Below are 71,835 nucleotides of genomic sequence, written 5' to 3' on the forward strand. Positions count from 1 at the left end.
CTTAAATCTAGGCTTACAGTACAGTCCTTCTGGCTATGCAGTTTGTGAGAGGGGTATTTGTCACATGGGTGTGAAAAAAGGCATGTTGCAGTGTGAAACATAGCTCATAACTGAGGTGATCTATTTATCTAAATCTATAGCTGTTGATTGATTTTATCCTGGCTTCCTTTCTTTATGCTTTGAAATGAATCCTTTTTAGAATGCAGTTTGGTTTATTTTAAACATTGTTACCTTGGCTTTATTTCAAGAAATAGAGTAAGTTGATTAGAAAATCACAGATAATGAAAAAAAATTTTTAATGTTTATTTATTTTTGAGAGAGAGAGACAGAGTGTGAGTCGGGGAGGGGCAGTGAGAGAGGGAGACACAGAATCTGAAGCAGGCTCCAGGCTCTGAGCTGTCAGCACAGAGCCCTACATGGGGCTCAAACTCAAAAACCGTGAGATCATGACCTGAGCCGAAGTCAGCCACTTAACTGACTGAGCCACCCAGGTGCCCTAATCATAGATAATTTTAAAATTTGATCTGATTATAAAAGAATTCATCATTGTAAAAAAAAAAAACTAAACAAACAAACTTTATTCTAAAACAAAAACTTCCTTATATCTTATTTCTTGCTGCCTTTTTAACCAAACTGAACATAATAGTTAAAAAGTGATTTGATATTCATTTTCTAGGTGTAGAATTAACACAAAATTGTCCTATTTGACGTTATCTCAGCTTCTTAGATCTCTGATTTGATGTTGGCTGTTTTTTTGTTTTGGGGGGGTTTTTTTTGGAAAATTCTTAGCCATTTTTACTTTGAAAACTTTTTGTGATCCTGGTCCATTCTCTTTTTTTTCTCCTGGTATTCCAGTTAAACATATATTACATATTAGGAAATTGACCCACAATTCTTTGGATATTTTCTTTTCTCCCCCCTTTTCATTCCTTTTTCCCTTGCATTTCATTTTATTGTGGGGAATTCTTTAGACATATTTCATAATGGTTCTTTCACCTTCCCTTTGCTAGAGAAAAGACAAGATTTTCTTTTTCCCCCTTGGCTCTTCATTAGTGGACCTGATTTGGTTTTCTTGGAAATAAATTCCCAGACTGTGTGAGGTAGTCCCCTAACTTCATTTCTCCCAGGAATTTCTCACTCTCAAGCTATCCAGGCTTGGCCTCTAGCAATTCATTAAAATTACCATTTTAGGGGCACCTGGGTGGCTCAGTTGGTAAGTGTCCCACTCTCAGTTTCAGCTCAGGTCATGATCTCATGGTTCCAAGTTCGAGCCCCACATTGGGTTCTTGTGCTGACCTTCTCTCTCTCTCTCTCTGCCCCTCTTCCACTCATGCTGTCTCTGTCTCTTTCTAAATAAATAAACGAAAAAAATTAATAAAAAATAACATTACCATTTTAATGCACCTATTAGTTGATGACTCATGCAACTTCTCTAAGTAGATGGAGGCTGTTATTGTCTGCATTTACCTATCTTCTGACTCTAGATTTGAGGGTGGTGGTTTATCCTATGGCCTCAGTTCTCTGTGGCACCCAGGAAAAGACATTGATGTTGTTTGTTCAGCTTCTTTCTTTCTTTCTTTCTTTCTTTCTTTCTTTCTTTCTTTCTTCTCTTTCTTTTTCTTTCTTTCTTTCTCTTCCTTCCTTCCTTCCTTTTTCTTCTTCTTCTTCTTCTTTTTTTTTTTTAGTATAGTTGACACCCAATGTTTCTTTAGTGCCCACTGTACAACATAGTGATTCAACTTCTCTATATGGTATATGCTATGCTCACAAGTACAGCTACCATGTGTCACCATACAAACTTATTATAACATCATTGGCCATATTCCCTGTGATGTGCTTTTTATTCCCATGACTTATTCATTCCATATCGGGAGAACTGTATCTCCCCCTCCCCTTCATCATCCCTCCCCCTTTCTCTCTGGTCACCACCAGCTTATTCTATTTATAGGTCTGATTCTGCTTTTTGTTTGTTCATTTGTTTTGTTTTATTTTGCTCTTTTAGATTCCACATGTGAATGAAATCATGGTATTTGTCTTCCTCAGTCTGACTTACTTCACTTAGCATAATACCCTCTAAGTCCATCCATTTTGTTGCAAATGGCATTTTCTTATTCATTTACCTATTGATGAATACTTAGGTTGCTTTGATATCTTGGCTATTGTAAATAATGCTACGAAAAACACAGGGGTACATACATTTTTTTTTGAATTAGTGTTTTCATATTGTTTGAGTAAATACCCAGTAGTGGAATTATTGTATCATATGGTAGTCCTAGTTTTATTATTACTTTTTAAAGTAGGCTTCGCAGTCAGTGCAGAACCCAACATAGGGCTTGAACTCACAACTCTGAGATCAAGAGTTGGATGCCTAACTGACTGAACCACCCAGGCACCCCCTTTTTAAAAAAAATTTTTGAGGAACCTCCATACTATTTTCCACAGTGGCTGTACCACTTTGCATTCCCACCAACAGTACACGAGGGTTCCTTTTTCTCCACATCCTCACCAACACTTGTTATTTCTTGTCTTTTGGATTTTAGTCATTCTGTTCGGTTTTTTTCTTACTGTAAAGTTGGAAGTAATGGCTTTTAAATTCTTTACATGTTGGAACTAAAACTGCAAGTGTCTGATATTCTTTTCTAAATCTCAGTAATTATGTTTCACTAGAAACTTGTTCCTTTCTTTGCCCAGTCAAGTCTCCATTTTTCAGTTGGCTTGTTCACATTAGGACTTACAGTGACACAGGAAGACTCCGGAGTGCTGGGACGCACGGGTGCCCTCAGCAGTGGTGTAAGTGGGTCAGTGTTTCTCCTCTCCTGATGAGCCTCACTCTTTCCTGTCAGGAATGAAGAAAGACCTGTTCTGAGTCTCCAGTGACAGAGAAGGTCAAATGGTGTTGCTATACTTGGTAATATCCCCAGGTCTTGGGCATTTTCATTGACAACTATCCTTTTACCGACACCTAAAATGAGACAAATAGAATTAATGGGCTGTTTGGCCAAGCAGTTTCTGCTCTGGTCCCTTCTTTGCCAGGGAGACTTCAACCCCTCCATCTCCTGGTGACCTTTGGTGAGGGAAGGGATATCAAATCAGATATATCCAGCCTTTCTGGGTGTGGACACACACCCTTATCTCCAGCACTCATCCATGGAAACTGGCAGAAATCAGCTTCTGTCTATTTCTGTTAGACCCCTGCATACCAGTCAGTATATTGCAACAATGAGGCTCTGGCTCACTAGGGACATCCTACACTCTCTTGAATTATTGACAGGCAACTCTCCAGGGATATTCAGGTCTTTCATCCTCTGAAATTCCTAGTCCCGAGTTCAAGATGAGAAAGTGGTTATGGGGGGGGGGGACGGTGGGGGGCTTGTTAGCAAACCCCAACAAAGAAATCTCCAGGCTAAGGGCCATGATCTTTTCACAGAGCATCCTGGCCCAAGAAATGGTGCCCTCTGCTGTGAGCTGCTTCTAAAATTTCCACTTTGAAGAAAAGACCAGAGAAGGAATCTGAATTCAAAATACAGAATCCAGTGGGTATCAAGTGTGGATTCTCACCATCCAGGAATCCATCCTACAGCTTTCTCTTTCCCATCATCTCTGAAAGTATATGTGGTTATAAGGCCATCTTTTATTTCTGGGGCCTTAGGACTATGCTGGGTCATAATTAGGGATGTGGTATCCACCATAGAAAGTTTGGGTGGGCTCAGGAGAATCTCAGGGCATAAGGAACCTTCAGTCTGCAAGACTGTTCATGGACAAGGAGCAAGCAGCAGTATACAGAGCCATCACCAAATGGCGATCAGAAGTTTTTCAACCTTTCAAACCTGAGACCCTCACTGGAATAAACATAGGATCTGCACTCAATTGTGTGAGATTCTAGAGATTTTCCATTTCATCTGAAGATGATGCTGGGCAATCTCTTGATCCTGACTGCACCCCAGATCTATTTTGTTTTTGTTAATCTCAGCACCTTCAACCTTCCCCCCTCTGCAGTGCCTCTCTCAGGCTGTGCACCACCCAGGGCAAGTGACTCATCTAGTCCCCCTCGGGTAGGAAAGAGGAATTGTTTTTCTCCTCAGGGTTGCTTTGTAGCTGAGACCCTACAGGTGAGGTACTATCTCCTAAATGTTTTAAGTTATTCTTGAGAATATTGGAGACTTAAGAAGCATGGTCATAATTGTCTTCAAGTTGTTTGGTTGGGGGGTGGGGGGACACCTCATAGTACATAAATAAGTGTTACTTATCTTTCTACCAGAAATGCTATTGTGTCACGTGGTCATCTTGAACACACTCAGACAATTTTAGAATATTTCTATTTAATGTGGGATATGAGTACCTTTTTTTTAATGTTGATTTATTTTTGAGAGAGAGTTTGAGACAGTGCCAGCAGGGGAGGGGCAGAGAGAGACGGAGACACAGAATCTGAAGCAGGCTCCAGGCTCTGAACTGTCAGTCACCCTGAATACCTTTCTATTGTGTTGTAGGAAAGCTGAAGCAAACATCACATTTTGCAGGTGGTATCTGTGGTCCCTCACATATTCTCAGAGACCTCGGATTTTACTCTTCATTCGGTGAATGTGCCACTTGGCACTGATGAATACAATGTTCTGAAATGTCTCCTGGAGATGGGCTGGAGCTGCGTCCATGGAGCTGGGGCCCAGGAGTCTGTGAGTCTGCACTGTGCTGTGCTAGTTGGTATCAGCAGTGTCCTATCTCCTGCCCCTTCCCTTCTGAATCATTCGCTCTCAAAGGACCACTGGCTGGTATCACAACTGGAGGCAAATGCAATAGCACAGGGTGTTCTGTAAAGCTGGGCCAAGGATTCCAGTTTTAAAAAGCTTTTTTTAATGTTTATTTACTTTTGAGAGAGAGAGAAAGAGAGAGAGAGAGAGACAGAGACAGAGACAGAGACAGAGAGACAGAGCACGAGTCGGGGAGGAGGAAAGAAAGAGGGAGACACAGAATCCGAAGCAGGCTCCAGGATCGGAGTCGCCAGCACAGAGCCTGACGCAGGGTTCGAACTCACAAACCGGGAGATCATGACCTGAGCTGAAGTCAGCCGCTTCAGCGTCAGCGTCAGTGTCAGCAGTCGCCCCGAGGGTTCCAGTTTTAGAGAGCTGTCCCAGCCCCTTCCTGTCTGCAAACCTCCATCTTCCCTCATCCAGGGAAATTTGCTTTTGAAAGAGTATACTAGCATATAAAATATATGAAACTAAATTTCAGTAGAAAGAATTAGGTGATCATTTTACACAAACCAACAAGGCAAAAGGTTGCCCAAACTAATGAAATTGTGGATGAAAGTAGTTCATTACAGATAATTAAAAATAGTAAAAAAAAATACATAATTCTATACTAATAAGCTTTGGAATTCTGTGAAAAAAGTCTATTAAAAAAAACGGAAAAGCTTTATAAGAAAATAAAAATTACAAGATGTACACAATTATCCTCCATGTGCATTGGGCCTCATGCATGCTGATATTTGTGGAGACCCGGGCTTCTGACTTCCTTCTGCGAGTGCAAGCTCGAAGAGCAGAGAGTCCCGCTGGGCCCTGCCATGGGACGGTGTGGGTACTGTGGGCACGATGAGAGGGAAGTCAGGGGACCTGGCAAGCTGACACTTTACTCCTGCACTGGGATCTAGGTGGTGGCTGTCATCCTCCTTCAGATAACTCCCCATCTCTCTCCCTGCCTGTGGAAATGAGTCTTGATGACGTGACGCTTGTCCACATCTTGTGGCCTTTCTTTTGCTTACCTAGAGCTCCAAGTAGTGTCCCATGAAACTATTTGGAGATTCCCAAACACACCAAACTTGCTCCTCCTTCCATCCAAGGTGGGGATGGGTTAAATAGGTGATGGAGATTAAGGAGTGCACTTGTTGGGATGAGCACTGGGTGATGTATGGTATTGTTGAGTCACTATATTGTACACCTGAAATTAATATTACACTGTATGTTAACTAACTGGAATTAAAATAAAAATTAAAAAATCAAAAAAATAATGAAACAGAAAACATAATTTTCTTTTGTAATCAATGTTGTTGGGGTATGTGTTATGGGTATAACATACACCCTTTTAGAGTATGCAATTTGAGGGGCGCCTGGGTGGCTCAGTCGCTTAAGCTTCCGACTTCGGCTCAGGTCATGATCTCATGGCTTGTGAGTTCCAGCCCCGCGTTGGGCTCTGTGCTGACAGCTCAGAGCCTGGAGCCTCTTCGGATTCTGTCTTTCTCTCCCTCTCTGCCCCTCCCCCACTCACACTCTGTTTCTCAAAAGTAAATAAACATTTAAAAAATATATAGAGTATGCAGTTTGATTAGTTTTCACAAAGTTTTACACCTGTGAGACTACTACACAAATAGACTTCAGAGAATTTCTAATACTCCAAAAAGCTCTTCTGGTCCTTTGTAGCCAACTCTTCCAGAACCCTCCATTCCTCGTCTGCCCAAGTCCCATCTATTTCCTAGGAGGTGGTGGTGTGCTCTTTGGGGGCAAATGGAACATGGTACCTGAAGGGATCAAATTGGAAGGCCAAACTGAGGGCCTGTGCACAACCATGAAAGGAGTAGGAGACCCTTGGTTCCTAGCTGGCCCAGGAAGCAGAGAGGGTTAAAACAGACTCTCAGCCTCACACTGTAGACATTTTGGACTGGATGTTTCTTTGCTGTGGGAGCTGTCTTGTGCATTGCAGAGTGGTTAGCAGTGCCTCTGGCCTCTACCCACTAGATGGCAGTAGCATCCCCCAGTTATGACAGCCAAATTTGTCCTCTGAGTTGGTTAAATGTCCCTTAGGGCAAACCCTCCCTCCCCCACTAGAGAACCACTGAGGTAAAACATTTCATACCCAGTGGCCCTACAGGACTGTAGCCCCTTGGGCCCAGAAGCTCCTTCCCCTTCCTTCTTCCTGCCAGCCCTGAGGTTTCACTTTCACTTCCCAGTCGGCTGGTCAGGAGCTGCTACATGCAGGCCCAGCGCCTGTTCCCTGTTCAGTCAGTAAATGCTGACCACGCCCGCCCTGGCTTTGCTTCGCCACTAAAATCAGGAATCAAGACTTCTCCGCTGGGGCCTCAAGGTGCGTGGGGAGGTTGGGGGGAGGGGCAGAGGGTGGGAGACTCCAGAAGGAAGGTGCTACGCAAAGGTGTGTGAGTTCAGTATGTGGCTCAGACTTGCTCTGAAAGGAAGAAAAGCCAGTCTTCAGGCTTCTTGCTCTGAGCGCAGACAGACGGAAGCCAAGATTCTGGAGACAGATGGCCTGGAGAGAAAGGAGTTCTCAAGAGGCGGAGGGCATTGTTTCTTTCCTGGAGGGGCCCTTCTTTCTCTGGGCTGTGTCCATCCTCACTCGTCCCTTTCCTATTCTATAATTTTAATTGTCTACCTTGCTGAGGAGAACTGGAATCCTCTCCCTTTCTCTCTCTCTTTCTCCAAGATGAATAGAAAGTGTCTTCTCCTCTGCCCACCACTACCTCCTTGAAGAAAAGCTGGCAAAAGAGGTCCCTGTTTTCCAAACGTATAGCAACCCAAGCTCCTAGAGTGAGTGGGGCAGGAGACAGAATGGAGTTTTGGGGACATGGCTGGATAATATTGAAGAGGAGGATTCTCTCACTCCCTTACGGAGAACCAGCTGCGGGGTGGTCTGTGGCCTTCCTGAATCGCAGCTGTTGGCCTGCCACCTGCCTCTGTGGCCCCCTTTTATCCCGTGTCCTTTGAAGTTCAGTCTCAGGAGTCTCCTGGTGCTTCCCTGAAGAGCATACACTTCCTTCCAGTAGTCCACTGACCCCACATCCTTACCTGCCTGAGACCTCTTTCTTCCTCATTCTTCTCTGAAGACACACCTTTGCATGCTTACCTCAATTCTCACTATTGTTCTTTGCTCAGAGCTAATTAACAGGAGCTGATTATTGCTCAGAAGGAGTCCAGAGATCCAATGGTCTTGCTAAGAAATTTGCTCTATGACTGATGGTGACTGTGTCCCACCTTGAGCTCGCCTGTGAGCAATTTGCACACTGATGGATTTGTTACATACCTTCTGACACACCCATTCTGTCCTGTATTCCCACTTTTCAGGAGTCATGGTTATAGTCTTCCTGGGAGCCTATGCTTTGCTCCTGAAATGGGTCCATTTTTGCCCAGACACTGATTGCCTCCCCAGGGTCCGAAACAAGGCCCAATCCATAGGATGAAATGGATTTATTTATTTATTCACTTAAACAGTTAATTCATAGGAACTAACACTGCTGTTGTAAAAAAGAAAAAAAAGTGCAATGAATATGCATTCAACTTGCAGTAAATGTTAAATACATATAAGAACTTACAGTCTGGTTGGGGAGAGATTGTAAACAAACAGATAACTGATATGTACACAAGAAGGTGACTAATATTACTGGGGAACAGTTTTTAAGTGTTGAATGTAGTGACATGGTAAAGGCCTTGCAAATTTAAGTAGTTTTCATGAAGGCCTCATTGTGAGGAGATATTTGAGTAGAATCTTAAGAATGTGAGGGATTTAAAGGCTTTAGCATGGGTTTCTTCCTGCGATTGAAAGGAGGCAGTGTGGGCTGGGGTGGAGTATGCAGAGGGAAGAGAAGGAGGTGACTTTGGGAAAGAGTAGGACAGTAGGAGGAGGTGTCTAATGTGGCCTTACCTAGAGCATAATGATGACCAGCTGATATTGGACGACATGCATTTGAATAGACAGGACTGGTGTCTGCTTTGAAGGGCACTCTGGTCCGTGACATAAGAACAGCCATGGCAGCACACTGAAGAAGAGCAATCAATGATAGTTTCAGGGAGAGCAATTTTCCAGAATTCAGGCAGGAGACACAGGTGGCTCCTTCCAGGATGGTGGCAGTGGAAATGATTGGAACTAACCTGAAGAAAACACTCTTAGCAACTTTTTAAAAAAAATTTTTGTTAATGTTTATTTTATTTTTGAGAGAGAGAAAGCAAGAGAGAGTGAGCAAGGGAAGGGCAGAGAGAGAGGGAGACACAGAATCCAAAGCAGGTTCCAGGCTCTGAGCTGTCAGAACAGAGCCCCACGCAGGGCTTGAACTCATGAACCGTGATACCATGATCTGAGCTGAAGCCGGACACTTAACCAACTGAGCCACCCAGGTGCCCCACTCTTAGCAACTTCTGATGAACTAATGAGGCCAGAAGCAATTTTATAAAAAGTGGTCCTATGCTACAAAAAGACTTTTTAAAAATATGATTTTTCAAAAACATATTTACCAGAGAGCTAGAGCTCTTGAAGAGAGGGTCATGAATAGTGTGGATTGGTGGCATATTTAGTTTTGGATTCTAAGCAGTTCCTGAAGTAGGAACTCTGAATACAGAGGAATGGGGAGAGGAGATTGCATTACATGCAACCTGAGTTGCCCAGGTCTCTCCATGTCAAAAACAGGTCCTGCTTTGCCCACTGGCAGTTTCTGGCCTAGGAAACCAAGGGAAGTGTCTAGGATGCCATCTGGAAACTTTAAGGAACATCTTTCCCTGCACTCCACTTCTTGGAGATATTTTATTTTACTATACAACCTGCAAAGATGTGCAGAGTTGCATTATCAGAGTCCAGATGTTAGAAGAATCAAGTGTAGGATACGATCATCTGACACTTGTGGCAGTCAGTTGACCTGGGACTTCCATCAGGCAGATACTACTTGTACTCCCTTCCTATCTTCCTGATTGCTGCTGGGCTCTTGGGTCACTCTTGGACATTGGAGAGGTCCCTGCCTATGCATGGGGGCTTTTCCTCCTTCTGTCGCCAGTGTGGTGGCAACTGCTTTGATATCAACTTCTTATAGCCCCACTGTGAAAAGAAGGTTTATAGCCCCATGGTAGAATGCATGGTCCACACCCCTGTAGACTCTAGGTATTTCTCAGCATTGATTGGATACTGTGAAAGATAGCAGAGAACCCCACTCCTGTTAGCCCCACTTTTGGCTAATAGCTTCAGTTGCAAGCAGGGGTGGACATTATGTTGTGTAAACCTCTGGTCTTGCCAGTCATTAGAGCCTTGATCTGACCATTGTCACTGGAGCTAGGAGCTAAAAGCATATGGTTTTTGGACAATTTTCAGTGTCTGTACCATTGGCTACATTACATTGGTCAGCCCACAGTTAGCTTTCTGTTTCACTTTATGGATGATTGGAGAAGTGAGTATATTTCTAGACCTAAATTTATCTCCACGCAGCTTTCATTATGCCCTTATTCTCTCTTTTTAGAGCAAAGGGAAGATTATAGTTTGTTACAAACCTCGTCATCAAACCTTTCCAAATTATTTTCCGAAGCCTGTTGTAACAAATTATGACTGGAATAATTTATTCTTTCACAGTTCAGGAGGCCAGAAGTCCAAAATCAAGGTGTTCGCAGAGTTGGTTTCTTCTGTAGGTATTGAGGGAGAACCTCTTCTACGTCTCTTACCTAGCTTCTGGTGGTTTCCAGCAATCCTTGGCATTCTTTGCCTTGTTGCTGCATTGCTCTGGTCTCTGTTGCCATTGTCAAATGGCTGTCTTCCCTGTGTGTGGTGTGCCCTCTCTTATTAAAGGACGCTGGTCATTGGATTTAGAACCTACCTTATTTAGTATTACCTCATCTTAATTTGATTACATCTGCAGAGGCCTATTTCCCAAACAAGATTACATTCACACCGGTGACATCAGCGTGGGGGATACAATTCAATCTATGAGAACAAGTATCATGACAAAAATATCCACTGAGATCTTCCTTTTTCTTTTTCTTTTTCTTTTCTTTTCTTTTTTTTTTTTTTTTTTTTGCCTCATAGTTCCTTGTCTAGAATGAGTCCAGGTTCTAAGAATCAGCAACATCCCCATGCCACCACTCTGTGATATGCCTTCTGACCGACAACCAGCAATAGTTTTTGGCTTGGTTTGCCATTCCCACTCATGTGACTTGGCAGGACAAAAGCAGTCAGGTTCACTTAGCTTAGCTGGGGCATACAGGACAGGAGACACAGCATATCAGCATGGCTGCCTCAGGTGAGCTCTCAATGAGGGTCTGTACAGTGCTGCAGGTGGTACCGTATCCCCTTCATCAGGTCATTTGTAAGATCTGGTGGATATGTTTGAAACTAACATAGCATAGGTAAGTCTTGGTCCAAGAAGCTGATTGCCTTGTATGAGCCTTGAGCATAGCTTCCAGGCCCCAACCAGCACAAATTTTGTTACAAGAGTCACAACCCACTTGTGGAAGCTGAGGTCTGTGCTTACTGAAAATAAGTGAAAAATAAAACAAAACAAAGTGCTAGGAGAAGGTAATGCCAATGTCCTTTTTATGAGAAGAAAGGACTTAAGCCTGACGATGACCCTTTGTTCCCATACATTCAACCCAACCCCAGTCCTGTCCCTTTTATCTTACCTTTTCTCTCACCCTCATCTGCTTCTCTATTTCCTCTAGCAGCCTTTCCTCACTGATCCCTGATCTTTGGAAATAAGCTGTCTCTTTTACATCATTTAGGAAGTCACATTTTTGGTCCCTGCAGGCATATTAATGCCAAAAGCCTAGAAACCCTCTGCACACCAGCCATACAGGCATTTTATTTTATTTTTATTTTTTTATTAAAATTTTTTTAATGTTTATTCATTTTTGAGAGACAGAGACAGAACATGAGCTGGGGGAGGGAAAGAGAGAAAGAGAGACATGGAATCTGAAGGAGGCTCCATGCTCTGAGCTGACAGTACAGAGCCCGATGTGGGGCTTGGACCCATGAACTGTGAGATCATGACCTGAGCCGAAGTTGGATGCTTAACTGACTGAGCCACCCAGGCATCCCTATTTTTTTTTTTTTCTGGTTTACTTGTTTATTTTGAGAGAGGACCATGAGCAGGGGAAGAACAGAGAGAGGGAGGGAGGGAGAAGGAATCCCAAGCAGGCTTCATGCTGTCAGTGCAGAGCCTGATGCAGGGCTCAATCTCATGAACCTTGAGGTTACGAATTGAGCTCAAATCATGAATCAGACATGTAACTGAGCCACTCAGGCCCTAAGCCATATAAGCATTTAAATTTTTTTTTTAAGTTTATTTATTTATTTTGAAAGAGACAGTGCAAGCAGGGAAGGGGCAGAGACGGAGGGAGACAGAGGATCTGAAGTGGGCTCTGTGCTGACAGCAGAGAGCCTGACGTGGGACTCGAACTCGCAAACCATGAGATCATGACCTGAGTTGAAGCCAGACGCTTAACCGACAGAGCCACCCAGGTGCCCCATAGGCATTTTAAAAGCTATAGAAGATGTGTCTTCCATCAACAAGGCATTCATATAGGTGACTTCTTCTCTCTAAAATATATTTTCCCTCTTTCTCATTCCATATCCCTTCTCACACCTTTTAGGTCAACCTTTGCTTATTTAAGGGGAGATATCTTTGATATTCTCCTATTTGGGAAATTATTAGTTCCCCCAAAACATGCCCCTCTGGGTGGTAGTGTTTATCATACTTTCCAGACCTCTGAAAGAAGATCCTGAGGAATTGTATTCACTCCAAATCAACTTACTGGATGAAATAATCTTCATAAGCTACTTCATTCAATTTACACATTTCGATAAAGAAAGTACTCTGATTTCTCAAGGACTTTGGTATAAAGAATAAATAGGTCATGTGATTTACAAATTGTAACTGGTTCTAAAATTCTTAGTTGTAAAATGTCTTCTCTGTCGTAGCCCTCGCAGTTTCTGTAAGTGTCTCTGGGAGTGAATATGAGGGAATGGAGGGGTTCTGAATGGGACAGGTACATTTGGAGGTAAGCACTTACGTTGAAACCATATCTGTGGTCCCAAAGTTTACCCATTGGAGAACAGAGAATCAATGAAACAAAAAGACAAAGTGTGATAAAAAAAAAAAAAAAAAGAAAGAAAAAGAAAAGTTCTAATCATCTATGGAGAAATGAGGAGGGTCTTTATGTATTGATCAAAGGTTACGTTCCTGTGTTCTAAGCACTAGGGATACGGCAGTGAACAAAAACAAAGTGTTGGATCTATGTGCAGATGACATTTTCGGAGTAGGATATTTAAGGAAAAGATATATATTATATAGTGATAATAAGAAAGAGATGGCAAATGTACAACAGATAATATATTGGTAATTATTCTGTAGATAAAGTAATCATATTAGGTCCTTCTGATGAGATGATATTTAAAGAGGGCGTTGAATGAAGTATTAAGAAGAAGTCATGCAAAAATCAAGGGGATGTCGGTTCCAGGCTGAAAGGAGAACAAATGCAGAAGCCTGAAGCATTAGCAGCTTTCCCAGGCTACTGAATTTCATTTCTGTTTTATTTTTCCCCTCTTCTTTTTTGTCTTTTAATATTTTAGTCTTGGCCGATCCCTAGTATCTGCACAATTAGAATATTTGCTATTCATGCCATTCTTACCTCATCCCCTTTCGATCTGCTCAGCCATCCAGGAGTCTTTTAAGCAAGAAGAGCCTCGGGAGTAAGGACAGGAAGAAGCCAGTGGACACGTACTATGGCTTTAAAAATCCTGAACATACAAGACGAGGTGTTCTGTCCCATCTGCCTGGAGCTTTTGACAGAATCCCTGAGCCTAGACTGTGGCCACAGCTTCTGTGAAGCTTGCATCACTGCAAACACCAAGGAGGCAGAGATCAGACTAGAAGGGGAAAACAGCTGTCCTGTATGTGGTGTCAGATACTCCCTTGAAAACCTATGGCCTAATCAGCATCTGGCTAACATAGTGGAGAAAATCAGAAAGGTCCAGTTGAGCCCAGAGGAGGAGCTGAAGAGAGACCTCTGTGTGCGCCATGAAGAGAAACTCCTGCTCTTCTGTAAGGAAGATAGGAAGATCATTTGTTGGCTTTGTGAGCGGTCTCAGGAGCACCATGGTCACCACACATTCCTTGTGGAGGAAGTAGTCAAAGAATGTCAGGTAGGCCCCAGGACGGAGGGAGAGAGGTAGAAGATGGTACTTGGGAAATGTCACCCTTCGGTCCTTCTTTACTCACCTTGGCACCCTGTAATCTCTTTCCATGTGTATCTCTTACACTGTGCTCAGCTTCCAATGCTTGAGGGACATTTCTGTATATTCCTTACACTTACGTAAAGAATAAGCCTAGAGTCTAGAGCCTAGACCCTTGGCCATGAGTGGGAGGTTTTCCTTTTTGCCCTTTTCTTATATGGATGGGGAATTCCTTTCGCCAGCTTGGCTCTCATTTTCCCCCTCAGCAGGATGGTTGCCATTTAACACCGTGGATTGGATGTAGAAAGAGTGCCAGTAAGTATAGGATTTTTCCTGCCGCAGCACAGTCGATCTCTTATGAAAAGAGAGTATTAGGCTACTTGTGGTGAGGAATGGTGACTTCTGTCGCCCAGGAACAAAGGATGTATTCTCCTTAGCTTTTCTCCCATATCCTAGATTCTAATCACAATTTCTGTAACCTGGTCTCTTCTGAGATCAGCCTGATTTCTTCCCCATTTATTCTTTGCTGAGAAAACTCATAGGTTGACTTTGATGTGACTTTTTCTTCATAGGAGAAGCTCCAGGCTGCTCTGGAGAGGTTGAAGACAGAGCAGCAGAAAGTTGAGAAGCTAGAAGCTGACATCAGAGAAGAGAGAACTTCCTGGAAGGTATGAGGAGACTCTTTCTGAGAGGTTTTGGACAAAAGAATCTTGGCAGGACCTTCAGTTCAAATCACAAGGAAGACCCTTCCTCTTTGTTCCCTGGCACAGAATGCATCCAGAAGCCATTTAATTAGTTCTCCTTTTTGTCCTGTCTCTGTTGCAGTTGAGGGCTGGAGAGTGGATATGTTACAGTACACACAGGTATTTGGAATTGAGCACAAAGACAGACTCTTTGGCAAGGAAGAGTGGAAAATTCTGTCTTCAATTCCTCTTTTCCAGTGAGGCTCCAACACTTCCAGTGGAAGACACTAGGCAAAGGACCAAGATTTTCCCCCAGGTTCAAACTTGGGAACATGGTAATGCAGGGAGGCATGAGTGTTCAGTACAGCTGTCTACAACATAAACCTCATTTAGTGTTTTTGTTTTTGTTTTTTAAGTAGGCTGCATGCTCGGCATGAAGCCCGATTTGGGCCTTGAACTCACAACCCTGAGATCAAAATCTGAATGCTTAACCCAGTGAGCCACCCGGGCGCTCCTAAATGTAAAAACTCACTTGGGTTTTGCATTTCATCCCAGGGTTGGCCTAGATAAGACAGTCTGAGGCCTGTTTTGGTATGTACTGAAAGGAAAATAGCAGGAAAAATACCCAGCTTTCTCAAAATTTGCCCCTGTGCCCTTATTCTCCTATCGGTTAAAACTCAGTGAAAAATATTTCTTTTACTGGCTTCTAACCCCTTCCACGGTAGGCTTTCAGGCTAATAGACTCTTTACTTCTCTTGTGTGTCCAACCTTGCAGTACCAGATACAGACTGAGAGACAAAGGATAAGAACAGAATTTAATCAGCTTAGAAGCATCCTGGACAGTGAAGAGCAGAAAGAACTGCAAAAATTGGAAGAAGAGGAGAAGAGAATACTGGATAACTTGGCTGAGGCTGAGGATGATCTGGCTCAGCAGAACCAACTGGTGAAAGAGCTTATCTCAGATCTGGAGCATCGCAGTGAATGGCCAACAGTGGACCTGCTGCAGGTAAGAAGAATCCCTCAGTCTGGAATTCTTCAAACATAGTCTAAGTTACCTTCTTTTCTGTGTCCTTGGGCTCTAATCCTGGTGTTGACACTAAAAGGTTCCTTTGGTCTTCTGGAGCCCTTCTCCATTGGAGATATATATCATGGGCAGTTGAATATAAGCATTCCAGGGGAGTGTCCTACTTTATTATTTTATGAAGTAAGGGAATACATTTGACCTTGGAGAGAAGATCTATGGTATCCAGTGATATTCTCTAGGCTCCTATTATCTTTGATCTAGTGTTGGACATTTGTCTAGTTCTTTTCATTCATCTTAGCCACAGGCAAGTACATGTATTTTCAGCTTTCAGAAATATATCCTTTTTTTAATTAAAAAGTGTGTATTTATTATCACAAACTTCTCTTGTTAGATTTTTTTTTAACACAAAGAGATAGAATACTGAGCCTTTTCTTGTGAGGATCGGCACACATATGCATAGAAAGTGTTATACTTGAGTCGTGTGAATCTCTGTGCAAGTGTGAATGTATCTGTGCCAGGAAAGGTTGCTGGTGTCAGGAAAGCATGCTGGTGCAAATCTTTATTATTTTTTTAATTAAAAAAATTTTTTAATGTTTATTTTTGAGAGAGAGAAAGAGACAGTGTGAGCAGGAGAGGGGCAGAGAGAGAGGGAGAAACAGACTCTGAGGCAGGCTCCAGGTTCTGAGCTATCAGCCAGAGTCCATCACATGGCTGAACTTAAGAGCGGTGAGATCATGACCTGAGCTGAAGTGGGACACTTAACCGACTGAGCCACCCAGGCACCCCACTTTTTTTTTAAATTAAAAAAAGTGTATTTATTTATTTTGAGAAAGACTGAGAAAGCACAAGTGGGGGAGGGGCAGAGAGAGAGGAGAGAGAGAATCCTAAGCAGGCCCTGTGCTGTCAGCTCAAAGCCCAACGTGGTGCATGAAACCACTGTAGATCATGATCTGAGCCGAAATCAAGAGTCTGATGCTTAACAGACTGAGCCACCCAGGCACCCTTTACTATATATCTACAGACTTGAGGGAACAATTTGAACTAATGTTAAAATTTAGACAGGTTTTTTTTTTTAAGCATTAATAGTCTGACTATGGTCCTGAGCATGAAGTATGATGGTCATTCAGGGAATTACAGACTTTTCATATTTTTGCTTGACTTCCTGTATATCTTCTTGCCTTTCTTTGCTGGATTTCCAAACACTTCTTTTGTTTTATTCTTGATATCAAGCAGAAGGATAGTTGACTTTCATGTGTTGGCTGGTTTCCTTTGTCTCTGATGTTTGCATCATACCTTTCTTTTTTTGTATCAGAATCACCTAGAGTGCTATAAATAAAAGTAAAAAAAATAATAATAATAAAAATAAAAAAAATAAAAAAAACCTTAGCTCCTCAGGCCCATTGTAGTAAGATAGCTTTTGCATTTTTTACTAGGTTCTCTAAGTGATTATGATACCAAACAAATTTTGGTAAAAACTGCAATAGGTCTTTTTAATAAGTTGGGCTGAGAAAATGGAATATCCACATGCAAAAAAATGAAGTTAAACTCTTACTTCACACCATATACAAAAATTAACTCAAAGCAGATCAAAAATCTAAATGTAAGGGCACAAATTATAAGACTCTTAGAAGAAAACATAGGTATAAATCTTTGTGACTTTTTACTAGGCAATAGCTTCACAGATATGGCACCCAAAATAGAAACAGCCAAAGATAAAATAAATTGTAGTTCATCAAAATTAAAAACTGTTGTGTTTTAAAGGACACCATGTAGAAAGTGAAAAAACATCCCACAGAATGGGAGAAAATATTTTCAAATCATGGATCTGATAAGGCCTAGTATTCATGATGTATAAAAAACCTCTAACAGCTCAATAATCAAAAGACAACCCAATTTAAAAATGGATAAAGGGCTTGAATAGATAGTTCTCCAAAAAAGATATATAAATAGTCAATAAGCACATGAAAAGATGATTGATATCATTAGCCACCAAGGAAATGTAAAATCAAAACCACGATGATAATACCACCAAAAAAAAAAAAAAAAAAAAAAAAAAAAAAAAAAAAAAATGGACATTACCAAGGATTGACAAAGATGTGGAGAAATTGGAACTTTTACACATTGCTAGTGAAGATGTAAAATAGTGAAGCTATTTTGGAAAACTGCTTGTCAGTTCCTCAAAAGGTTAAAGATAGTTACCGTATGGCTCAGCAATTCCATTCCTAGGTACATACCTATGAAATGAAAACCTATGTCCACAACTAAACGTGTATACAGAAGTTCATGGCAGCACTGTTCATAATAGCTCAAAAGTGGAAACAACCCAATTGTCCATTAAGCGAAGAATGCACAAGCAAAATGTGTTATATCCAAACAATGGAATTATTTGGCTCTAAAAAGAAATTAAGCACTAGCGGATGCTACAACATGGATGTACCTTGAAAACATAAGTGAAAGAAGGCAGACACAAAAGTTCCCTATTGTAGGATTCTGTTTATATAAAGTCTGTAGTTGACAAATCCAAAGACATAAAAATTAGATTACTGGTTGTCAGGGGGCTCTGGAGAGGAGGCAATTATGAAATGGTTGCTAATGAGTGTACAGTTTCATTTTGCAATAATGAAATTGTTCTGGAATTAAATAGTGGTGATGGTAAATATACATTATAAATGTACTAAACCCTACTAAATTGTGCACTATAAAAGATGAATTTTATGGTATTTTAATTACATCTGAGTAAAACAAAAAACTATGTAGGCTTATTTATTCCTTTTCCCTTGTTTATAATTCATCCACAAGCTCTTCACAACTCTTTCACTTGCCAACTTCACACAACTATTGTGTTTATGTTACTTGTCCAGGCATTTGTTTCACTTAAGCTAGCTTAAGTTGTATCTGTTTACTTGTAATAAAAACAATACTTAGTAGATAAACATTATAAATTTTGTGGGATTAACATCCCATATTTATTTATTTATTTATTTATTTATTTATTTTTTAAATTTTTTTTTCAACGTTTTTTTATTTATTTTTGGGACAGAGAGAGACAGAGCATGAACGGGGGAGGAGCAGAGAGAGAGGGAGACACAGAATCGGAAACAGGCTCCAGGCTCCGAGCCATCAGCCCAGAGCCTGACGCGGGGCTCGAACTCACGGACCGCGAGATCGTGACCTGGCTGAAGTCGGATGCTTAACCGACTGCGCCACCCAGGCGCCCCAACATCCCATATTTAGATAAAATCTTCAAAGAATGACAAATGGGCCAACCAAGGAACTTACTCTTTTACTAGATTAGGGAATTTGGATGTTCTTTTCCAAAATGTTAAGATATATACTATTGATTGTGGTGCTGTCCCCTCATAACCTGTCTACTGAAAGTTCTTACAACAGCTCTTTTTATCCAGATCTTCATTGTTGTTCTTTGGACATTATATGTCTATTGTTTGCTAGAGGGGCTGTTGTTTGCATGAGGGCTAATTCAATACTGACTGGGAAGAATGAGCTAACAGAGACATGCTGTATTTGAAAATGGATGAAAAATTAGATGAGATTTTAGGTTCTTTCCCTTAGGAAAGGAGGTACTTCTTAATGTTTTTGTCATAGTTATTATATTGGGTCATTTTCGTTTTAGAAATTTTGTAGAATTACACATGTATGAATGATGATAGGCAATTAAATGATGGAGTGAAGATGGCACTTATTATTTTATCTACTTAGTATCCTTTCCCCTTTTTCTCATAACAACACCTGGGATTTTTTTCTGATGACACACCAATATGTCTATTTTTGTACATCTACTTGTTTGGGACTGAGAAAATCAACATTATCAAGGATGGATGGGTTAATCTTACCTAAATTAGTTTACCTAATTCCTATATTCCCACAAACCATGCAGGTGAGCATATGACCCAATTTTGGTCAGTGGCTTGGAGCATCAGAATGTTGTCACAGTGAAGAAAAAGTTGTCCTTTTGCATGGGAATTATATCACTGAAACGAATGTAAACAAGGAGATTTTATTTTATTATTTTTTTTTTTTAATTTTTTTAACGTTTATTTATTTTTGAGACAGAGAGAGACAGAGCATGAACGGGGGAGGGGCAGAGAGAGAGGGAGACACACAATCAGAAGCAGGCTCCAGGCTCTGAGCCATCAGCCCAGAGCCCGACGCGGGGCTCGAACTCGCGGACCGTGAGATCGTGACCTGAGCTGAAGTCGGACGCTTAACCGACTGAGCCACCCAGGTTCCCCTTTTTTTTTTTTTTAATTTTTTTTTAACGTTTATTAACCAGGAGATTTTAAAGTTGCTATCAATTACAGTCTGAGAATAAAGTCAACAGACAGAGAAGAAAGAGAATTATGAGACACAGAAAGACTAGATACATGATAGTATTTGAGCTTCAAGATCCATCTGTGACTGAAATAGTACCTCTCTGGCCACATCTTTTTTTTTTGGGGGGTTGGGGTGGGGCGAGGAGTTTAAGGCAATGTTAGTTGGCTTCTTTGTCATGTATGACCAAACTATACTGATACAGAGAAGCAAAACTATTCCTCTGATTTCATTGTGAACCCAGCTGGTGGCATTTAAAGGTAAGGCCAAATATATTGGTATATATTGTTGAAAACAAATAAATCCATAGTGGTGATGATATGGAAATGCAAATTAGTTGAAAGAAGTTAAGGATGTGGAATGGACTGGCTTGGTAGGGTGTTTTAGTGTTTGGGACAGGGACTGAATGAATATTGGTACCGTATTTGACAAATGGACATAAGAGAGAAAACAATTAGTTGGTGAATAGTAGGTTATATTTTAGATATTTTGAGATTCTAGTACCTGTTTCTTCTTCATTGTGTGATGTATTATCCTGTATACATGATTATAGACAATAGGCCATGATCAGATTATGTAAAGTTTGGGATCCGTGACACCTGCATGTGAGCTGAAATTTAAGAAGTGGAAGAGGTTACCAATAAGCAGTGTATGGAACAGAGTTTTGCTGTATATGAACTATGTATTCTGCAGATAGAGCTAGTTTTACTTCTTTCCAACATAAATGCTTTTTTTTGTTTGTTTTTATTGGCTAATTGCCTTGACTAGAACCTCTAGTACCATAGTGTTATGGGCTTTTTTTTTTTTTGCTGTTTAAAAAAAAAGTTTTTTTTTTGAGAGACAGAGTGGGGGGGGGCAGAGAGAGAGAATCCCGTGCTGTCAGCATAGAGCCTGATGTGGGGCTCAATCCCATCAACCGTGAGATCCTGACTTGAGCTGGTCAAGATCAGCTGACTGAACCACTCAGGAGTCCCTCTAGTACCACTTTATATAGAAGTAGTAAGAGTAGACATTCTTGTGCCTAATTTCAGGGAAAAAGCATTTAGTTCTTCATTAATTTTGAGTTTTTCATAGACTCCCTTTGTCAGGCTGAGGAAGTTCCCCCACTATTTCTAGTGGGCTGTTACTATTCTTTTTTTTTTTTTTTTTTTTTCATGAAGGGATATTGAATTTTGTCAAATGTTTTTTTCCTTGTGTCTATTCATGTGGCTTTTACTTTTATTCTATTAATATAATGAATTACATTAATTGTTTTTCTTATGTGAAATCAACTTTGCATTTCTGGGATAAATCCTACTTGGCCATGGTGTATAGATAATCTTCCATATTTTGCTGGATTCAGTTTTTTAGTATTTTGGTGAAGTTTACCTCTATACTCATAAGAAATGCTGGCCTGTAGTTCACTTTAATTCTGATGCTTGTCTCATTTTAGTATCATAGTAGTACTGGCCTCATAGAATGAGTTGGGGATTGTTCCCTTTTTTTCTATTTTTTGGAAGAATTGTGAAGTATTTTTTTTTAATTATTTCTTCTTTAAACCATTATTACAATTCACCACTGGAACCATCTGGGCCTGACTTCTTTGTAGGAAGTTCTTGATTTCCAATCTAACCACTACATGTGTTAGGTCTATTCAGATTTTCTATTTCTTCTTGAATCAGTATTGGTAGTTTCTGTGTTTTGAGGAATTTGCCCATTTCATCTAGATTATATGAGTTGTTGGCATATAATTGTTCATAGCCTTTATATTCTTATTAATTTTTGCAAAAGTCAGTAGTGATGTCTTCCCTTTTATTCCTGATTTTAATAATTTCTCTTCTCTTTTTTCATGGTATGTCTGTATAAAATCTGTCAAATGTGTTGATATTTTTAAATAGTTCACTTTTGATTTCCCTGATTTTCTCTAGTGTTTTTCTATTTTTTCTTTCATTAATCCTGCGTTACTCTTTATACTCCTTGACTCATGTTTTCTCTCTTCTCCCTAGGACATGAGTGGAATCATGAAATGGTGCGTATGGGTGACCAGGAGTTGTACTTTTGTGTTCTGAAGAAAGGTTTGTAGCCATAAGAGTGATCTGGTGGTCAATCAGAATGAAAAATCTTCCAAATCAGGGAAATTTGGATGTAGTATTTTTTAAATTGCTGGTCATAGACAAGGATTTAAGTGTTCCTTATCTATTGAAAATAGACGAGATTCTATGCTAGTGAATTCAGTGGCTGGAGGTCACAGAGGTAGGGCCAGTAAGGGTAATAAGGATCAGGGATTTCACTATTAGAGTCCTGTGACTTCACTTTGTCCTTGCTCTTCTTCCTGTACTCCACAGGTGCTTGTCCTATCACATGGAGGGCTTCATCAAGTCCTAAAATAGGTTATAAGGGCAGTTCCTTTATAGTTACTTTGCTTACATGGGAATATAAAAGATTAGGTCATTTGGGGAGCCTGGGTGGCTCAATTTGTTAAGCGTCCAACTTTGGCTCAGGTCACGATCTCACGGTTTGTGGTTTGAGCCCCACATTGGGCTCTGTGCTGACAGCTCAGAGCCTGGAGCCTGCTTCGGATTCTGTCTCTGTCTCTCTCTGCCCCTCCTCTGCTCATGTTCTGTCTGTCTCTCTCTCAAAAATAAATAAACATTAAAAAATTTTTTTAAATAAAAGATTAGGTCATTTTACAAGGTTCTCTTTAGATTTCCAAAAACAAACATGAGCCCCAGGGTTAGTGACTTTGACCTTAGTGATATAATTAATTTTTTCCCGTTCACACACATTAGAAGCTTATATGGGAAAGTGTATTTCTTGTGGCTTAAGTTGCCAACCCACCTGAAAGCATTAAATTCCTTACAAACACATGAAATACTAACCTTTGTAGTTTGGTGGTCATACTTCTCCTTTACCAAGGGTTTTTAACTTTTTTCAGAACACCGGAAATCTCCAATGTTATTTGTGGGTCATACCACTGGCGTTCAGGCTTTGGACTAAGGCACAAGTTCACAGGCTCTCAAAAAGAGACCTATGGATCTCACATCATAGATAGGATCCTCAGCCTCACTACTGATCTATCTGCCTGGGAGCACACATCTATGAACTCTCCATGAAAGACCCACCGTGATGAATTTCCAACATATTGCATACCTTTTTTAGAGGTAGCAAAGGCTTTTTCTATACATTATTTCATCAAATTTTCTATTATGTCCACAAGGTACCAAAAAAAGGGTTAATTATTCCATTTTTAGAAGAAGAAACTGTTTCTTTGAGATGAAAACCTTCCCAAGGTCACACAGATGGCAAATGGGAAGGGAGACATGAGCACATTGCTTCTGGCTCCAGCATCAGGATTCTCCCTTCCCCCCAGGTCAGGCTTCTGAGGGAGGAGGGATCAAGTGCATCAGTGGTATGGAAGGAGAGAGGAAGGCAGCTGTGTTGTTAGGATACAAGGAAAGAGATACAGGAACAACATTTTTTTGTCATGCCTAGGAGTGAGATCTGGACACTAAGGAAGCCAAAGACTGTTTCAAGAAGACTGAAGAGTTCATTCCATGCTCCAGATCTGAGGGCAATGCTGCGCATACATAGAGGTGAGGAGAGCCAGGACAGGAGGGCGGGTATGGGAGCCCTGTGGTGTCAGGGACTTAACTGGGGAGCTGGTATAGTTTCAAAGAGAGGATAGAAAGGAGGAGGGTTTTCAGAGAAGGAAGGATATTGCTTTAGGAGATGTGGTTATATCTAAGGGGGAATAGCTAGGTGTCCAGTTCATCATCTCAATTACCAGTTTATGGTCTACCAGGGCTCCCGTCTGCTGGCCCTTCTTTGGAGAAGAGATAGGTATTGGTGCTTAATCATTTGCTTCTAATCAACATCATTGAATCTTTTATCATTTCAGAGCTAACACATGTCCAGTGCTACTGGGGTAAGAAGTTACTGGTTCTTCAAATCCCTGGGTTCTGATCCCCTTTCAGAAATTTGTGATTTCAGGGCACCTGGGTGGCTCAGTCAGTTAAGCGTCCAACTCTTAATCTCAGCTCAGGTCTTGATCTCAGGGTCGTGAGTTCAAGTCCCATGTTGGGCTCTGTGCTGGGTGTGAAGCTTACTTTAAAGAATTTTTTTTGTGATTTCAGAGATCTCATGATCTTAGCCCCATGTGTTTATATATATTATATATGTGTATAATATATATAATATTATATATTTCTCTATATATATTTAGTATAATATATATAATATTATATATTTCTCTCTCTCTCTCTCTCTCTCTCTCTCTCTCTCTCTATATATATATATATATATATATATATATATATATAAATACATTTCTCCAGTGTTTTGCCCCCTTCCCCAACCCATAATACAAGCTCTACCTGGTCTCTTCCCATGGTCCCTCTTCACTAGATAAACCTATCTCATATATCTTACCTGATCTTATAATTTTTTTTCCCTACAGTGGACATCACACTGAATCCAATCAACCTAAATTTAAACCTTGTCCTTTCAGAAGATCAGAGACAAGTAATGCCTATGCCAATTTGGCCTGTTAAATCTTATAATTATGGTATCTTGGGCTCCCAAAACTTCTCTTCAGGGAAACATTACTGGGAAATAGATGTGTCCAAGAAGACTGCTTGGATCCTAGGAGTATACTGTAGAACATGTTTCCGTAATATAAAATATGCTGTTAGACAAGGCACAGATTATCAAAATGTCTTCTCCAGATACAAACCTCAATTTGGCTACTGGGTTATTGGGTTACAGAATAAATTTGAGTATAAAGCCTTTGAGGAGTCTTACACATCTGATCCCAAGGTCTTGACTCTTTCCATGGCTGTTCCTCCCTGTCATGTTGGGGTTTTCCTAGACTATGAAGCAGGCATTGTCTCATTTTTCAATGTCACAAACCATGGATCACTCATCTACAAATTTTCTAAATGTTGCTTTTCTCAGACTGCTTATCCATATTTTAATCCTTTGAACTGTCCAGGCCCCATCACCCTGTGCCCACCGAGCTCCTGAACCTTCTTAGTCTCTCATCCACTTCTGTGTGGCACCTCTTGTCCTGGGCTCATCTACACCTGAGCTTACCCGCTTCCATCCTTTCTCCTTTTATTTTAGAATGTCTTTGTGCATGCTTTTCTGCATGTATGTAAAATGAATGTGCACTTTTTACCTTTTTGTTTCTCATTTAATTCAACTACCTTTATAGTTTTGTTATTGTTGTATTTTAGTAGTCGTTCTGTGGTTTAAGCTTATGTCAGTACCTTGATATTTTTTTTTTCACAGATTATTGAGGCTCTGTTCATTGTTTTCATATTGGATAATTTGTATTAATCTACTTTGAAGTTCACTTAGTCTTTCTTTTGTGATCCTGAATTTCTCTTAAGCCAGTCCTACATTATTTTTTGAGTGATTATGGCTTTTAGTTTTAGAATTTCAACTAACAGAACTATTTTTATTTGTCTTTTGACATTTCCTATTTGCTCATTAGTATAACCATATTTTCTTTCATAACCTTAACCTTAGATTTAAGGACTGCTGTTAAGTCCTTGTCTTTTTTTGTTGTAAATCCTTGTAAATATGATATCTGGATTATCTTGGAGTTGATCTCTATTGATTGCTTTTGCTCTTGAGTATGGACCATGTTTTCTATTTTCTTTGTATGTTAAACAATTTTAACATGTACCTAAAATTCCCCCAGGGGAATTGTGAATGGGATGTAAAGACTCTGGATTCTGTTAATTTTTCTGAAGAATATTTTTTTCTTCAGGTAGTTAACTTGGTTGAACTCAAGTCCTAAATTCTCCCCTGCATTTTGCAGCAGGTGAAATCTCTAGTCATTTCTTGTAGCTCTATTTGGGCTACTTGGTATCTGTCTCAAACATGTGTAGTTCTGATTGTTGCTGAGTGTGTACGTACAGTTTGGGATTTCCTTCTCTGGATCTCTCTTTTACAGACATTCTTTTGCCATTTTTCAGCTGTAGGTACATCCTCAAATTATTCTTCTTGCTCTTCAAGTTAATAAGTCTGTATGTTGCTGAGTTTTAATGTCCTACTTACTACTAATTGAGGTTTGCTTTCAAATAAAAACCCACAAAACCAGGAAACTCCTCCAGTAGTATTCCCTTCTTCCCATGGTCGATTACACTGTAGATTCTAGTGTTTGTCACTCTCTAGTGCCTTCATGTTTTTTGTTTTGTTCTTACAATTGTTCAAGGTTCATAGTGTTGACGCATAGGTAACGGGTACTGTTTTGTTAGAATAAATACCTCTGTTTGTGGAAACAGAACAAGTTTTGTTTGTCTTGGGTATCCTAAGCTATAAGTTCAATTGTTGAATTTTAGTATTTTTTTCTTTTTTATACAAACTTCCAGATTTTGTTCAAAGTGGTTATACCATTTTGCATTCCCACATATTTCAGAAAGGGAATAATGGGATGGAGTAGGATGGTTAATGCAGACATAGTAGGAATAGATGTGTTTTTACATATATCTGGTTAAAACTGGAGGGGACTGGAGAGCTCAGAGTCTCGCTGTGTGACGAGTGCAGCATAGTGGTATTGATTGCAGTGTTCACAAGAAATGAGCTTCCTCACCCAAGTACCTCTTCTCTACCCGGTACTTCTTCCTTTGCCAATCCTTGCACAGATCCAATATCCATGGTTTTACTCCTCTTCATCTGAATCTCTGAAATGACCCCACATCCATGGTCAGTATCTTGAGACATTCTTAGGAAACATTAGCTTTGCAGCTGAGAGAAATCAGTGGCGAGGTCAGGTCCTGTCAAGATACCTGAAAACTTGGGCAAGCAGAACATCTGAATTTACTATGCTTCTCCCACCAAACATATTTTCTCACCAGAGCGGAGTACGTGTCTATGTTCTACATTCCAGCTTATTATCTTCTGAGTTACCGGGAAAAAGAAATCTTTCTTAGGGCTATGTATTTCCCCTCCAGTCATTACATCTCTTGCTTGCAGAGGAATCTAATGAAATATCTCCCCCTTTGGCCCGTGGATTTTTAATACTTTTTGCATTTGAGAAAATCTTAGGGTAAATAAAGCAAAAGTTAACGTGGTTAAAGTATATCGGTGGAAACAGATAAAACACCAATCCACGTAAACCGTAGGAAGAAAAGAAGAGATGTGAAAAATTGATTAAAATTTGTCAAATGTGGAAACAAACCCAGAGCCCGTCAATGGATGAATGGATAAAAAAGATGTGAGATATATGCAATGGAATACTACTCAGCCATAAAAAAGAATGCAATCTTGACATTCAACAACACAGATGGGCCTTGAGGGTGTAATGCTAGGTGAATTTAAACAGAGAAAGACAAATACCATATGTTTTCACTTATATGTGTAATCTAAAAAACCAAACAAGCAAATAAAACAAAATTCATAGATACAGAGATCAGATTGGTGGTTGCTAGAGATGGGGGTTTGGAGGTGGGCAAAATGGATGAAGGGGATCAAGAGGTAAAGACTTCCACTTATAAAATAACTCATGTAACATACAGCCTGATGACTATAGCAAATAATACTGTGTTGCAAATTTGAAAGTTGCTACAAAAGTAAATCTTAAACGTTCTCATCACAGGAAAGAAAACATTTTCTTGATTCCCTATGGTGATAGATAGGAACTTGATTTATTGTGGTGAACATTTCACAATGTGTACAAATGTTGAAACATTATGTTGTACACCTAAACTAATATAATGTATGTCAATTATACTTCAATAAAAAATGATCAAAGGGGAATCCAATATATGTTATTGATACCAGAAGAGTAACTGAATTCTATGATGTGGCAGCAACTGTGTTCAGAGCAAGAACAGTGTATAGAAGCATGATTTATCATCAAGATGTTCCATTCAATTAAAAATATTTTTAAAATTATATATCTGTGTATCTATCTTTATATGAAATGACTTCTAATAGATCTGAGGCAATAAGCAACAAAATAGGGAAAGTCCCTGCCTAACCTCATGAAACTTGAAGTTGGGGGTGGCCACTGATATTGCCACTGATAATATCAGTAATACAGTAGGTTTCCTGCTGCATTTCTCTCTGTTGCTTTGCACTTCTGCATATTCAATTAAATTTTTTTAATGTTTATTTTTTTTTTGATAGAGAAACAGAGCACAAGCCGGGGAGGGGCAGAGAGAGAGAGAGAGAGAGAGACAGAATCCAAAGCAGGCTCCAGGTTTTGAGCTGTCAGCATAGAGCCTGATGCGAGGCTCAAAGTCACAGACCATGAGATCATGGCCCGAGCTGAAGTTTGATGCTTAACCGACTGAGCCACGCGGGCTCCCCTAATTTTTTAATGTTTATTTTTGAGAGACAGAGAGAGAGAGAGCACAAGCGGGGCAGGGGCAGAGAGAGAGAGGGAGACACAGAATCCGGAGTGGGCTCTGGGCTCCAAGCTGTCAGCACAGAGCCCAATGCCTGGCTCAAACCCATGAACCTTGAAATCAGCGCTCACCTGACTGATCCACCCAGGCGCCCTGCATATTCATTTTCTAACTCAAGGTATAGTGGCTGAGTCCTCACCTCCAGAAGTAACCCTTGTTTCAGCAAGGACTGCCAGAGAGAAATTCAAACAAAGGAAGCTCTAGATAAAGAACTTATGGCATCTCTGTGGGCCATGGCCCAGGACTCTGGACCAGTTGTGCACTGAGTGCAACAGAAGAGAGAGAGAGGCCTGGTTTTGCTCAGGGATGCAAAAGATGCTATGAGGAAGACAGTAGGGTAAAGTCAGAAAGTTCTTTGAAGCTTAACAATTTAATGTCTGTCAGTATTAATCATGTAGGATTTCTGCAGTGCTCTCCACATAAATTCCTAACACCCTGTCCCCGGGTCTGGGAACCTTAATGGTGTGACAGTCAGTCCCTCTACAGCTCCTTTGGTGTTTTCTAGTTCTACAAGTTTTCCAAATTCAAACTCCGAGATCTCCAGCAGCTCACACACACAAAATTACTAACTTTGCTCATCCTTCTCCTTGGGTCATTGCCGCCACCCAGAAACTGAGCTCACCTGGGAGATCAGCCAGAGCACATAGGAAGGATTTCCATAAGGGGCATCTTGACGACTGTTAATAAAACAAAATGAGATGCTTGTTTGGTGTTAAATAATATGAAAGGACATCAGAAGAAGGGGCATGTTAACAATATCCTAAGACCCATGAGAAAAGCGAGAGTAGGAAAGCTTCTTTATTTTAACTACCTTTCCTCCTGTGAATGACAGCTACACTCCAGACTGACTCATTCAGACTGCAGATCCCATCAAAACTCTTTTTTTTTTTTTTTTTTTTTTTTTTTTTTTTTTTTTTTACAGTGACTTCCTCTTATCTGACCAGGTCTTTTGGGATTAAAGTTGACTTTTTAAACATTATCAGGGGCACCTGATGGCTCAGTCAGCTAAGCGTCTGACTTCAGCTCAGGTCATGATCTCATCGTTCCTGGGTTCCAGCCTTCTGTCTGCCTCTGCCTCTGTGCTGACAGTTCAGAGCCTGGAGCCTGCTTCAGATTCTGTGTCTCCCTCTCTCTGCCCCTCCTCTGCTTGCACTCTGTCTCTCTCTCCTTTAAAAATAAACAAAAAAAAAAATGTTAAACATTATCACCCTTAAAACACCCTCCTTGTACAGTAGGCTCTCCTACATCACTGTTTGGCATGCATTCTTTGAAACTGCACAGCTCCCCTGTTTCGTTATCATTGTCATTATCACACTTCACCACCGATGCCACTTGACATAGAATTTCAGAATTGTTAGTCAGGGTTCTCCAGAGAAACAGAACCAATATGAAGGAGATTTATTATGAGGAATTGGCTCACATGATTATTTGGGGCTGAGAAGTTCCAGGATCTGGTGGCTGCGAAGTGGAGACCTAGGAAAGCTGGTGGTGTAAGTCAGTCCGAGACCAAAGGCTCGAGATCTGGGGTGGGTAATGGTGTAAATTCCAGTCCAAGGACAGGAGAGGACCTGTATCCCAGCTCAAGCAGGCAGGCAGACAGGAAATAAAAGGGATGAATCCCTTTTTCTTCTCAGGACCCGCAACAAATTAAATGATGCCCAACAACACTGGTGAAGACAACCTGAGTCGACAGATTTGAATGATAATCTCATCTAGAAACAACCACTTCCCAGACAGACCCAGAAATGTTTAATCTGGGCACCTCGGGGCTAGTCAAGTTGACACATGACATTAACCTTCACGATTATTTTCCTGCTTCGTTTTTATTATGCTAGGATTTTAGAGATTATATGCTGAGAAGTATTAGATGCGTTGCCCAACATGACACTTGAAACAGCTCCATCTTCCCAGCCTCCGTAGAAAAAGCGTCATTTTTGGCCGTCTTGAATCCACAATCTGAAGGTCAGCTTCGCTGTGCTACCACTCTGTGACAGCCCCTGACTGACCACCTGAGTGAGGTAATGCCAGATTTGCACAGTCCTGCCCTCTCACACGCCGATGAAGACACACACCGGTCAGATTCACAGACCCCAGCGGGGGTATGCGGAACTGTAGACAGCCTGCCCATGTGGCCGCCCCCGGCCAGCCTCAAGTGCGAGTCCTCCTTGTGGGAAAGGAGGAATTTTATTCCCTCCCCATGACAGCTCATTTGTAGCGGAAAAAGGAAACGCGGGTGTGTGTGAAGTTACACTGCTCGGGTAAGCCTCCTTCTCCAAAGGCCGCCTTAACCCTGATAAAGCACGGGAGCAGCTGGAGCACAATCCCGGGCCCATCCGGCCGCGGCTCGGAAACCTGGTCATTTTCCTGGGGGGCGGGGGGGGGGGGCGGGGGTTCCTATGCGGAGGTCTCCCATTGGTCGGTGGCCTCTCCTCCTGTCCTGCCTTCCCCCAAGAATTCAACTTCCGTTTTCACTTTGCTCCTCCGGGTCTCAGCGGAGATTAGCGCCTGGTTTGGGGACAGGATCCTGACCACGTCTGCCTCTACTCTTCTTCGGGGAGGCACGACTTCTCCCCTGGTGTCGGAAGCTGTGTGCAGTAGTTTGCGGAGGGCAGAGGTGGGGAGAAGAATCGAATTTTGGGGTGAGTCTAACGTGGGGTCTCGCAGCTGCTGTGCAGGGCGGGGCAACGCCCAGTTTGCAGCCTTCCTGCTGAGAGTGCCCGGTAGGGGTGCAAGTAGGGGAGGGGGTGTGGGGGGCGGGGAGGGTGGGGAAGGCCGGCTGGAGGAGGCGCAGTCCTCAAAGAAGGGAGCTGTGAAGACTGGAATGGAAGGGCTTTGTTCTTTCTTGGAAGGAACCTTCATTTCTCTAGGCAGAGTCTACCCTGGAGATTCTCCTTCCCATTCTGCAAGTGTGAATTGCACCTTGCTGAGGACAAGCCAGAGTCCTCCATTTTTCAGAGGTAGAAAGTTACTGCTCTCCACAGCAAGAGCGAAGGCAGAAGGATCTTTGAATCTTAACGTTTGAATGCCTATCGCCTAACAATAAAGTATTTCTGCATGACTCTAGATAAATTCTACCTTGGCCTGTCTGTGCCTAGGAGCTTGGTGGGGTGATAACCGGCAGGCCCTGCAGCCTTCATCTGTGAACTCGTCTAGAAGGTCCTTGAGAATCACCAACCTTACTCATCCTTCTCCCGGGCCATATCTGCCTCGGAAACAGGTTGCCTGAGAGATCAGGAGTGAGGGGAGCATTCTCCAGATGTGGGGTCTTTTCTAACTTTTAATAAACAGAATGAGTTTGATTGGTGTTAACGATGTAAAAAGATGTGGGAAGAAGTATGTTAGAGAATCCTGAGAGCCAGGAGGGAAGGGAGTTTACAGCAGGGGAGCCTTTGTTTACTCCACCCCCTTCCCATAGGAGGTACAGCTGCATCCCCCTTACAGCGGGATGGGGGACACCCGTCACTTCAAATCTCTTCTCCCACCCTGCCTGACTTTACTTCATCTGACCAAACGTCACTTCATCAAAGCTGATTTTGGAGGTTATTACCTCTGCTGCATATTCCTTGCGCCCCTCTCAGCCACTGGTCAGTGACTGGCACCTGACTTCTGAACTCAAATAGTACACCTCTTGTCATGCCAATGATCACAGGGTTTTAGAATCGATTTGTTTACTTTTCTGCTTCCTTTTTCATTTTGCTAGTTTTATAAGGAGTTCATATTAAATAGTATTAGATGACTACCTGGCAAATGAAACAGCACAATTTTCTTTTCCCATTCTACTTAGGCAAAGTGTCTCTTTCCCATATATGTCCATAACTCGTGGCTTCATCATACTTAGAGAAACAGTTTGGTTTAGTCACAAAAGAATCAAATTTTGTGTGTATCTTTACTGTTTGGACTTTTACATAGTTAATTGTCTTTTTTTTTTTTAATATTTTTTTTTAACGTTTATTTATTTATTTTTGAGACAGAGAGAGACAGAGCATGAACGGGGGAGGAGCAGAGAGAGAGGGAGACACAGAATCTGAAACAGGCTCCAGGCTCTGAGCTGTCAGCACAGAGCCCGACGCGGGGCTCGAACTCACGGACCGTGAGATCGTGACCTGAGCCGAAGTCGGACGCTTAACCGACCGAGCCACCCAGGCGCCCCAGTTAATTGTCTTTTTATGTCCTTTTGCTTGTCCTTAGCTCTCGCCTCTGGAACACGTCGAGTTTGCATTCTCACGAGCTCAGATGTATGGAGAAGACCCATGAGTAGGGTCCTGACACCTGTGGCAGCCAGCTGACCCGGGAGTTCTGTCAGGCAGATACCACTCATGTTCCCGTATCTATCTCCCAGATTGCCACAGAGCCCTTGGATCACGGCTTAAGTAGCAGTGAGCTCCTACCCCATGTATGGCAACTCCAGCCCCTTTGCCCATTCCTCCTCCTGTGTCAGTGGTGACAGCAGCTGCTTTGTCATTAGCTCCTTATAGCCCTAGTGTGACAATAAACCCCACAGCCCTACAGCAGGATGCATTCGCTGTTACTCCTTCCCGTAGAAGGCTCTTGATGCTTCTCTGCACTGGTTGTATCTTGAATGGGATGAGAAATAATTGGAGGCCTCACTCCATGTTCATAACATAGCTTGGCTAGATATTATCATGTAATAGGGGTAGATTTTATTATGTAATAGGTACATATAATATAATATCTACCTCTGATAAGATACCTACCTCTCATCTTCCTGTTTGTCAGAGCCTCATCTGACCCATGGTCTCTCCAGCTGGGGGCTTACTTCATATGGTCTTTGAACTATTTTCAGTATCTTTACCATTAGCTGGATTATATTTGCAGGGCATGGCTGCCTTATTCTCATCAGGTTTCCTTTATGCATGATGAACGTGGCATGAGTGGACAGTTTTAGTAGATTTAAATTTATCTCCATGCTGCCTTCATAGCTTTCCCCTCCCTTGTGTGGAGCAAAGGGAAACCTTATCGGTTGTCTCATACTGGAGATCGTTCTTTACCATCAAACCTTGGCAGCCATCAGAACCTTAATCATTACTGAGATCTTCCCTTTCTCTGTTTTTTGCCACATACCCCTGTTTGCCTGGAGCTCCTGACAGAACCCCTGAATCTAGACTGTGGCCACAGAGCCATCAGAGAATGAGTGTCATTGTGCTACCACTGTGTGACACCCACCAGCTGCAGTTGTGGTGACTGACCACTGGCAGTAGTTTCCACTTTGGGTCACCATTTCCATCCATGCAACCTGACAAGACTCAAACCTCCAGGTTCATTTAGCTTATCTGGGGGCCAGAGGACAGGAGGCACAGCATGCTGGCATGGCTGCTTTAGGTGAGCCATCAGTGATGGCCCTTACAGTGATACAGGAGGTATTTTATCCCTGGTATCTCAGCTTCTTAAGAAACCAGACTAGGTAGATGTGGGTGAACCTGCCATCCATAAGCCTAGTGCTACAAAGGGCTGATTACCTGGTGAAATCCCATGAGTACAGCTTCCAGGGGCCTAAACAAGACCTATTTGGCCCTAAGAGTCACAATCCCCTTGTGAAAAGCGAGTCTTTGCTTACCAGCCGGCATTTAAGGTCTGTATAAAGTCTTCCTAGTCCCAATGCACTTTACACATCAAGCCATTTTTGCTGTTAATATTGTGGCCTTGCAAGACAGCTGACCTTCCGCTTCATTGTAACCTGGTAGGTTTCCCAGAAAAACGAACAAGAAACTACCCGCCAGAAGAGTAAACCAGTGTTACCTTTACCAGAAGAAAGATCCCAAGCCTGATGTTAACCCCTTGTTCCCAACTCCCAACCCTATCCTTTTACCTCATCTTATCTCTCACTCTTACTTGCTGCCCTCCATTTCCTTCATCAACTTGTCCCTCGAGCTATCATCCTCCTTCTCCGAGTTGCTGTGTGGGCATCCCACCTGACCTTCCCAGTTCCACACTGGATCCACCTAATCTGTCACACAGCCTGAGTGCAGAGCTAAATATACTCCTACTCTTCTCTGATGAGAAAACCTTGACAATTTCTCCCTGCTCTTGGAAAAGATTCCCTAAACGTTGTGTAATTTGGGGAGTGTTCTATTTGATGGCCACTGAAGGCTCATGTGATGTCAAAGGCCCAGCAATTTTCTGCACCCCAGCCACACTGACCTTTTAAAACTCATACAAGGTGACATGTTTTCTCTGACCAGATCACTTCCTCTACCCAGTACATTGTGTCTCCTGTCTCATCCCATCTTTCCTTCATTTTCTTCAGCTTTCAATTCAACCCTTCTGTTTGCAAGTTGGAATTCTTGGATAACCCTTTATTTACCCCATTATTTGTTTTCCCAACAGTATGTGCATCTCTCTAGTAGTGTTTTCCACATCTTCTTGCACACGCTGTGTGTGTGTGTGTGTATGTGTGTGTGGTCTATTATTTAATTTATGAATGCCAAGTCCATAGTGGTTTAAACCCTCTGTTTTTAAAAATTTTAATTCCAGGGGCGCCTGGGTGGCTCAGTCGGTTAAGCGTCCGACTTCGGCTCAGGTCACGATCTCGCGGTCCATGAGTTCGAGCCCCGCGTTGGGCTCTGGGCTGATGGCTCAGAGTCTGGAGCCTGCTTCCGATTCTGTGTCTCCCTCTCTCTCTGCCCCTCCCCCGTTCATGCTCTGTCTCTCTCTGTCTCAAAAATAAATAAAACGTTAAAAAAGAAAAAAAAAATTAAAAAAAATTTTAATTCCAATATGGTTCACATATAGTGTTATATCAGTTTCAGGTGTACAATATAGTGATTCAGCGCTTCATACAACACATTATGCTCATCACAGCAAGTGCCCTCCTTAATCCTCCTTGCCTATTTAACCCATCCCCCACTCACATCCCCTCTGGTAACCATCAGTTTGTTGTCTATAGTTAAGAGTCTGTTTCTTGATTTTTTTCTCTCTCCCTCTCTCTCAGTCTTTCTCTCTCTCTCCCTCTCTCTCTCTCTTTCTCTCCCTCTCCCCCCCCCCCCCCCTTGCTCGTTTGGGTTAAACCCTCTGTTTAGACTTGTTTTGGTGTTTATGGGTATTAGTCCAGTTGCTGGCATTTAATTCATCATTAATGAAAGTTAATTGAATAAACTTGCCCAATATTTTGAGACTTCTTTGTCAAGACTAACATTTCATCTGTGTTTCTATTTTTTTTTTTTCAGGTATTTGACTCATATGATCCTATGAGTATATACCATCTCCCCTACTGTCCCCCTACATACACACCTTTAGGTTCCTGTTAATGTCCCTGGTTTATTTCCTGGCCACGCTGAAATCTCACTGGTTATAAACACTGGACTTCCCAGAACCTCTCAGCTGGTCTGGATCTCTTCATCCCCACACCTTCCATTGTTCTGGGTGTTAATTGGGTCCTTTTGTTTGCCTTTGATGAGCTCATTGGGATAGGGGACAGACCTCTGTAGGAGGGCTTTGAATACGTTAAGTTGATCCCAACTCTGTATTGGAGATAAATGATCTTTGTAAGTCACTTACCACCTCTGTTCACACGTCTGATGAAGGGTTTGCTTTTGCCGTGTACACAAACATACTGTCATATATTATGTCATGATAAGAGAAATCACTGCAAACTTCTCGTAAGTGATGTCAATGGTTACACTGTAAGTTAGAGCAGGATTTTTTGATAAGAGAACTTGTTGAGAGTTTACTGAAGTGTAAGAGTGAGTCATACCGATGTCAGGGGCAGTATCCATGCTGAGTGAAAGACAGGTATAAAAACCCAAAGGCATATGTGGATGGGTGCTTTTTACAGTGGGGCTGTGTTTTGGAGATGGCAAAGAAAAAGCAAGGGAGATGGTAGGTCACACAAGGGTCTTGGTAGAGGAGGCCTCAGGTCATCTTTTTGTTTAGTAAAATAAAAGGAAAATAATAGTCGTCGCAGATAAAGATGGGATTTGTCATGTCACATGAACCAGGAGTAATGCACTTGAAATTATTAAGAAAAGTCCTGTTTACCAGGTCCCCACGCTCTTTTTTTGTTTCTCCACCTTTTCTTTCTTGTCCTTCGATATTATGATTTTGGCCTGTCCTCGATTTCTGCGCAATTGGTGTAATTTTATTCCTACCTTTCTTATTCTGGCCCCTTTTAACCTTCCCAATCATGCAGGGATCTGTGAGCAAGAAGAGCCACAGAAGTCAGGACAGGGAGCAGCTGCTATGGCTTCTGAACTCCTGAAATGCTTACAGGAGGAAGTGACCTGCCCCATCTGCCTGGACATCCTGACACAGCCCCTGAGCCTAGACTGTGGCCACAGCTTCTGCCAGGCCTGCATCACTGCAAAGACCAAGGAGTCCACGACAAACCAAGGAGGGGAAAGCAGATGCCCTGTGTGCCGAATCAGGTACTGTACTGGGGAGCTGCGGCCTAACTGGCATGTGGCCAACATAGTGGAGAGGCTCAGAGAGGTCAAGGTGAGCCCCGAGGAGGGGCAGAAGATAAATCTCTGTGAGCGCCATGAAGAGAAACTCCTGCTTTTCTGTAAGACGGATGGGAAGGTCATTTGCTGGCTTTGCGAACGGTCTCAGGAGCACCGCGGTCACCACACGGTCCTCGTGGAGGAGATTGCCCAGGACTACCAGGTAAGAGACCAGGATGGAGGAAATACAGGGCAGAAAATGATACTTGATGAGCAATCTCCACTTTGTACTCAACTTGCATTCCCTTGTCACCATAGACCCGAGGGCTGTGCCCAAGCCTGTGATTTTGTCTTTCTATTCTCACCTTCCAAGACCTGAAAGACAGTTTTTTTGTTTGTTTGTTTGTTTGTTTTTGTTTTTTGCCTAAAGAACATTTTTGGCCATTCCATTCAATTACAACTTTTTGTAACCCTACCACACAGGTTTAACCAAAAGTAGATACTTTTGTACCTTGCGCTAGATGGGTGGAGATTTCGTGCCCAAGAGAGGCTCTCATCACTCCGTTGAACAGTAGGGTAGATTGAGATGTAATTTCTTTCCTGGCTGCAGGATTCAGCTTGTTCTTCTGGTATAAAGAGAATCAGTCACTCTCTTTTGACAAGGGGATGGTGATGTCCATCACCTGAGTCTTAAAGAACACATTCACCACCACCTCAAGTTTTCTTCCAAGTTATGGATTCTAATTGCTATTTTCACCGGTTCTGTAAACTCTTGTCTCTTTGGAGATCAGCCTGATTTTTCCCCTCATTTATACCCTATGCTAATGCTGAGGAATCTCATAGCTTGACTATGGTGTGATTCCTGTCTCATAGAAGAAGCTCCAGGAAGCTCTATGGAAGCTGAGGGAAGACCAGCAGGAAGCCAGGATGTTGGAAGCTGGTATCGGAGAAGAGAGAACTTCCTGGAAGGTAGGAGATGTTTCCTGAGGGAGTTTGACAAAAATCTAGACAGGACCTTGGGCCTTACTAACAAAGAGCCTCCTTCCTTTTTGTTCCCTGATAGTTTCTATGTCCAAAAGTCATTTGATTGGTCCTCTTCTTTATCCTTTCCCTGATAAGGGTTGGGGCTGAGAAGTGAACCTATTATAAATGAACACAGATGTTTAGAAGCAGGTATTCACATAGAAGATGGCTAGTGAATTCTGTGCTACATTCCTGTTGTGATTTTGAGTCTTTGATCTTTCTAGGGGAAGACATTTAGCAATGACTCATGGTTCTGTCCGCACCGTTCAGTTTTCAGCCAAGGGTGAAGGGGTGGGGGTCAAGAATAATATGAGGAGACTTGGTTGTCCTGGACAGCTGTGTGAAAGCTAAGCCACACCCAGGGATCCCATTGGGGCTCAGGGTTAGCCTCAATAATGCAAACTTGAGGCCATTATTTTGGAATGTGATGGAGAAAAGATGATAGGAAAAGTCAGCTTTCCCAAGAATTGCTCCCTGGCTTCTATTTCATTTCCCTGTGAGAACTTTCCAAAGAAAGGAGTTCTCTTTCTGGTTCCTAGTCTTGGCCTGATAGCCCAGGTACCTCTCTCTCTTTCTCATTCCTGAAGAAACAAATGCAAACTGAGAGACAAAGTATCCAGGCACAGTTTAAAAAACTGAAGGACATCCTGGAGTATGAGGAGCTGAGGGAGCTGCAGAATTTGGAAAACGAGGAGAAAGCTGTTCTTGGCAGCCTGGCTGAAGCTGAGGATGAACTGGCCCGGCACAGCCAGCTGTTGACCGACCTCATCTCGGATCTGGAACATCAGCTGCAGGGGTCAACGATGGACATGCTGCAGGTAAGACTCGGGAAGAAGCGCCAGCACCTGAGATTTGAGAAAAATGAAGACCAAGTTTCCTTCTCTCCCGTGTTGCTTTGCTCTTCCTGGTGGTGACTCTAAGGTTCCTTTGGCCCTGCAGAGTACCCCTTTCCTGCATCTCTGTCAGAGCTTATAGGAATAAATAGCAAGGAACAATTGCATATTTATTTATCAAGTGCAGTGCAGAAATCTGACTGTGGAGAGAATTTGCTTAGTATCCAGGGATAGTCTATGGCCCTCTGTTATCTGTGATCTAGTGCTAAGGACTTATCTGGTACCTCTTCCCGATTCAGCTTGGTCACAGACGAATGAACTTCATATCCTGAGACTTGTTCTTCCCTCATAGAATGAACTAAGATTTTTCTTCTCCCTCCTTTTCTAGTTTCTGAAAAACAAACAAAAAGTAAGTGGTGAAGGACTAGTATTATTTATTCTTAAAACATTCAATAGAATTCACCCAGTGAAGCCATCTCATTCTGGGCTTTTCTTTTGTAAAAGACTTAAAATAATATTTAAAAATATGTATTAGGTTTATTTACATTTTGTTGAAGTTCTTAAGTCAGGTTTTGTAATATATGTCTTTGTAGGGATCATTCCACTCTAAGTTGCCTGATATATAGACATAAAGGTGGTCATAATAATCACTTATAATACCTCTAGGTTTTCCAACACTCACAGTAATGTCCCCTCTTTGATTCCTGATTTTGGTGGTGTGCTTTTTTCTTTTTCTTTCTTTCTTTCTTTCTTTTTTTTTTTTTTTTTTTTTGGTCAGTTTAGTTGTCTTTGGTCAATTTGTCTTTCTTGATTTTCTTCAAAAATCATCTATTATTTCATTGACTTTCGGGTTTTTTTTAACCTTTCTGTGTCATTTGTGTCTGCTTTTATCTTTATTGTTTCCTTTGTGTATGTATGTGGATGCACACATGAATGCGAGTATGTTGGGTTTAGTTTTCCATCCTTTTTCTAGTTTCTTAAAGTAGAAACATTCATTTCTTATTTGAGACCATCTTTTCTGATAATAGTATTTAATGATATAAATGCATTGCATTTATTTCGTTTAGCATAATACTCTCTAGTTCTATCCATGTTGTTGCAAATGACAAGATTTCATTTTTTTTATGGCTGAGTAATATCCCGTTATATATAGATATCACATCTTTATCCATTCATCAGTCAGTGGACACTTGTGCTGTTACAATAATTTGGCTATTGTAGATAATGCAGCTCTAATGCTACATTAGAGTGCATGTATCCCTTTGAATTTGTATTTTTGTATTCTTTGGGTAAATCCCTAGAAAGTGTGCGTTTAATTTAATAATACTTGATTTCCCACTTTTTCTTCTGCCGCAGATTTCAAATTTAATTTCTTTGCAGTCAGAAAACACATATTTTATTATTTCAGTATTTGAATGTATTGATACTTGTCTCATGGACTAAAATAGTGTATGTCCACAAACTTTTTCTATATGAATTTGAGAAGAACGTATATTCTGCGTTTGTTAGATATAATAGTCTATAGATGTCAGTTAGGTCAAGTTGGTTGATATTATCATCCATGTCTTCTGTATCTGCAGATTTTCATACAAGTTATTCTGTCAGTTATTGAGAGTGAGCTATTGAAATCTACAACTACTAAATTGTCTATTTTTGTTTAATCCTTTCAGTTTTGCTTTGTGTATTTTGAAGCTCTGCTGTTAGGTACACATACGTTTATAATTGTTATATCCTTTCTTGACATACTGAACCTTTTATCATTCTGAAACTTCCCTCTCATTCTCTCATAATATTTATTGTCTTAAAGTCTATTTTGTCTAGTATTAATATAAATACTTGAGCTATCTTGTGATTACTGCTTGCATGGTATATATTTTTCTATCTTTTTACTGTATTTGTGTCTTTGGATCCAAAATATGGATCATGACCTGAGCCGAAGTTGGATGCTCAACCAACTGAGCCACCAAGCACCCGTATAATCATTGCTTTTTAATTGGGATGTTAAAACAATAACATTTAATGCAATTTTTGGTGTTGTTGTATTTAAATTTATCATATTGCTATTTTCTTTCCATATGTTGCCTGTAGTTTTCATTGTTCTGGTTTCCCTTGACTAGCTTTGTTTGAGTTAAACAAATATTTTAAGTTTAATTTTAAATTTTCCTATTTCTGTGGGAGTTTTGTTTTGTTTTGTTTCAGTGTTAGTTTTTTCCCCCCATAGTGGTTATTCAAGTGATTACAGCATGCCTCTTACCCTATCCTCATCTACCTCAGATTAATACTAATTTTAATACCAATTTTAATTATTGGATACATGATTTAAACAATTTTTTTAACGTTTATTTATTTTTGAGACATAGAGAGACAGAGCACGAACATGGGAGGGGCAGAGAGAGGGAGGCACAGAATCTGAAGCAGGCTCCAGGCTCTGAGCTGTCAGCACAGAGCCCAACACGGGGCTTGAACCCACAAACCACAAGATCATGACCTGAGCCAAAGTCAGACACTTAACCGACTGAGCCACCCAGGCGCCCCTACAGTGATGCTTTTAATATGGGCACCTGATCCAATGCAGGGCAGTGCCATGCAGCCATAAGAGGTTTTTTTTTGTTTTAATTGGGAAGAGTAGTTCTTTTTTCTTCTGGAGTTTATATCAGGAGATTCATGTTTCCTTTATGAACTGAGAATAAAGTCAATTAAGAGGGAATAAGTAGAATTTGGAGAAAGACATAGGGTCCTGATGACAGGGTTTGAGCTTCAAAATTAAGCTTTCATTAAAGTTATAACTGCCCCCAGATCCTTTTCTCTACTTAATCTAGTTTTGATTTTTGTCATATACAACACAAAAGCCCTAATACAGAGAGCATTTATTTTTAATGGCCCTTGTAGACCCACCTGTTGGCCTAGTTTTTGGTGACATGAGAGACGTGAAGTCTGAGGTAGAGGACATCAAATATACTGGTAGATATTTGTTCAAACAAATGAAGCATTATCTGTGATGATAAAGAAAATCAGATGGCTAAAACCTTTAAGAAAGTGGACTAAACTGAACTCATACTATGTATGAGTTATGTATGTATGTATTATGAGTATGTATTATGTATGTATGTTAACCAAATGGAATTTTAAATAAAAACTTGGGGCGCCTCAGTGGCTCAGTTGGTTAAGTGTCCAGCTCTTGATTTCAGATCAGGTCATGATCTCAGTTTGTGAGATCGAGCCCCGTGTCAGGCTCTGCACTGACAGCATGGAGCCTCCTTGGGATTCTCTCTCTCCCTCTCTCTGCCTTTCTCCTGTACTCTCTCTCTCTCCCTCTCTCAAAAACATTTAAAAAATTAAAAATAATTAAATAAAAACTTTAAAAAATTAGACAAAGAATGTGGACTGAATTGCTTGGTGGAGACTGAAGTGCGTTGTAAATATTGTAATGTTTAGGACAGTGACTGAATGGATATTGACAACCTTATGAACAATGGAGTGTAAGGGAGGAGACGGTTTGGTTGGTGAATGGTAAGTTACATATTAGACATCCTAACCTACTTGTTTCTGTGGCCTGTTTACTACTGAAATCATTAACCTGCGTTTAAGAGACAAAACTGAGTAAAAACATAGGGTTGGAAGTTAAGTGGACATGGGTGTGTGTTGAACTTAAGGGAGTGGACAAGGTCACTTACAGATAGCGTGTAATGAGAAGAGAGACTTGAAAAATGCCTACCTTCATATATTGCTCGTATCCTCAGCAAAGGCATGGAAACCTCTTGAGGGATATTATTTACTCATCTTTGATTCTCCAAAGCCTATCCTGTTGTTTGGCAAATCCCCTTACGTTTCTATTGAATAAATGAAAGAGCCATGCATTATTCATATCATCTCATGCACTTGGGGAAAAAATTATGGAACTGTTGTTTTCCTCATAAATATGTCTCCACTACAGATACTAGAATCTTCATGCTTTACTTCCACAAGGCTCAAAGCTGTTTCTACCTTTTAGGAAATCTGACAACCTCACATGAGTCTTCTGGAATGATTAGCCTGGGTCTTATCTTTACTTATTTGCTCTCACATTGGGACCATCTTTATTCCCACCGTAGGGTTGGTGAGGATGTGATGATGCTTTGTAAGTGGGGAGAACCTGTTACCTCTTGACTCATGTTTTCCCTTTTCTCCCTAGGATGTGAATCACCTCATGGAAAGGTATGTGTGGGGGATCAGAGATGGTGAAAGAGGTTTAAAGGCATTAGAGTTCTGTGGTGATCAGTTAGAATAAAACATTTCTCAGGGCCGGACAATTTGGATGTATAGTTTTATGTGAAATTTCTGTTCACAAATTGTGGTTTGAGTGTTCTGTAACTGTTGAGAATAGACCAGGCTCTGTGGTAGAGAATTTGGGTGGTGGGAAGTCACACAGTTTGGGTCAGTAGCAGTATCAAGGCTAAGGCGTGGCAGACCCTTGTGACATGATAGCTTTTATTCACCTTGCATGCCCATATCTAACTCAGGTTCTCATATTTCTTAGGCGCTTGGCTTATCCTGGGAATGTCATATCTTCTTTATCTGCCAAGCACCCAGAGTTGGAGACAGCTCTCTTATATTTAAATTTCTGCCCTTGGAATGGAAGAGACCTTCTATGCAGCTCTTAGATTTCCAAAAACAGACTCGAATCTCAAGAAATATTTTGGCCCTAGTATACACAAGTGATCCATCTTGATCTCATACATTGGAAGCCAGATTGGAAAGGTGGCATCCTTGTGTCTCAATTTTGCACACCTATGTGACAGCATCGAGTTTTTTCCTAACACAGGAAATTCAGGCCATCGTTAGTTTGGTGCTCAAGTTCCAAGTGTTTGCAAACTTTCCCAGAAAACCTGAAAGCTCAGATGTTATTCTGAGGGCTTTCCTGCTGGGAAGCAGAGTTTAAGTTTTTTTTAAAGGTACCAAAGTTTTGTTTTGTTATATCCATTATTTCATGTAATTTTATATGATTTCTAGGATTTAGAAAGGGAGAGGTTCATGATTTAATTTTGGAAACTGTGCCTCTGAGAGGTCAAGACCTTCTTAAGGTCACACAGAAGGCAACTGAGAGAGGGTAGGTATGAACACTTTTCCCTGACTCTAAGGTCACAAGTCTCCTGTTCTTTCTCAGGGTATTCAGGGTTCAAGCGCTTCAATGGGGTGAAGATAAAAAGTTGTGTGGAGGGACAAAAAGTCAGAAGTGTGGGGTTCAATTTTTGTCATCCCTAGGAGCAGGGTCTTGAGTCTGAAGAAACCAAAAACTTTTCTCAAGGGACAAAGGAACACATTCCGAGCTCTTGATCTGAAAGAGATAATACAAGCCTTTAAAAAAGGTGAGGAGTGTTAGAGCAAGTGGGTGGCTGTGGGAATCTTGTGATGGCAGGGGCTAAATGGGGAAAAGGGCACAATTTCTGGGTATGGAGAGAGAAGACAAAGGAGACTGGATGTCCTGTGCTGATGATATGGTCATATTTCATTGGGTGTCTGGTTCATACTCTCCTTCACCAGTTCACTATCTCACCATCATCCCCAGTCTTTCCCCTGATCTTCAGGGGAAAGAGATTTCAGGGCTGCCTCCCTTGCTTGTGTTGATTATGGGGTTTTGTTTTGTTTTGTTTTTTGTTTTTTGAGAGCCGACACATGTTTAGCACTAGCAAGGTAAGGAGATATCAGTATCATCAAGCCACCTTGTACTTACCACCTTTCAGAATTTTTCATTCCTAGTAGGTCTTATGTTCTGAGACCCATATTTTCCCTTGTAACACATAACGTACATATTGTGCTTCTTCAGTGTTATACCTGTCCCCGAAGACAGATTTTTCATAGTTCCCACTCCAGTTATTCCCAAGATCAGATCCCTCTCACAGGGTCACAAATAAAGCTACGTCATATCCCTCACCCAACCCTGTACTTTTTTTGCAGCTCACGTGATTCCACACTGACCCCAAAATACGACGTATTTTGGCATTTCTACGGGACGAAGACCAGTGAGATATATGTGCTGGTGGAAATCAAATAATGCATGTAACAGCGATTATGGTGTCCCGGGCTCCCTGGTTATCAGTTCGGGGAAACATTACTGGGAGTTTGATCTTGGGGGGTATATGATAGAACATGCCCAGAATCCAATATGAAATTTCATGTTAGACGTACTTAAAATTACCAACATGTTTAGTCTGGGTATCAACCTAATATGGCTACTGCGTTAAAGGGTTACAGAATCAACTTGAATATAATGCTTTTGAGGAGTCCTCCTTCTCTGACCCCTTCATCTTAATCCTGGCCTTGCCTGTTCCTCCCCATTGTGTTGGAGTTTTCCTAGACTACAAGGCTGGCACCATCTCCTTTTTCAATGTCACAAACCATAGGTTTCTCATCTATAAATTCTCTTCATGTTCCTTTTCTTAGAAAGCTTTTCTGTATTTCAACCCTGGGAAATATACTGACCCCCATGACCCTGTGCTCGCCAAGCTCTTGAACCTTCTTACACCCCTACTTACTTCTTTGTAGTTGCGCTTGCCTTGGGTACACCTAATGCATTGAGTCTGTCTCACCGTGTGTCCCTTGCTGCCTCCCTTTTCTCTACGTGAACACCTTCATTCATCAGCAGGGTGTACAGTTTGCCTTGAAGAATGTTTTTCCCAGTATGATGTTTGCATTAGGAAAGAATCTCTGTTCATAATTTTCCATAGTCCCAACGGAAAAAAAAGGGCTGATGCCTCATAAAGAAAGATCATTATTGACAGAACAACTCTGCCAGATTGTTACAATCCCATTTCCTCTGTCATGACTAAAAAGATGAAGGAAATCTTTTCAACAATTTTGATGTATTATCAAAGACCTAAGTGTAGGAATTATTCACTAAAGACTGAACCCTTAGTGGTGTGTCAGTGTTCTCATGATGCCTCTTACTCATCAAAGAGTTCGGGAGAAAATGAGAAAATATCATAAATAGTAAGAACGGAAGTTTATGTTCAGTGTGTCTGAGTTCCTGTCCTCTCTCCACACATAGCAAATGCAACCTTGAATAACATACATTAATGTTGTGTTTATTTTCTTAAAATAAGCTTGGTGTGAAAACTGCACTGTACTTAGGATCATTGTGAGAAAATAAATGTCATTAAAAATAAAGCATCTAGGGGCACCTGGGTGGCTCAGTTGGTTAAGCGCCCGACTTTGGCTCAGGTCATGATCTTGCAGTTTGTGGGTTTGAGCCCTTCGTCGGGCGCTGTGCTGACAGCTCAGAGCCTGGAGCCTGCTTCAGATTCTGTGTCTCCCTCTCTCTCAAAACAAAATTAAAAATAAATAAAACATTAAAAAATAAAAATAAAGCATCTAAGTGTCTCAAATTATTAATAAATATTATAAATAATTGCTCTACTAATTCCTAAAAAATATAAGCTGTGTCAGTGTCTCATGAAATTCTGTGGGATTCAGTTTTCTCATTTGTAAAAAGAAAAGAAAAGAAAAAGTACCTGATGTAGAATTGTGAAAATTAACAAACAGAATGTTTTCTAGTACATAAGCAGGATCCAATAAGGTGTCTATTCATTTTTTGGCTCCCTCTCACTGTGACCAAAATAAATGATCTTAAGAATACATATTAGCTTTCTTTCAACATTAGTACCTTCGTTTGTTTTAAGAAATAAAATAACTTCATTAAAGAATTTCAATTTTCTTTAAATTTTAGCTGATTGTAAAATAAATTAATTTTTTTTGCATAGGTGCCTAGTCTTTTTTTTTATTTTTTCTGCAATAATTCTGTTTCATTGAAGTTAAATATTCATTTGAGATGTTGGCCCAGCTTTAAAAGTTATTATTCACAGTGATACAGTACAAGAAGTACAATCATGGGATTTCTTAGCAATGGTGTAGCTAAGTGTTTGCTTGCCTGGTCAGCTTTCCTTTTGCAGTGACTTGAAAGTTCTCAGGAAGGAAGAGGGAAATCCTGCTTTCCTCCTTCAGTGAGATAAGAGGGGAGTTATCTCTGCAGTGGATGTCCATTTGAGGCTTGGTGGGATCCCTGTGTCTTTCCGCATTTTCATTTCCAACTCTTTCTTGACTACGTTCAGAGCTACAGAGAGAAAAAGTGGGCTGCTGGTTAAACAGGATCTGCTCTCATTTCTGCTTGTCCACAAAATCCCCATCTGCTTCATCTCTGGATGACCTTTGATAACACAAGGGATTCCAAGGTGAATATTTCTAGAACCTGTGTGTGTCTGTGTGTGTGTGTGTGTGTGTGCGTGCATTCACACATCTCTATCAGCACTCATCCATGGAAACTGGAGGAAATTGATCTTCTAAATTTTCCCTTTGACCTCTGTTTTCCTGTCACCCTATTGCTACAATGAGTAATCTGGGGAAATACAAAAACATCTTCTAGAAGTAGCAGAAAACTTCATAGGATCATAATAACGAAAGTATGTGCAAAATTATGAAATTACAAGTGTCTAAAGTGTATCAGGCAATCCTTTTGATAGCCTCATCTGGGTCACTTCTGTAGTCAGGGACAGCAGATGATGTCTCTGCCCCGCTTCGGGACAGAAAAGGAAATGAGGAGACCTCATTATCATTTTTCCAGAGGGATCTAGGAAAGCCAATCCAATTGCTTCCTCTCCCTTACTCTTCACACTTGTAAATATATAGTGTGTTTGTGATCCTCTAGAGAAATTCTCAGTGCTTTCTGATGGGGAAATGTGTTGGGGTTTAGAGCCCAAGGTCAAGGAAGAATTCTTGAGATTCTTCGGTGCAAAAAGGGGGTTTTATTAAAGTACAGGGACATGGGGCACCTGGGTGGCTCAGTCGGTTAAGCATCCATCCGACTTCAGCTCAGGTCATGATCTCACAGTTCATGAATTTGAGCCCCGCGTCGGGCTCTGTGCTGACAGCTCAGAGCCTGGCACCTGCTTTGGATTCTGTGCCTCCCTCTCTCTCTCTCTGCCCCTACCCTGTGCATGCTCTCTCTCTCCCTCTCTCTCTCTCTCAAGAATAAACATTTAAAAATTTTAAACAAAAAATAAGGCACAAGGACAGAAACTATGGGCAGAAAAAGTTGCCCTGGAGTTATGAGGAGTGATTGATTATATACTTGGCAGTTGGGGGAGGTAAAGTCAGGGGGAAGTTTCCAAAAGGACTTTCATATGCTCAAGAAGACTCATAGGATCCTGGAGGCCTGGCTAATAAGCTCAGGGTTTTTTTCCCTCTAGCAAAACATTAACCTTAAGGCAGTAGGGAGTTCTGGAGGAATGTTGTACTCTCCGGGCCTCAAGTGTTTGTCAGTGGGCTGCAGGTTATAAAGAAATTTTATTTTATCTGTCATTTCCTTCTGCCTTTGTTCCCTTACATCACTCTCTTTACCTGTATAAAGGAGGCTTGATGACTGGGCCCCTGCCCAGTTCTGCAATCTCTCCTCTCTTCACCCAGCTCTCTTGAGCCCAGTGCCCAGTCCTCTGGAAAAACTGACAGATTTCTGGATACTTGTGCCTCTGCCTGGGCCCTGCCCACCTAGAAGCAAAGCTCAGCTGAGGATACAAAACCGAAGGAAAACTTGTACCCTAGAGAAGAATTTCCAAAATTGTCAACTTTTTTTAAATGAAAGGTAACTGTAGCTTCACATACAGGTGTGAGAAATAACCCAGAGACATATCTTACACGCTTTTCTCAATTCCCCCATTTTTCAGATCCTTAACGCTACTGAGAAGACTCTTCCAGTTCTGCCTTTGATACGCACGCACACACACACACACACACACACACCTCATAGGCATACTTGTTTTCAGTTTTTTAACAGCTTTGAGATAGTGAGATGTTATTGACATAAACATTATAAACTTTTAAGCTGTACAGCTTGATATTTGAATACATGTATATGTTGTAAAATGATCACCACAAGCAAGCTAATAAACCTGTTCATCACCTCTACATAGTTACCAGTGTGTGTGAGTGTGAGTGTGTGTGTGTTTCCCCATTTCCTCCCGCCCCCAGCCCCTGACAACCACCATCCTAATCTCTACTTCCTAGTGTAACATGTAAGTGAGATCATGCAGTATTTCTCTTTCTATATCACAGGTGGACTTTTATTATAATTCTGGTGTTGCCACATACTGGCCCTTATCAAATAAAGTAAATTTAATGAGATACTCTTTCTCATTTATAAAAAAAAAAGTAATGAAAATTACTTGATGAGTTATTGTGAAAATTAGTAGAATATTTTTAATAATTGCTGCTGCCTCCTAACATAAACATCCATCTAGAATGATGTCTGTTATTTTTCTGGTTCCCTTTCATGAGGTAGCGTGGGGCGGGCAGAGGACAAAGTACAAACTGGCACACCCGCTCCCCCCAAGGTGGGATGTGTGTGACATTCTTTAGGCACTCCTGGCTGCCTGAGGACAAAGGAAAGGAAAGAAAACAAGTGGCCAACTGATAGAGATCGCAGTCATACAGGACATGGGTCTCCATCAGTTTAAATGCCTTGGTAAATTACAAGAAAAAGGCAATCTTATCAATAGCCTAATCTCGAGAAACGTGTAGCCCCACATCACCCTTCCACAGTGTTAAGGAGAAGAAGGAAATGGCAGGTAAAATTAAATTTCCTTATAACCTGCAGCCCATTGACAAATGCTTGAGGCAAATACAGAGTACAACAGTTCTCCAGGAATGCCCTACCATCCTACTGTTAATGCCTTACAAGAGGGAAAACAACCTTAGCTTGACAATAGCAAGGCCTCAGGTATCTTAGGAGTTTCTTTAGCATATCAGAGGCCTTCCTTCTGACTTTACCCCCAACTCCATAGTATAAAACCAGCCATTCTTCACAACCCCAGAGCAACTCTTTCTGCCCATGGGTCCCGTCCCGTGCTTTAATAAAATCACCTTTTTGCACCAAAGATGTCTCCAAGAATTCATTCTTGGTCGTCAGCTCTGGACCCCCCACCTTACCCCAAAACCTCGTCACATTTACCTGTGACTTTGAAATAATTTTAAAAAGTACATATTAGTTTACTTTCAAAATTAATTGCCTTAGCTTTGTTTAACTTGCTTAAATAAAGATTTTTTAAAGAATCTTATCTAATTGTAAAATAAATATTTTAGCATTATAGGCATTTTTTCTTATCACTTTTATAGCTGCCCATCTTATTTTACAATTATTAATAGCCTCTTTAACTGAATATACTAATGAAAAGTTAATATCCTCTCCTATTTCTGCAGTCATTCTATTTCATCGGAAATCCTTTTCTGTGTTTACCTGGCTTTACTCAATTATTATTCATGGAAATACAGGAAGAGTCCAGAGTACTTTGTGGGATTTCCCAACAATGTCCTAGGCCAAACGTTCCTTTCTCCTGGTTTGCCTCCTTCTTCCCAGTGAGTTCCTAGACTATGGGCAGTTCTCAGGAATGAAGAAAAGCCAGGTTTCCCTTCTGAGGGAGAAAAGAGGGGAAGTTTCTGTAGTGGATGCTCATGCAGGGGTTGGTGAGATCTCCCTGTCCACTCTTCTAAAAATACAAACCAGTCATCCCTCCTGAGTGCATAATATAAGTTGACTTACTGGCTTTTAGGGTTAAAGTATATTTTGTGTCATAGCAAACTGCCAGATGTTTTTCATAGTGGTTGTCCCATTTTTCATTCTCACAGGTCAGAAAAGAAAAGAGGGATGGTCAGGAGTGTGGCGGTGAGGCAGAGATTTACAGTAGATGTGACTTTGGTATAGTCTATTTTTGCTTTGTATATCTTGCTGACTATTGGAGGGGAGTGCAGGGCTTTGTGTGTGTGTGTGTGTGTGTGTGTGTGTGTGGGTGTGTGTGTGGGTTTGTTTTTGGGGTGTGAACAGGGTCAAGGTAAAGGTGAGACAATTGTGAGGACTGAAGGAGAGGAGTTCCTTTATCCAAGGGCCTCTTGTCTCTCTAATACTCTCCTTTCTCTTGCCTCCCACAAGTCCCATATCCATCCTTTTATTCCCTGTGAATCTCTGATCTGATCCCACATCCTGGGCCCCAGATGACTAATGGGTTCCCTCTAGACTTTGTGTGAGAAGATTGTATGAAATACAAGAGCTTCTGGAATGTGAAGAAAGTGATGTTTGGCAGTAGGGGGAGTCTAAAAGCTGACTTTTAAATCAGGATCCCTTCTCTTCAGCTTTCAAGAACTCCCTTTCTTCCAAAACACAGATCCCAGTACCCATGATGCATATCTGAGGAAGTTTTGATGGGGCAGCTTTGGGCTATAAAACCTTGGATCAATCTATCATTTGAAAATTACAGTTAACTATAAAGGACAGGAACTGAATTCTCCCAGTTATAGGATTGAGACTGAGAGAAGAACCCAAGAACCAAATGAGAAGGCAGCCTGACCAATACCTTCATTGCACTCTTATGAGACCCTGAGCTAAGCAGTACCTGAATTTCTGATCTGCAGAAATTGTGAGATAATAAATGATTGTTATTTTTTTTTAAAAAAGAAAATTACAGTTAATAGAGAACCTGATGTTTTTGAGCATGTCTGAGAAGAGATAATAAAAAACTTATCTGGAAGATGTGGGAGGGAATCAGAGGCCCAAGAGAGGGTGGGAGGGTGGGAAGATGGCACTGATGCCCTGGGAACATCCCCTGAGACATCAGATTTAAGATGGGAGAAACCAGTGAGGAAATCTGAGCATGCCAGGTACAAGGAAACATGGGTTGGTAGGAAAGCTCAATGAGTCATGGTCCTCCTGCCACTCAAAGTCTATCTCTGATGCTAACCACATTGCTGTGATCCACTTTCCAGTTTACTATGCTCCCAAGGAGCAGGGAATAATAAATCCTCCTTAGGGCTCTGTGTCTCCCTCCAATTCCTGTATCTCCTGTTGCAGAGGGATACAAATGAAAGATCTCTCACTCTGGGCCCATGTTCTCAGCCTGAAAAAACCACAAGCCACAGGAAGTAACGTGGTTAAAGTGTACTGGTACAGAAAGATTAAACAACAGGCGTTGAGGTAAGTATCTGAGTAAATCTTAGGAAGACACAGAGAAGATAAGAAAACCTGTTGGTTAGCATTTTTCAAAGGAGTTCATATAGATGTTAATACCAGAACTTCACATTCAGCACAGCAATTGTGTTAACTGCAAGACGAACAAATGAACAGAACCATGATTATCGTCAGCACACTCAATGCAACTAAAATTATATCTATGGCTGGGTAACTACATATCTTTCTGTTTAAATGTCACTCCCTGTATGCAACACTTTGTAATAGATCTGAGGCAAGAAGGAACAACATAGAAAAGTTTCCTTCCTGTCTTCATAGAACTTATTGTTGTTTGGTGCAGGGCTGCATGAGGAGGGATACTCATTGATTGTGTCATATGATAACAAAGGTGATAAAAAATGCTAGCTCTCCAAATGTAATGTGTACAAAATTTAGATGATTATTATTGTTCTTGAGAAGCATCATAAAATTTATTTGCTGTTAGCAAAAACTTACTTCATACCCAAGAAAGTGAAACTGTCAGTATGGCTTAGTGATTATGCCTATGTGATTTTCAGTTCCTGCCTCATAGATAAAAGTGATTCAAGGAGTTTATTTATTTTTAATATTTTTGGTTATTTTTTTAATGGTTACTTATTTTTGAGAGAGAGAGACAGAGCACGAGTTGGGGAGGAGCAGAGAGAGAGGGACGCAGAATCTAAAGCAGGTGCCAGGCTCTGAGCTGTCAGCACAGAGCCCAATATGGTACTCAATCCCCCAACGAACCTTGAGATCATGACCTGAAGTTGGACACTCAACCGACTGAGCCACCCAGGTGCCCCTGATTCAGTGTTTAAAAGCCATGATTAGCTCACTTTTCTGTGTGATATGGACAATAACAAAGTATCTGTGCCTTAGTTCAACAAACCAGCTTCTGAGTCATGCTACATGCCTCACATCATATAATGTGTGAAGCTTACTGTGCTCTCCAGGTCTGCCAGTCAGGGACCCGTGATGGAGCTTCCACCATCATGCAGTTGCCCCATGAAGGGCATGTAATCTGAACAAGAACAAGATAGACAACAAAGCACGAAACTATGTGTACAAAGTATAAAATATTTCAGATCTGCCTTTGGTTGATAGTGTAAAAAAGACCAAATTTTTCCCAAAGGAAGTGGGGTATGGTGGAAAAATTATGAAGGTGTGTTACTCAGTAAAAGATTATACTTGAGGGGCGCCTGGGTGGCTCAGTTGGTTAAGCGACCAACTTTGGCTCAGCTCATGATCTCACAGTTCATGAGTTTGAGCCCTGCGCTGGGCCCTGTGCTGACAGCTCACAGCCTGGAACCTACTTCACATTCTGTCTCCCTGCCTCTCTGCCCCTTCCCCACTTGTGCTCACTCCCTCTCTCTCAAAAATAAATAAATAAACAAACAAACATTAAAAAAAAAAAGATTATACTTGAGAGCTTGCTTGGAGGTCCTAGCAGGAGAGGGCAGATACTTGTGTCCCCTTAACCAAAGAATGGCCCTCCTCTATTATAGGGGAAGGTCATCCTCTTCCACTGAGCTCGCAGCTGTAGCTTCTGGAGGGACACACATGGAGCGGTGAGGGAGGAAGGGGACACCTGCCTAGCCAGCCAGATCAGCTGAATCAATTCTGGCAATCAATGGCGTGAGAGATGTCACAGGCAGATTACCCTCACATCGAAGATTATACTTGAATAGCACCATCTGTTAAACTCCATGTTCTCATCTGCTTCCTACTCATTAGGTAACAAGGAACTGACTCAGTTCTACCATGATTAATTTTTGGAAACCTTCTGTTTTTGGCCTGCCTGGATAAGAAGCAGAAAATGGTTTCAATGATATTTTGGAAAGATTTTTTCCATAGGCGCACACTAAAGAAACTTTTAAATTTTATTTTTGCCATTTACAATAATGGCTGCTAATGCTTACTAGATCTGCTCATATTTACAGAGCTTTATAACTGATTATCTTTCCCATCACCCTCTGCATTACAAAAGCTCAGGTGCCAAGACTTTCTGGATCATTATTTTATCCTTTGTGACTTGCTTAGGGCCTGAATATAGGATAAGCTCAACAAATAATTATAGGATTGAATTGAAATGCTGAATATTCAGGCTATATCACTGTAATTCACATTTTTTTTCTTACTCAGATATTCTTGCTGGAATAGGCTGGAGGAGGAATAAGAATGTTGTGATTGGGTGCTTAGCTGGTGCAAGTCCTAGGACATACCCTTCCCTGGTATCCCACATGGTGCCCTCCCACTGTTACTATCTTACAAGTTTCTGTTCTGCTTCCTTTGTTTCATTTCCCCTTCTAAGATTTTGACTTTCATTTCTCACCTGGAGGGAAACTCCCTCACTGAGACCAGTGCTTTGACTTGGTGAGTGAATTATTGACCATACCTGCATCTGATCTCTGCTGAGTCAAGACTTCTCCACTTCAGCCTGAAGGTGTGTGGGGCAGTCTGTGAAGGCAAAGGGCAGTAAGTTTGGGAGGAATCGATTGAGTGTGTTTGGATGAATTCAATTTGTGGTTCTGAAGCTGCTCTGAATTCACCAAAGAGCCAGCTTGTAGGTTTTCTGCAGAAGAGAGGTGCATTGAGTGTGGGGGAGGCATGACCACTAAAGAAGGGAGGCTTGAGAATGCAAAGAACCTTGTTTTTTTTTTTTTTTTTTGAAGGATCATTACTTCTCCAGGCTGAATTACTCTCATCTTCTTTCTATTCTGTAGTTTTGACTTTTTTTGTCAAGGTGAGCCAGAATAACTTTTTTTTTCAGAAACAGAAAATCCCTTCCTCTTTTCCTCCAGAGAAACCTGTGAGATGGAGCCCTGTTTTCCCTATTCATAAAAGCCCAAGTTCCTGGAGAGAGTTGGCAGAGATGACGACCCTTATCTAGACTTGTGGGAGGGAAAGGGATCTTAGGGGCTGTGCCAGGGATAAGACCTCTTGAAACCCATCATTTTATACTTCTTGTCCTTGTAACTTCTGGGAAATTGTCTGCAACATTCCTGATAAATCACCAGAATTTTGGCCAGGCTGATGAGATAGACTGGATGATCAATCTGCTGCTCATCTCTACAGCTCCCGTGTGGTCACTTGTCTCTGGGGCTCCAGCCACAGGGAATTTGTTCTCTTCTGAGTGAGGACAGCTTACCCTCACCTCAGGACTCTCTGGAGTCCTCTCCTTTAGAACTTGTCCTCCATTAGGGCACCTGGGTTGCTCAGTCAGTTACACATCTGACTTCAGCTCAGGTCATGATCTCATGGTTCATGGGTTCAAGATCTGCATCAGGCTCTGTGCTGATTGCTCAGAGCCTGGATTCTGCTTTGGATTCCGTGTCTCCCTCTCTCTTTGCCCCTCCCCTGCTTGCTCTCTCTCTCTCAAAAAAATTTTTTGTTAATTAAAAAAAAAACAAAACATGACAGAACTCTGTCCTGTTAGACACACTTTTCCATTGCTTTTTAGCTCAACTCCTAACTCCTTTGTCCCTGCTCAGAGTAAGGAAAGGAGTTGGTAATTTTTCAGAAAGAACTCCATCTTAATCTCACCTCTGAACACCTTATACCTTGATCTCTATATTATATAATATTTTGATGTGCACTTTCCTTTCCTATCACTTTTCAGAAGTCATTGTTCTATGTCTTACATCTAGACCAGGTTCGTATTTGGTGTATATTAATTGCTTACTCAGAGGCCTAGCACAGGGTCCAATAGATGGGAGAAAACGGGTTTAAAATTTTAAAAAATATTTTTGATTAAATTCACAAAGGCAAAAGCATATAGCTGTGATGAAAAAAAAATGTATTAACATCTACTGGACATTCAGTAGATATTAAGCATCTCCAAAAAATTATATTCTGGGTGAATGGAGAGAAAGTAAACAGTAAAAGAGTAACACGGTATGAGAAAATATGAAAACAAAGAAACAAGAGCACTAGTAGATAAGAAGTCCCACCACAGGGCTAGGTATCTACGCTGTGCCTTGATAAAAGGATTTGCAATTTAGAACAGATTTCGGGCTAGGTCTCAGTGTGGAGAGGTGATTTTGAGCTGAGTTTTCAAGGAAGTGATGGATTGAGGATGGATTTTTGCTAAGAGTGAGCAAGGCACATATAAGCCAGCCAGTGTAAGCTGGGGAGGAGTAGGAGCTGGGCTGAGAAGATGAGGCATAGGAAGGGATGTGTTACGTCAACCTAACTCGACCATGATAAAGACTGACTCCAGCTGAATGACATGTGTTTGAGCAGAGGAATGGCAAGATTGATGGATGCTTTAAAAAAAAAAAATCATTCCTGCTGGGATGTGAACAGTGATGAGAGCAGACTGCCTGAGATGGATGACAGTTTCAGGGAGACTGGTGAAAAAGCTACTTCTGGAATACAGGTAAAAGACTCAGTTGGTGGGGACATAATTTGAAGAGAATGCTTACAGGACCTTCTGATGAACCGATGGTGACAGACAGTGATGAGCCTGCCATAGCCTTATGGACATGGACTTCTGTGACAAAATGACTACTTTGAAACAGGTTGACCTCAGAGCTTGAGCTCTTGGGGGCAGGGTTATTAATGTGGGGCAGATTAAACCCTGGACTCTAAGGGGTGGTAGAAGAAGGAGGCTCTTCTACTCAGGAACATGGGCAGGATCAAGGATGTCTACATTCCTCATAGGACTTTCTTCCCTTATTGTGGAGACACTTTTCATTTTTCTCATCTGTGCAGACACAGAAAGCCTCCATACAATCAGGATGTAGGGAGATAAGGAAACTTAGGATCTAGCTGGCCCTTACCCTACTGTAAAAACTCCATATTTGTACCATCTCCAAGGGGAGTATACATTTGGGCTCTGTATCTGTCTGTCTGTTTAAGGTGGAGAGACTTTCAATGGTGTAACACTTCTTCAATGATAGAATAAAGAATACACGAAATAGGGACGCCTGAGTGCTCAGTCGGTTAAGCGCCTGATTTTGGCTCAGGTCATGATCTCACAGTTCGTTGGTTTGAGCCCCATGTCAGGCTTTGTGCTGACAATTCAGAGTCTGGAGCCTGCTTTGGATTCTCTGTCTCCCTTTCTCTCTGTTCCTTTCCAGTCTCTCTCTCTCTTGAGTGCATGCAAAATAAATACACATTAGAAAAACACATGAATAAGGAAACATAAGCACTTATATTAGTTTTCTGGGGCTGCCATAAAAAGATGCACCACAAATGGTTGGCTTAGGTGAAATTCATTTTCTCACAGTGCTGGAAGCTAAAAGTACAAAATCAACTTGTTGGCAGGGTCGGTTCCTTCCATGGGTGGTGACAGAGGATCTGTTCCATGTCTCTGCTTGCTTTTGATAGCTTTCTGGCAATCTTTGGTGTTCTCTGGTCTGTAGATGCACCACCCTGATCTCAGCTCTTGTCTTTACGTGGCCTTCTCTATGTGTGCATGTCCATCTGTGTCCCCAAATTTCCCCATTTTATGAAGATGCAGTCATGTTGAATTAAGGCCTGTCATAATGACTTCACATTAACTTGATCATCTACAAAGACACTATTTCCAAGTAAAGTTACATCTACACATACTGGGGACTAGGACTTTGACATCTTTTGGGGGAATATAATTCAAACCATAATAGCACTCAATGTGTTTGAAACAGGACAGACTTTATCTTTCTATCTATGGTCTTCATTATATATTGATTCTTCTTTCCCATGACCAACAGTTGCCTCATTGGAATTTATGTTTCCTGAGTCTCTGTCATGTGTGTGACCCTAGGAGTATATGAACCTGTTCTTTCCTCCCTAAAAACATATTCCTTTCTGTGCCCATCGACCTCCTTGTTGTATGTCCAGGTCAAGGTGAAATTCCATCTACAAATACAAAACTCCCCAGACCACCCATCTGGTCTTGAGGTCTCTATTCCTATACCCCCAGAGCACTGTGTAGCTGTCTAGTTCATACAGCCTTTCGCTCTGTTTGTCTTTGTTAACATCTGTGCAGTAATGGAGAGAATTCTGAAAGAGGATCTTGAGGATTGTATGTCCACTCAACTCTATCTTTTATAATAGAATGACGTCTGTAAATAGAATGATCTGTAAGCCATGTGATTCTATGTACACATGTGAAGAAAGATTCTATGTACGCTCTTATTTCTCAGGGATTCTTGTATAAGGAATAAATAGGTCAGAGTGACTTGTAAATGGTAATTGGTTATAAAACCATTAGTGACAAAATTACCTCCCTATTGTGATCCTTGCTGTTTCTGTAGGTGTCTCTGGGGAACGAATTTGAGGGCATGGGGAAGGCTCTATGTGGGACAGGTGTGTTAGGAGATAAATTCTTCTCAGTTATTAGAGAACTACTAATAGATAGGAAGAAAAGCTTAAGGGGTACCTGGATGGCTCAGTCGGTTGAGTGTCTGACTGGCTCAAGTCATAATCTCACAGTTCATGAGTCTGAGCCCCGCAGCAGGCTGTCTGCTGTCAGCATGGAGCCTGCTTCAAATCCTGTCCTCCTCTCTCTGCCCCTCCCCCACTTGCTAGTGCACTTTCTTCCTCTCTCTCCTTCTCTCTCTCTTTCAAAAATAAATAAACATTTGGGGCGCCTGGGTGGCTCAGTTGGTTAAGCGTCCGACTTCGGCTCAGGTCATGATCTCACGTTAGTGAGTTTGAGCCCCGCATCGGGCTCTGTGCTGACAGCTCAGAGCCTGGAGCCTGTTTCAGATTCTGTGTCTCCCTCTCTCTCTGCCCCTCCTCCACTTGCACTCTATCTCTCTCTGTCTCAAAAATAAATAAACATAAATAAATAAACATTAAAAAAAGGAAAAAAAGCTGAAAAGTTGATGAGAAAGATCTAATCATCTATGGAGAGATGAGGAGATTCTAACTTAATATATTTATCACATATTGTGTTCTTGTGTATGATGTACTGTTCTAGGTACTGAGGATCCGTCAGTGAAAAAAATCTATGGGTTACTTTTTAGGAGGAAGAGGCAGATATTTAAAGAAAGATGTTTTGTATTATGTAGTAAAAATAAAAAATATAGCAAATGTACAGCAAACGATAGTATCAGCAGTTTTGCTATAGAGAAGTTAACAAAGCAGGTCCTGATGAGAAGGCATAAAAGGAGACTGAATGAAAACTAAGAGTCATGCTGATGTCGGAGAAGAGTGATTCTATGTAGAGAGACAAACAAGTGCAAAGTTTCTGAGGCAGCAGTGACTTTTGTGCTTTTGACATTGAGGAACTGGAGAGAAAGGCAGGGTGGATGAAGCTCAAAACCAGTATGCTAAGTGAAGAAGTCAGCCTCAAAAGATCATATATTATAATTCCACTCTTATTATACATTATAATATAAATACACAAGATTGTAAAATATAAAAACACAAGACTGATGATTTCCTAAGGCTCAAGTTCAGAATGGGGTGACTACTAATGGCATGAGGCTTGTTTTCATGTGATAGAAATGTTCTAGAATTGGACTGTGGTGTTAGTTATCCAGTTCCATAAGTTTACTAGAATCATTGCATTGTACTCTTGAAATTAATGCATTTGATAGAAATATTACTTGATAAAATTGTTTTTTAAAAAAGGTCATGTAAATATCACGAGTGGGATCACTCCACTCAGGAGAAGAGCAGTGCAAAAGCCCAGGGGCCACAGTGGGTTTAGTGTATTTAACAGGAAGGATGTGTTTTGGGATGGGCAAGTAAAGACCGGAAAAACTTATGGGTTGCACAAGGTTCTTGGTAGGAAGGGCTTCAGTTTGTCTGTCTACGAGTAGAAGAAGACAAACTAGCAAGCTTACCCTGATGGGGTGAAATTTATCATGCTACATAAACTGAGAGTGATGTGTTTAAAATTATTACAAAGAGTGCTTTTCATTCTGCTACTGACCTACTTCTTTTGTCCATTTTCTTCTCTATATTGAATATTAATGTTTTGCCCAATTCCAAATCTCTACATAATCAGTATCCTTTCTATTTCTGCCTTTCTTATCATGTCCCCTTCAACATTCCAGCCCTACAGGAGTCTGTGAGCAAGAAGAGCCTCAGTTGTCAGGAAAGGAAGAAGCCAGGGGAGCGCTGCAATGGATTTTCTAGCACAGGTAAACTTTAAGAGGGAGTTGACCTACCCCATCTGCCTGGAGCTTCTGACAGAGCCCCTGAGCCTGGACTGTGGCCACACCTTCTGCTGAGATTGCATCACTGCAAAGAACAGGGACTCACCAAGGAGGGGAGAGCAACTGTCCTGTGTGCCAGTGCAAATATCAGCTTCAGAATCTCTGACCTAACCACCCTCTGGCCGGCATTGTGGAGAGAGTCAGGGAAAATAGGAGCCCACAGAAGAAAAAGTTCTGTGAGAATCATGGAAAAACACTCTGTGTCTTCTGTAAGGAACATGGGAAGGCTGGTTGCCAGCACACTGCAGTGTCTCAGGAGCATCACGGTCATCATATATTCCTCACAGAGAAGGTGGTCAAGGAATGTCAGGTAGGCTCAAGGGTGAAAGAAGATGGGGCAGGATGATACCTGAAATGAATTCTTCACTTTTTAAGCCTATTTTCCTCCCCTTGCCATCATAAAACTGAGCTCTGAAATCTCTTTTCCATACCCTTTTCTCAGCTTCTGAGACCTAAAGGATATTTCTGTGCATTCTTTCATCTGATCAGGAATGAGTCTAGATTAGAGACCCTTAGCAAAGAGAAGTTGGATGAATGGAGAAATGCTTCCCAAGATAAAATCTGATAGCCGCTTTGAGCAGAAGGGTTTTTGGGGAACATGGCTGGTTGGATGTGGAGAATGCTGTCAATGAGAGGAAAGGAATTTCCTTGCTGCAGGATCACTTCTTCCTCTAGGAAAAGAGAGAATCAGGTTACTCTTGATCAAGGGGTGATAACTTGCAGCACACAGGGATAAAGAATGCATTAACCTCTTCAGATTTTTGTCTACATAGTAGATTCTAATCATCAGTTTCATTTCCGTAACCTAGTCTCTTCTGTGATGAGTCTTATTTCTTCCTTCTATCCAGGTGCTAAGAAAGCTCATAACTTGACTCTGGTGATTCTTTTTCTCATAGGAGAAACTCCAGGCAACTCTAAAGAAGCTGAGGAAGGAGCAGCAGAAAGTAGAAGAGCTTGAAGTTGACATCAGAGAGGAGAGAGATTCCTGGAAGGCAGGAAAATATTTCCTGAGGGAGTTCTGAGGCAGGAAACAAGGCAGCATCTTAGTCCAGTCACAAGGAGGCCCCTTTCTCTTGGTTACCTCACAATTAATGAGTTCAGAAGATATTTGATTAGTCCTCATTTCATTCCTCCCCTGTTGGAATTGGGTTCCAGAGGGTAGACATATCACAAATAAAACCAAATATTTGGAGGTGAAGGCATAGGAGAAAGCCATGTAAAAATGACTAATGAATCCCATGTTCCATATCCATCATCAAGTTTGAGGCACTAATACTTCCAGAAAACATATTGAGAAAAGCCCAGTGTTCTCTATTTAGGAGGTGTGGGTGGAAGAGGGCTTACTATACAGTGTGGCATGATTATCCAGGACAGATATCTGCAAGCCAAGCCTCATCCAGGTGTCATATTGTGTCTGAGGGTGGGCCCTGGTAAAGTAGACTTTAATATATTCCTTTGGAAGAAACTCAAAGGAAAGTCATGGGGAAATGGCTTTCTCAGTAGTTGCTCACTACCTCATTGAGAAGTCCCTGAGGAAGATAATTCTTGTCTTGGCTCCCAGGCCCAGACAAAGTAGGCCCTTGGCCAAACAGACTGACTGCCTCTTTCTCTTCCCATCCCCAAAGAATCATATGCAGACTGAGAGAGACAAAGGATTCTGAAAGAGTTTAATGAAATGAAAGGCCTCCTGGACAGCGAGGAGAAGAGAGTGTTGCAAAAGCTGGAGGAAGACAAAGTAAATGTGTTGGATAACTTGGTAGTGGCCAGAGACTAGCTGGACTGGCAGAGGCAGTACTTGAGAGGGCTCATCTCACACATTGAGCATCAGATATGGGGGTCCTCAGAAGACATGCTGCAGGTAAGGCTTCGGTTGGAGCGTTTACATGATGAGATTTAGGGGAAACAGAGAGTAAATTTCCTTCCCTGCTGGATTCCTTCATTTTCTTCCTTATGGTGACATTGAAAGGCTCTTGGGCCCCTCCATACCCCCTCTCAATCATTTCAAAGCTTGGAGGGATAATTCAAAGAATGGCAAAGAAAATTGCCATTGTTAGCAATTCATAAAAGGTAGTGCAAAAAAATTTGAAGACAAGATTCTTTATAAGCTCCCCTTATCTATGATCTACCATTTGTAAGGCATCTCTTCATTAAGTTTGGTCAAATAACACAAATCTCTATTTACATTTGATTTTCTTGTTGTTGTTGTTGAGTACTAGACTGTGCAATATTTGTAGTTTTGATTTTCATTTCCCTAATATAGACCAAAAATGTTGTGCATCTTTTCATGGGTTTATTGTCCATTTGTATATTTTCTTTGGAGAAGTATCTATTCAAATTTTTTCCCCATTTTTTGAATTGGCTTTTTGTTGTTGTTGCATTGTTGTAGTTTGTTGTATATTCTGTGACTAATACCTTATCAGATATATGATTTGTAAATATCATCTACCTTTTTGTGCATTGTCTCTTCATAGTGTTCTTTGCTGCATAGAAATTTTTAACTTTGGTGTAGTTCAACTTAGCGGTTTTTCTTTTATTCCTTGTGCTTTTTGTTGTTGTTGTTATATCCAAGAAATCATTACCAAATCTAATATTGTGAATATTTTTCTCTTTGTTTTCTTCTAACAGTTATATAGTTTTATATCTCAAGTCTAGATCTTTAATTCATCTTGATTTATAATTTATATGTGATGCAAGTCATCTATGTTTAATAGTATTGTAACCATTGTATTATTTTGAGCCATTTTGGGGGGAAATAATTTGGTAAAAAGAATGAGGAGATGGCAATCAGTGAAGGGATGGACTGTATGGGACTTTTGTTTGTCCAACCTCAATTCAATTACCTCCCTCCCTCTTTCTTTCTTTCTTTCTTTCTTTCTTTCTTTCTTTCTTTCTTTCTTTCTTTCTTTCTTTCTTTCTTTCTTTCTTTCTTTCTTTCTTTCTTTCTTTCTTTCTTTCTTTCTTTCTTTCTTTCTTCTTTCTTTCTAGAACTTCTTGAATTACTCTTTGAAGAATCATTCTTACTCCCAGTCTATGTAGTTGGTTAGGGTTGATAAAATCAGTAGCTTTAGGGATGTGTCTCTAAATTCTAGGTAAGTCAGAATATCAGATTCTTATGTTTACCAATAATGCAGTAATTATTTTCACATATGCATCTGACCCAATTCAGGTCAAAGATTTTTATGCCTTTGAATCTTACTGTCATGACTAGGAAAGAGAAATTCTCTTTTTCACTAGGTAGTATATAAGGGATTATCATTTAAACCAGGAGATTCAAGTTGATGCCACACAGAGCCTAAAAAGAAAGTCAATATTGCAAGTAGAAAATAGAATTAGAATTTTGAGAATAACAGGTTCTGATGACAATATTTTCACTTAAAAACCACCTATGACGAAATTTATACCTGCCCCTGAATTTATTCATCTTTCTTTTAAATTTAAACCAGTTTTATTTGGGTTTTTGTCATATACAATAACAAGAAAAAGCCTAATTCAGAGAGTAAAACTTTATCCGAAATGTAGAGTCAACTGAAGGCCAGGTCTTCATTGGTATAAAAGGGGTTGGGCTGCAAAGAGGGAAACCAAATATATTGGTACATTTCTGTTCTATGATGGGAATAAAAAGATGGCTAAAAGATTTTGAGACCATGGACTGGATTGACAATACAATATTGAAATTCAGAGTAAGATATTATAGTTTCTAAGACTGTGACTGAGTATGTATTGGTATCATTTGGGGCAATGGAATATAAACAGTTGGCAACTAGTAAATTACATTTTAGACTTTCTCAGGTTCTGGTTCCTCTGGCTTATTTCATGCTCAAATATTGATGAGATTACCTATAGGTAACGGAGAGGAGGTATATAGAATGAGTGAAAGAAAGCCAGAGAAACATTTCACTTGAAGTGCTTGTTTGCATGTACCCGCAGCAAAAGAAAGTATACTTTTGGAGAACTATTATTATTGATTATTCGTCTTTGACTCTCCAGAGCCTGGAATGATGTCTGGCACATATGTGTTTCACCTTTATCAGTCTCTGGAATAAATAAAAGCATAATGAATTAATGAGGTCTTCTCATGTACGTATTTGTTTAAAAATGTCAAGCCTCTTCTCTTCTTTTAAATATATCCCATCTCCAAGCACTGGTAGCATCTTTCTAACATCCTGACATGAGTCTTCAGGATGGTTGATCTGGGTCTTATCATATATTCTGTCCTCCATATTCTGATCATCTCTTTTTTCACACCTTAGCAAGGGATGTTAGAGGGTTAAGGAGGATAAAACTTTTTAAGGTAGGAGGGCTTATAGCTCCTTGGAGGATTGTCAGATCAAATCCAGGATGCATAATTAAATTTGAATTTCAGATAAATTATAAATCATTGTTTTAGTAGAAGGATATCCTAAATATTGCAGGAGTCTTGCTTAAGCTAAAGTATATTTTTACTTAAAATGAAAATTTAACTATCCATTTTTATTTTCTAAGTATACCAATCCTGTACTTGACTCATGTTTTCTCTCTTCTCCAGGATTTGATTAATGTCATGAGAAGGTATGTGTGGGAGACCAGGTATGGTCCTTTTTTATGTGAAGATAGAATTATAGCCATGAGAGTTATCTTGGGATGAATAAGAAATTAAAAAAAAAACCCACAGAGCTGGGGAATTGGGAAATTATATCATTTTAAATTTTTGATCACAGGTGAAAGTTTTCAACGGAATTTGGGTGGTGGGAGGTCACAGAGTTAGGGCCAGTAAGAGCATGATTTCACTAATTTTAGTCAAACCTTAGTCTCTGCTTCAGCTTGTTTCCATATTTCATAGGTACCTGTCTTATTTCAGGGAGGATCCTATCCTCTATCTTCCAGACCCCCAAGTTTTCCACAAAGGCAGCTCCTTTCATTTATTTTTCTTCCTGAAAATAGAAGAAACAAGCTCTTTCTAGTGGTTTCACTGGGGCTTCGGAAAAAAACAAAAAAACAAAAAAACAAAACAAACAAAAAAACCCAACCCCTGTCTTGGGGAACAGTGGCTTTGGTCCTGGTGCCAATAATTAATTTCTACTTGGTTACACACTTTAGTATCTTATAGAAAATGTGGCCTTTTTGTGTCTAAAGTGGCCTACCCACATGGCAGCTTCAAGGTCTTCCCAAATACATGAAATTCAAACCACTATTCATTTGGTTGTCATAACTTCTCCTTTTCCACATGTGCATAATGTTTCTCCAGAGAATGTAACCTCAAATGTTATTCTCTAAACATCTGTACTGGGATACCAGGCTTTGGAGACCCTTCAGACTCTTAACATAGAGCTCCATACTTGATAACCTAAATCCCTCTGTAGCCAGGTTCTGGAGCTTCTTTACTGACCACCTGTCTGGGAACTCACATCTCTGGCCTCTCCCTGGTGGAATCCCTAGGGTGGCAGTGACTTCTTCATGTATCAAATACTTGATTTTTTTTAGAGGCATCAAATACCTGTTAAATGCATCATTATTTTATATAGCTTTATTATTTTAAGAGGTAGAGAGTATGGGGTTAGTTTCGCCATTTTAGAAGGAAGAACATGAGCTTCATTGAGGTGAAGACCCCTTCTGAAGATCACACAGAGGGCAAATGGAAAGGTAGATGTGAGCAGATATTTTTTCTGGTTGCAGCATCAGGTCTCTCCCCGTTCCCCTCCTCAGGTCCTTCAGTGGAGAGGATTCAAGTACATCAGTGGAGTGAAAAGTGGGAGAAGCAGTGGTCTTGCAGAGGTCAGACATGTGGGGTGACCAATTTTGTCTTCTCTAGGAGTGAGAGCTGGATTTTGAAGAGGCCAAACATTGTTTCCAAGAAACCGAAGAGTGCATACCAAATTCCAGATCTGAAAGGGACGCTGCAAGTGTTTAAAGGTAAGGAGAGTCAGAGGAAGAGTGTGGGTGTCAAATTGTTGTAGTATTGGGGCAAAATGGGGAAGAGGATGTGGTTTCTAGATGAGGATAAAAGAGAGGATGTAGGCCTGACAAGCGGAGATAGATATATTGTGTGGAAGATGAGATCATATCTAAGGGGGAATGGTCAAGGTGTCTGATTCATCATTTCATTCACCAGTTGATAGCCACACAGGGCCTCGTGCCTCCATTCTAGTGAGAAGCCAAGTATCAGGGTTTGATCCCTTTGCTTTTAACAACATCATTGAAACTTTTGTCATTTCAGAGCTGACAGAGGTTCAACGCTACTGGGGTAAGAAGGAGTTACAGGTTCTTCAAACTGCCATGTTCTGATCCCTTTTAGAAGTTGTGGTTACTATCAGGTCCCATGATCTTAGCTTCATGTGCTCCTCCCCAAACATGCATGCATACAACAGTTCTTAAGTGTGCTACTCATCTCTGACCCATCAACATGAGTTCCTCCCAGTCAGTTCCTGATGTTCCACCTCAAATGTCACAAGACACACCTGCTCTGTATCCTTCACCCAACCCTGTCATTTTTCCCGCAGTGGACGTGATGCTGAAGCCAGTCAATGCTATTTTGAATATTACCATTTCTGCAGATAAAAGACAGGTAAAAGGCATACAAGATTTCTCTCTTCAAAATATACATCTATGTAGTTTCTCTCTTTTTGATGTCTTAGGTTGCCAGCATTTCTCCTAAGGGAGGTATCACTGGGAAGTAGATGTGTCTGAGAAGATCGCCTGGATCCTGGGGGTGCACAGTAAAGCAAGAAGCCCCAAGAGAAAAGGGATTTCTGGGTTTGTTTTTGACCTGAATGTATATCTTCCAGATGTTTACTCCAGATACAAACCTCAATTTGGCTACTGGGTTATTGGGTTACAGAACGAATCTAGTTATAAGGTTTTTGAGGAGTCTTCCACCTTTGATCCCAAGGTCTTGACTCTGCATGACTGTCCCTCCCCGTATTGGGGTTTTCCTAGACTATGAAGCAGGCATTGTTCCATTTTTCAATATCACAAACCATGGGTCACTCGTCTACCAGTTTTCTAGATGTCAGTTTTTTCAGACTACTTATCCATATTTTAATACTTGGAATTGTCCAGCCTCCATCATCCTGTGCCCACCAAACTCCTGAACCTTCTTGCCGCCCCCCCCCCTCACTTTTGTGTAGTGGTCCTTGTCCTTGGGGCTCATCTCCTATACTTGAGCTCATCTGCACCATTCTGAAACCTCTTCCTTCTTTTCTCCATCTTTTATTTTAGAATGTCTTTGGAAGAGTCTGCTAGCACGGCTGTAACAAAGTACCACAGAGTGGGTGGCTTAAACAACAGAAATTTCTTGTCTCACAGTTCTGGAGGCTGGAAGTCTAACACCAAGGTGTCAGCAAAGTTGGCTTTTTTCTGAGGGCTGTGAGGGAAGGGTCTGTTCCTTGCATTGTAGGTGGCTGTCTTCTCTCTGTGTCTATTCATATCACCTTCCTACTGTTGCATGCCTCTGTGTCTAAATCTCCCCTTTTCTAAGGACACTAATCAGATTGGAGCAGGGCCCATCCTAATTACATCATTTGACTTAATCACCCCTGTGATTTGGAGACCCTCTCTCCAAAAGATCACACTCTGAAATATTGGGGGTTAGGATTGTAACATATGAACTTAAGGGGAACACAAGTCAACTCAACAGTCTTTTGCATGTCTTTGCCATGCAGCGAAAGCTTTAACCTTTTTCTACATAATATTTTGTTCTCACTAGGAAATAATATAATATTTTTTTCTTATTCGTTTTTGTTTATTATGAGGAGAGGATGCTTATTTGCAAAGGGAACACATGTAATCCTTTCTGTAGAAAGACCAGTATTGCTGTACCACATCTGACATCTCTTTTCCTCATTCCCTCTGCTGTTTAATGGAATTAACAAGGAAAACTTATCAATTCTACCCCTATACATAGGACTTAAGACAGTGCATAGGAATCTGTCATTTGGTTGTGAATCCTTCAGAGTGTGTTGCTTTACAATGGCACCCCTTTATATGACGGAGTTAAAGCAGAAGTGCACAAATAAAATATTTACCAAGAGTGGGTTTTTGGTGCTCAGAGTTTCTGAGGTCAAATCTCATGTCTTTACTTACAAGTTGTGTAAACTTGAACAAGTTACTTAGCACCTCTTGGTCTCATTTTCCTAAAATAAAAATTCATATTAAAGATTGTACCTACTTCCTAGGGTCACTTTGAGAAACCAAATTTTATTAGATGTGAAGCACTTATCTAAGATTCTTACATGAAAGAGTGAACATTTGTTATTGCTGAAAAAATATAAGCTGTATTAATGAGGAACAATTTTTTGTTTTGTTCTGGTTTAGTTTTGCTTTAATAAAATGATAATTGGCTCACTGAAGTCTCTTTTCCCAGATTCCAAAACTCCACCGCAGACAATATGAGTTTTCATGTTGTGTCGTGTAGAGAGGGTCATGTCTAGGCTCAGCTGTGCTGATGAAAGACAGCCTTCTGGTGTTCAGTCCTTGTCCTTGTGGTGAAACATCTGAGTATACCTCTGCATTTACCACCCTATGCACTCTTCTTCTCCTTCTCCTCCTCCTCCTCCTCTCCCCTCTCTTCCCACTCCCCATCTCCTCCCCCCTCCTTCTTCCTCCTCCTCTTTCTCTTCCTCCCTCTCCCTCCTCCTTCTTCTGCTTCTTTTTCTTCTTCTTCCTCTTCTTTGTCAGAATATGAAATGAAGAATAGAACTACCTAGGATAGTGAAGACACAGATTGCTCGTTGAGAAGCATGCATTATAAAATAGAGCAGACTATGCCACTGTACAAAATTTGAATCAAGATTCACAGGACTTTAGAGAAAGATGCATACCTTGGCCATGCTGGATGAAAATGAAAGTGTCTGGCGCGGGATCAATATTTATATATCTGTCTATATACACACATGCATACACACGCATGTACACCTATGGGTATATATACCTGTAACCATTTGTATAAATACGTGAATATATATTAACATCATTCTGGTTAGTCTTTACAAATATCCTAAGAGGAAGAAATTTATATCAGGAGATTAAAAGGGTTTACAAACAGAAGAAAAAAATTCTAGAAGTTTGTAAGCTGTTAGAATTTTTTCCTAAGGTTTCAAGGTTAATGAGTGAGAGAGGCAGGAATAGTACCAGCTGTGTGCTACTCCCACACCTGTGTGCTGTCCTCTGCACCACACCACAGAGAAGGCAGCAACTTGACTCCCAAGGATATGGGGAAGGAAGGAGAGCCAGGAAATGCTGCCTGCAGGAGGAGCCTGGCCATCTTAGGGCAAACCTTAGGTGCCATGAAATTCAATTTGATATGCTCAATCCATATAGCCCAAATGAGACAGTAGTAGGTCATAGATAATATTATGCTGAGATGCTTCATGGCCACCATGCTACTGCGGATGACATGAAGAAAATGTCCCCACCTTTTAGTGTAGACGGTGAACACTATAATTGGACAGTTACAAAGCTGGACTCTGAAAACAGACCAAATTTTGTGTAATGATATTATCCCTTTGTGGCCCTTATCACATTAACTAATTTTTATCAGATTCAATTTTTCGTGTATAAAACAAATAAAAATAATAAAACTTACCTGATGGGGATGTTGTGGAAATTAAATAATAGGTTAGTTGTAACAACCTGCTGTTTTCTAGCACATAAGCATTGACCCAGAGTGTGTCTATTGATGCTTTTTATTGGTTTATTTTCTGACTTGAAATAAATGATTTTAAGAAAGCACATCCATTCATTTTAAAATCATTAACTTTGCTTTCAAGAAATAGGATAATTTGAGTAAAGAATCAGTGTTTAAAATTTTTTTCTATCCAGTTAAGTAAATACTACATTATTGTAAAAATTACTTCATTCTCATCATCTCCTGTAATTGTAATAGCCTCTTTAACTTAATAGACTATATGAAATTGTATTTATTTTCTCCTGCTATGTAACAAACTATCACAAATTTAGTGTTAGGTTTAAATTTTAGGCTTAAAAGAACACACAATTATTATGTCATGGTTTCTGTGGATCAGGAGTCTGGGTAAAGTTTTTCTGGGTTCTCTCCTTTAGGGTCTCACCGGAGTATGCTCAAGGTGCCAGCTGACATATAGATGAGAGCAGGGAAGTGGCCCGACCTAAACTGTTTTCAGATATAAAGAAGACTAGGGGGGCGCCTGGGTGGCTCAGTTGGTTAAGCGGCCAACTTCGGCTCAGGTCATGATCTCGCCTTCCGTGAGTTCGAGCCCCGCGTCGGGCTCTGTGCTGACAGTTCAGAGCCTGGAGCCTGTTTCAGATTCTGTGTCTCCCTCTCTCTGACCCTCCCCTGTTCATGCTCTGTCTCTCCCTGTCTCAAAAATAAATAAAACGTTAAAAAAAAAAAAACAAGACTAGGAATTAAGCGGATCCCTCTGTCTCTAGTAGGGACCAGATGCTCTTTGCCAACGTTAGAGTTCAATGAGAAGATTAAAGAGAATTGCACTTTTTAGGCATTTTATACATCCATGCACTGGTTACTGTGATCCCTTAATCCCTGGCACCAAATGAAGAAAAAACAGACACTATGCTCTGATTTGGGGTCTGAAGCCACCACCATTTAAAGAAAAAACTATTCAGGGCACTTGTTAAAGATGTAAGGTAAGGAGGACTTTATTCTAGGGGGGCTGCTACAATGGGGTTTTGTAGTGGGAGAGAGAGATTGGCTCAACTCTGAGTATAATAAAAAAAGTGGGGATTTAGAGCCAAGGAACAGGGTCAGAGGTTACTAGATGGGATACTAAGGGGCCTGAGTTCAGTTCAGGAGAGAATCTTTGTCAGCACCCAGGCCTTTGCCCAAACCTGACAATGGGTAGGTGTCTCTGGGCCCCTACAAACTTCTACTGTGATGCCCCCCACTGCTGAAGGTATTATTGATATTGTTAAATTGTCTGTGTGCACCTTTGCTAGTCTTTGCCCCTGAGCCATGTTAGGGATATTTTGTGGGGCATGTGGAGGACTGTAAGCCAACATGATTCCTGGGCAATAGTAAATGGCCTGGCTATTTGATTGGCCTGCTAGAGAACCTGAGCCTGGCATATAAAACAAGTTTCCCTGTGGAGATGGAACAGTTGGAGAAAAATTAGCTCCTAATAAGTGTTTGTGATCCATGTGGATGCTCAGCAGAGAGGACCTACACTTGGTCAAGGAAACAATCAATGAGCAGACCATGATTGTCAACTAAATGTGGAGACTAAAGTGTCTTCTACCCCAAAGCAAACAGGTTTGTGACCAATCTTCTCTTGAATTCAGGTGAGGATGGCCTTGGAAAATCTAGAAAAAGCCTACATGCACAGACTGCCACTGTCAGCAACAAATACTGAAATAGTATAAAAAGCTTGTCTGTGACTCTGGTCAAGGCTAAAATCACTGCCCAAGGACAGAATCCCCAAATTGCCCAAGGACCAAATATATTCTTGGCTGGTAGAACATCCTGCCTAACATCAAACCCCTTGTCCCATCAGAGCTCTCACTCAACCCTGTCTACAGTTGACATTTTCTTTGTATTTGTCCTAGCACTCCCATGCATTCCACTGACTCAAGCCATGGTATCCAGGCCCTACAAGGCCATATTTGTTTCCTGTTAGGTTTCCTGAGCACTTTGCCTCTGATAATGGCCCTGGATTAGCAGCCCAAGCTACAAATCAGTGGACCTAATCATGGGACACATGGTGGACTCTTCATGCTTCATGCCACACTCAAGCCACAAAGGAAACTGAGTATTTTAATGAACAATTACTGGATGGAATTTTGCAGCTGATGAAGAGATAAGACAACCCCAGCCTGGACCACACATCTCAGACAAACAATCCGGGTTCTCAAAGCAGCGATTGCCCTAAAAGACAATTCTCACTTGTGCCTCATGTTTGATCAGGATGTCTGCTCCCTTCCTTCAATTGTACATCTGTCTTTTATAACTTTGACATTTCAATATTTGTGGAGGACCTTGCAAAGGCTTTCTAATCCCTTCAACCCCTTTCTAAAATTTATTTGTTTTGAGAGAGAGCAGAGCCTGACATGAGGCTCAAACTCATGAACTGTGAGACCATGACCTGAGCCAAAGTTAAGAGTCAGAAG

At 41.0% G+C, this 71,835-nt stretch overlaps 1 protein-coding gene, 1 long non-coding RNA gene and 1 pseudogene across 7 annotated transcripts; 2 read left to right on the forward strand and 1 right to left on the reverse strand.

Moving 5' to 3' along the window:
- Nucleotides 1-6,801: 6,801 nt before the first annotated feature.
- TRIM34 (tripartite motif containing 34) lies at nt 6,802-46,215 on the forward strand. 6 transcript variants are annotated; one of them, XM_058687994.1, is made up of 13 exons: nt 6,813-7,071; nt 13,401-13,890; nt 14,493-14,588; nt 15,379-15,609; nt 21,942-21,964; nt 23,428-23,528; nt 23,834-23,860; nt 36,499-36,971; nt 37,622-37,717; nt 38,359-38,589; nt 42,776-42,798; nt 43,846-43,949; nt 44,539-46,215. In XM_058687994.1, exons 2-13 carry the CDS (start codon nt 13,471-13,473, stop codon nt 44,556-44,558), a joined length of 1,845 nt encoding a protein of 614 aa, XP_058543977.1. In that variant the 5' UTR covers nt 6,813-7,071; nt 13,401-13,470; the 3' UTR covers nt 44,559-46,215. The 6 variants fall into 6 exon arrangements, with proteins under 6 accessions (XP_058543981.1, XP_058543979.1, XP_058543977.1 ...); XM_058687993.1 differs by having other exon boundaries at nt 13,409-13,890; XM_058687995.1 differs by lacking the exon at nt 23,834-23,860 and having other exon boundaries at nt 13,409-13,890.
- On the reverse strand, nt 38,762-42,417 carry LOC131487359 (uncharacterized). The gene is made up of 3 exons (XR_009249712.1): nt 42,320-42,417; nt 41,500-41,597; nt 38,762-38,995 (listed from the first exon to the last, which is right to left on the reverse strand). It is a non-coding gene; the product is annotated as an uncharacterized LOC131487359 (long non-coding RNA).
- A 4,112-nt stretch (nt 46,216-50,327) lies between the features above and the next one.
- Nucleotides 50,328-71,835, forward strand: part of LOC131487357 (E3 ubiquitin-protein ligase TRIM22-like) — a 27,644-nt pseudogene continuing 6,136 nt past the window's right edge.

This window comes from Neofelis nebulosa, chromosome 10, assembly GCF_028018385.1.
Source record: "Neofelis nebulosa isolate mNeoNeb1 chromosome 10, mNeoNeb1.pri, whole genome shotgun sequence".
NCBI classification, from domain to species: Eukaryota; Metazoa; Chordata; class Mammalia; order Carnivora; family Felidae; genus Neofelis; species Neofelis nebulosa.

What these genes read in the sequence shown, in the direction of transcription:
- TRIM34 (XM_058687994.1), top strand. Translation starts at nt 13,471, where the DNA reads ATGGCTTTAAAAATCCTGAACATACAAGACGAGGTGTTCTGTCCCATC. An exon ending in ACATGTCCAGTGCTACTGGG is followed by an intron (nt 23,861 to 36,498) that starts GTAAGAAGTTAC and finishes CCAATCATGCAG; the next exon opens with GGATCTGTGAGCAAGAAGAG. An exon ending in AATACAAGCCTTTAAAAAAG is followed by an intron (nt 43,950 to 44,538) that starts GTGAGGAGTGTT and finishes CTTTTTTTGCAG; the next exon opens with CTCACGTGATTCCACACTGA.